Raw genomic sequence first — 72,089 nt, 5'->3', positions numbered from 1 at the left:
ATAGCCGAAATGTAAATAGGGCTGAAGTGGTTAATGTATGTTTTGTAATAATAACCAAAATCTACAAAGTAGCCTAACCAGTAACTAAAGTTTTCAAATAATTGTAGTGGAGTAGAAGTACAATATTTGCCTCTGAGATGTAGTGGAGTAAAAGTACTGAAAATGGGAAATACTCCAGTAAAGTAAAAGATACCTCAAAATTGTACTTAAGTACAGTACTTGAGTAAATGTACTTCGTTACTTTACACCACTGCGTAGTAATGAACGTGGCATCAGTCTAAACCATGTACTATCAAAATAATAATGAATAATATATTAACTATAGGATGCAGGTAAACAATGAACCTACAGTAGCATCAGTCTAAACCAGCTGGTCCTGAAACTGTTTTGTACCACGACCCCATATTATGAGGGAATGTTTTTGGCCACACCCCACAGACCCCACTTTGGGTCGCGACCCATAGTTTGAGAACCACTGGTCTAAACAATATACTATAACAAATATGATTATAGTTTCAATGTACAGATTATGATTTAATAATAATCTGTACATTGAAACTATAGAAACTATAGGATGCCAGGTTAACACAATGAACTACCATCTGTCTGAATAACATGCTATCTAAATTAATAGACAGACAGACAGACAGACAGACAGACAGACAGATCCAACATAGCCGATCTACACTTTTAGATCGTCTCTACACTGGAAGGCAAAAGGAAGGGGACTAGTACAGAGCCCGGGGGAACTCCGGTCAACTAACTAGGGTTTAAGAATATAATTCAATAACTAAACAACATTTCTAAGACATTTTAAGAGTGCCTGCAGCTCACTAAGAGTTTTAACTCCCTTTGATTAGAGAGGAGAGGAGAGGAGAGGAGAGGAGAGAGGAGAGACATTCATTGATGAGCTTTCATCACACGCTTGTTGTAAATAAATAAATAAAACAATAATTGTTGTAAAAGATTCTCCTGTTATGAAACTTGTTTCTGTTCACAGTAACCATGACAACGTCCTGTACTACACACAACACATGTAGGAGAGGAACACTTTAGTTTCATCTTTATTTACTTTTATTTTCTTAAGGTAACAAAGATTAAACATCAAACATAACATAATGTATGAATGTAAGTGTTGAACACTGCTGTCAGATGACACATCAACATGAAGCATTCAGGTCCTTTGAATGGTTGGATGGATCCTATAGGCTCATCCATAATGGTTTGAATGGTTGGATGGATCCTATAGGCTCATCCATAATGGACCCAGATTATGTTACATAGAACATAAAAGGATAAGTAATACAATAGAAATAAGAACATATTAATATACATTGAGGGCCCTATTTTTCACCCTGCGCTATGCGTTGGCTCAATGCGTTATCCGTTAATTATGAACAAGGCAGCTGGTGCTGCCTCTAAACGCTTAAAGCCAATGACACCTGGCACGCTGATTGGTTTTATTAATGTAACGTCCAAACCACACCTATGCATAATGTAAGGGGTAGGACAGGTGTTTTAGGGATAAGATTGGTGGCACAAAATAACAACTCAGCCACGGGAACGCCCTTTGTGCCATGCTAAATCCCCAAATAGTGGGTAGCGCGACTTAGGGCCCTGAGAGCTCATAAATCATCTAAAGAAACTATAACTAATCCACTAAAAACAATAAGATGGATTGTTCATAACAAGCCTGTTAATTTAAAAAAAAAAACGCTGATAACAAATTTCCCAATATAAAAAAGGCACAATATAATAATTGTTATAATTAACAATAAAATGATAATGCTACCTTATTATTAACAGATCTTCAAAAGCAGTGTTCAAAATACGTAATACTTAAACATCTAAAAGTAAGAAGTGAATTGTAAAAAAAATATCTATATATATAATTTATTAACACATCTCCACATTCTATTGTTTCAATAGAAACACATGTAATGAGATCAATAGTTGTGTAGCTCAGACTCTGATGGTTCACTGTGTGACAATCTATGAGCTGAATCAAATCAAATCAAACTTTATTTATAAAGCATATCTAAAACAACAGAAGCTGACCAAAGTGCTGTACAAGGTTGAGACAAACAAAGCTCAACGCATCAATAAGCGCCCATAGGCGCACAGACAAATTGTGCATTGTTAAGACACAGTAGTGGATCAAGGGCAATTAAAAGCCAAAGAGAATAGGTGGGTTTTAAGGAGGGATCTGAAAACCCCAATGGACTGGGCAGATCGGATGGGGAGAGGGAGGTCGTTCCAGAGCGTGGGGGCGACTGCAGCAAAAGCGCGGCCACCCCTGGTCCTTTTACTGGTTGTTGGGACGACCAGTAGCGACTGATCAGCAGACCTTAGGGCCCTGGCTGGATTGATTGATTGATTGAAATTTTTATTAGGCAAAAGAATGTAAAACAACAGTTACATTTATAATGCTTTTGTCTAAAAGGTCCGGCCAAAAAAGTCCTTGCGGACTTGTTTCCGTTGGGGTCCTTGAGTTAATTTCATAGACATATATAGTAGCAACCAAACAGTTAAAAAATCAACATGAAAATACAGATAATACATAAAAAATACCACTATGTACAAAAAAAGCATTTAAAAAATATATGTACAAAAAAAAGGGGGGGGGGGAGCATGGAAAAATAAAAATTATATACAAAAAAAAGCATGAGGAAATACAAAATATGTACAAAAAGAGGAGGGGGGGGTCGTCTGTCTACAGGGAAACTGGTACTAGCTCCTCTTTCGGCCTCCAGAAGTGTGTATGGATCTATGAGCTCAGCGAGGTATAGTGGAGCTAGCCCGTTTTGAGATTTAAAAGCAAATAAAACGACCTTAAATTGAATTCTAAAATTGACAGGGAGCCAGTGAAGTGAGGCCAGGACAGGACTGATGTGCTCACGTCTTTTTGTGCCAGTAAGAAGGCGGGCCGCAGCATTTTGGACCAGCTGTAGGCGCCTGAGAGATGACTGTGACTTCATAGACATGCATTGTGTACAGTAGGATCAATAGAGGCATTTATTGATAAATAATTACGGATAGTTATAATGACTTGATGAAACATCATGAGGGGGAGACAAGGTCCAATGTTATAAGACTTTATCGGCCTCTTCTAAACCTTACTTGGTCTTTCTGGTACATTTACAGTTCAGTGTAAATGTTCAAACCTTGACTGAGGTGATGGACAGTTATGTGATGGATGTGACATGAACTCCTTAGAGATCCACCTCATACACGTGGTGTCCTGGTTCTTCACTGGGTCCAGCTTCAGACCCTCCTGGTAGATCTATGTCATCATACTGGTGGTATTCTGTCTCTTCACTGGGTCCAGCTTCAGACCCTCCTGGTAGATCTATGTCATCATACTGGTGGTATTCTGTCTCTTCACTGGGTCCAGCTTCAGACCCTCCTGGTAGATCTATGTCATCATACTGGTGGTATTCTGTCTCTTCACTGGGTCCAGCTTCAGACCCTCCTGGTAGATCTATGTCATCATACTGGTGGTATTCTGTTTCTTCACTGGGTCCAGCTTCAGACCCTCCTGGTAGATCTATGTCATCATACTGGTGGTATTCTGTCTCTTCACTGGGTCCCGCTTCAGACCCTCCTGGTAGATCTATGTCATCATACTGGTGGTATTCTGTCTCTTCACTGGGTCCCGCTTCAGACCCTCCTGGTAGATCTATGTCATCATACTGGTGGTATTCTGTCTCTTCACTGGGTCCAGCTTCAGACCCTCCTGGTAGATCTATGTCATCATACTGGTGGTATTCTGTCTCTTCACTGGGTCCAGCTTCAGACCCTCCTGGTAGATCTATGTCGTCATACTGGTGGTATTCTGTCTCTTCACTGGGTCCAGCTTCAGACCTTCCTTGGAGGTTTATCTCTTCATACTGGTGGTATTCTGTCTCTTCACTGGGTCCAGCTTCAGCATCGGAACCAACAACGTTATAATAAACCATCTCAACGTTCTCCCTTCCTACATTATAATAAACTGCAGTCTCCACTCCTGCTCTCTGCCCTCTGGTGGCCTGGAGAAACACAGCAGCAACACAACTTGATCTTACTGGAACAGATCAGGCTAATACAAACAGTGTAACTACTTCATTTATATTCTGGTCTGGTATTCAATATGAATAAAGATTGAATAAAAACGTATACATTACCTTCCAGACACGATAGAGGACATAGCTTATCACCACCAACACCAGCAGCATTACGACTGTAACTTTGAGGATGTTTGATGTCAGCGGAGAAGCTGTGAGATAAAATATTTTACAACATCAAACATCAAGTTAAGATCAACTCTCATTAAAAGTGTACTTTATGTAATTATTTAACATTTGTTAATTTTATTGTAGCCTGCTTAATGTAATTTGCTTGATTGAGTTACATATTGTGTCTTGAAAAGTCAATGTAATTCTGGTTACCTGTGACAGTGACAGAGAGGAACTGGCTCTGATAGTAGAAGTCATTTGAGTAAACATTGATGTGATAAATACAGCTGTAGTTCCCGTGGTGGGTGTGGTTTGCTGCAGGAAACAGGAAGTTGGCAGAGTGATTGACAGCTGGCTGGGTGTAGTTGTGTGTTGTGTTGGATCCAGTGAAGGTGAGGTGGAAGGAGCCTCCTGGGTACTGTGGCTGGATGGAGCAGCTGATAGAGAAACTGTGACCCTCCATCACCTGTGGCCCCTGATGCTGGCCCTCAGAAACCCCGTTCATGGAGGAGGAGAAGAAGCTGATGTTTGGATTAAACGGCAGATCTGTAACAAGACAGAGGTGATTGACTGAAACAACAGATTTATAAACAGAGAGACAATGACAATAAGGTCAAATGAGACAAAGATCAAAATATTGGAAATAAGTTCATTATAAACATCATTGTCTCTAAACAAACAGATGACTCATTGTGATTCTAAACTGAGGAAAATCTTGGCAACATAAAGACTTGATTTGCAGCTCATTTATCAATAATCATCAGTAGGCTACACAAGTCTTTTTCAAAACTAAATCACATTTCAAATCAAAAGTTATTGGTCAAATAATGAAAGTCAAGTAATGAAAAGTAGAACATGTATTTAGATTCTCATTTATCCTAAAACTGAAGTGAATGTGCAAACAACATACATTAGGCAGACAGACAGACAGACAGACAGATAGATAGACAGATGGATAGAAGAATGTAAATATGCCATTGAGGAAGTCACTGTTTTACCTGAACAGATCACCTCCAGTCTGGCAGTGGAATTACCAGAAACCTTTGTTCCACACTCTCTCAGTGAAGACTCAGACCCAACACAGGAAGATGAAATCCACCAAACAGGTTCACACGTAAAAACAGAATTCCACTTTCTTGAAAAAGCAGAGCCACAGTCCAGCTGTCTACACACTACAGATGATGACTTCAGGTTCCAGTCAGACCAACCATCCACTGGTCTCCACTCTCCCTGGTGTTTCATCTCCAGTATACCAATGCAATTATTGATTCCTCCCACCAACCTGACATCAGCAGACTCTGTACAGGGACAAGATAATAAACAGTAAATAAAGTAATATTTCTTTCATTATAAAATAATAATCCAAACCAAAGGTACAGTTTGGTGTTTTACCTGAGCAGGTGAGTTCAACAGTCTTGTCAGGTGAGCAGGTGTTTCTAGTTGAGTCTGAGGTTCTACAGTCCAGGAGAACAGACTCATTGCCTTCACACTGGAACTCTTTGGACCACATTGGACCCTCCACTTCTCCATAGAGCACCCCCTGGAGGACTGAAGGAGCCCCACACCCAAGCTCCCTACAGACCACCTCTGCATCCTGCTGGTCAAAGTCACCTTCACACACTGAGACCCACGACTTATCAGACTTTTTTAGACTTGTCTTTGACAGGGCTTTCCCAAAAATGAATTTCAACAACTTTTCTAAACCTGTAAATATGTCATGAGACAAAGTTGGTTCTGACTCCACCTTCAACGTCTGATTAGACTTCACCTCCACTCTGCCTGAACACACACTAGTCCCATTCACCAACCTCACAGACTCTGGAGAGAGAGAGAGAGAGAGAGACAGACAGACAGACAGACAGACAGACAGACAGACAGAGGCAGAGTTTTAAATTCCAGTCGTACACTGATAAGAACATCATTGTTAAAGGAATTAACAATAAGACTTTACAGATTACAGACATTTGTATGACAGAAATCTGTTCAGTATTAGGTGTTACTTTACAAGACCAGAGACATCATGTGCCGTGTGCATTACACACATTACTAGGCATGTAACGGTATTACGGCGGTATAAACAGCTACAGTATTGATACCGTGAGATTTCCGAGCTCACAGTATTTATTTATTATTTTATGCGTATTTGATGCGCAACTCCACTCGCACAAGTCGTGAGAGACTCATGACATAATAAAACATTTCACTTCACATTAAGACAAGTGGTCAGTCACATAATCCAATTTCACAGTAACAGCCCTGTTTGGTTTTGATTTAAGCATCAGCTGCAGGGAACCGAACATAAACATAAACAGCTGATTAAAGCCCAGGTTAGATCAATATAAATACTGTTTTAGACTTCGATCATTCATTGGTCTCTGCAAAAGTGCAGATCTACAAAGTATCCCCACGTCGCGACCCGACGCTTTGTCCTTTGTAGATCTGTTTTTTGGCGCATGGCAGTGACGTTATACCAAAGCACAACCCGCTCCCAATTTGACTATTATATTGTAGCATTTTTAAACACTTAAACTCCAGCATCGATATTGTGGGGAAAGCTTTCACTAAAAATAGCAGATCGACAAGCTCACAATGCGACACGTTGCGTCGCATTGTGAGTTTGTCCATCTGCTATTTTCAGCGAAAGCTTTCCCCACAATAACAGAAAAAACACTAGTATTGAGCCCTGAGGGACTCCAGTTACCCATTTGGGGTTTAAGTGGTTAGCAGAGGCAGTAACAAACATACTTTAGAGATCTTCAAACAATGTCTCTGTATTGTTTCTCTGTTATTCTCATAACGTTTAAAACAAAACATAACTCAGACAAGTCATTCTTATTCTGTCACTCTGTCACTTAACTCTCCAATATTTTTATGACTGAAATATGAATGAAATTTAATTCATTTGATCCCAATGGAAACAAGACTTTTTTGGACGGACCTTTTAGACAAAGTATTATAAATGTAATGGTGCTGTTTACATGTTTTGCCTTATAAAATATTCAATCAATCAATCAATAGCAATAAGTTTAAAATTGTGATTTATTATTTTACTCAATTCTTTCTTTACAAAACAAAAACTTTATAATAATACATGAAGAAAAAGTATTTGTACTTGCCCTCTTGGGGGTGCGGTCACACAGCTATCTTAGACAAACATACGTACATATTACTGTAGTTGTTGAAGTAGTAGTTTGTTACCTGAACAGATCACCTCCAGTATGTACAAGGAAGTAGCAGACGTCTGCGTTCCACACTCCCTCAGTGAAGACTCTGACCCAACACAGGATGATGTAATCCTCCACGTAGGTTTATGTGTAGATCCAGAACTCCTTTCTGTTGTAACAGCAGAGCCACAGTCCAGCTGTCTACACACTACAGATGATGACTTCAGGTTCCAGTCAGACCAACCATCCACTGGTCTCCACTCTCCCTGGTGTTTCATCTCCAGTAGACCAGTACAGTTACTGGTTCCTTCCACCAACCTGACATCATCAGACTCTGTTCAGAGACAAGAGAGTAAACATTAAAAAAGCAATTATTTTCATAATAAAATTATAATCCAAATCAAAACTATAGTTTGGTATTTTACCTGAGCAGGTGAGTTCAACAGTCTTGTTAGTTGAGCTGGTGTTTCTAATTGAGTCTGAGGTTCTACAGTCCAGGAGAACAGATTCAGTACCTTCACACTGGAGCTTTTTGGCCCATATTGGAGCGTTCACTTCTCCATAGAGCGCCCCCTGGAGGACTGAAGGAGCCCCACAGCCAAGCTCCCTACAGACCACCTCTGCATCCTGCTGGTCAAAGTCACCTTCACACACTGAGACCCACGACTGATTAGACTTCACCTCCACTCTGCCTGAACACATACTAGTCCCATTCACCAACCTCACTGACTCTGGAGAGAGAGAGAGAGAGAGAGAGAGAGAGAGAGAGAGAGAGAGAGAGAGAGAGAGAGATAGAGAGACAGAGAGAGAGAGACAGAGAGAGATAGAGAGAGAGAGAGAGAGAGAGAGAGAGAGAGAGAGAGAGAGAGAGAGAGAGAGAGAGAGAGAGAGAGAATTTGAATGATAATTTTATGAATCCATTATGGATGCATTTTTAAATCTAAACACATCAGAGGCAAGTCTTTTGAATGAACCCTTAAACACACAAAGACGCATAGTAATATACTACTAAAATAAATGAATACATAATCAATACATAAAAACACATTCATAATTAAGTAAAGAAAAAAGAACAAATTAAAAATGAATCATAACCATCAGATCCTCCCCAATAGCTAATAGGAGACTAAAAGCCCCCACGAGTCCCCCCCCCTCCGCACGCGCACACACAGACACACACACAGACACACACACACACACACACACACACACACACACACACACACACACACACACACACACACACACACACAGATAGAATGATGAATGTATAGGAAGACAAACAAACAGATGGAGAGGGCAATATAGACAGACAGATGGACAAACAGACAGACAGATAGACAGATTAAATGAGTGACAGTAAAGATTGCTGTCATTGTTCAAGTCATTGTTTGCGTTACCTGAACAGATCACTGTGGGTCTGCCTGTAATCAAACCTTTCTGTTTGATACCAAAAGTCTCCATCATGACACAGTCGCTCAGTGAAGACTCAGAACCAGCACAGTAAGGTGTAATCCTCCATACAGGTTGATGTGTAAAACCAGAACTCCTTTCTGTTGAAACAGCAGAGCCACAGTCCAGCTGTCTACACACTACAGATGATGACTTCAGGTTCCAGTGAAACCCACCATCCACTGGCCTCCATTCTCCCTGGTGTTTCATCTCCAGTTTACCAGTACAGTTACTGACTCCTCCCACCAACCTGACATTAGCAATCACTGTAAAGAGTCAATAGAGTAAACATTAATGCAATACATTTACTTTTATTATAGAATAATAATCCAAACAAAAAGAATTGCTCGTCTTTTACCCAAACAATAAAGTTCAACAGTCTTGTTTGGTGAGCTGGTGTTACTAGTTGAGTTAGAGGTTCCACAGTCCAGGAGAACAGACTCATTGCCTTCACACTGGAACTCTTCTGTCCACATTGGAGTGTCAACTTCTTCATAGAGCGCCCCCTGGAGGACTGAATGAGCCCCACAGCCAAGCTCCCTACAGACCACCTCTGCATCCTGCTGGTCAAAGTCACCTTCACACACTGAGACCCACGACTGATTAGACTTCACCTCCACTCTGCCTGAACACACACTAGTCCCATTCACCAACCTCACTGACTCTGGAGAGAGAGAGTGCGAGAGAGAGAGCTTTATTTAGAATCAATGAGAAACAATAGCATCCCGTCTCGCTCAAAGTATCGTGAGAGAGAAATAATGATTGTATTATTATAACATAAATTACTAACATTAAGTCCATACACAAACCGAAAGAAACAGGGAAAACAACATTAATAAAACAATGCTAGTCATCATCATCATCAGTCTTCTTCAAGAGCTCATAGAAGTCTAACCTCCATTTGACATTTGACATTATCTCTTAACTAGCGCTGTGGTGTCACTAGCACTGTTTTCTATCTTACGCCAAGGGCAACACAGGAGCTATAGCGCTGCAGAGCCGCAATAAGGCCTTGGATTATTCATAGGTGTGGTTTGGCCGTTACATTAATCAAACCAATCAGCGTGCCGGGTGCCTTTAAGCTTAGGCTTTAAGAAAAAGGTGGCGCTTTGTGCAAGCCACAGTACTAACTTTTGTTTGCTTAAATGGTGAGATCAATGTAGCACAGAATACTTTCCTATTGTGTCTGAAGTGAAAGCACAGAGCATCCTTAACACATTGATTGCCAAGATCGCATCGATGCGTTCTTTCAAATCCATCGCTTGAGTGCCAGCATTCGAAAGAACACATTGATGCGTTCTTTTGAATTTTCATTGTTTAATCTGTGATCGCACGGCTGTGTTTATTTCTCATCAACACTTTCGTTTTCCACTTACGTCACACTCACCCGGAGCCGGATGTAAAAAAAATCATTTCCAGGTCACATTGTTTTTCTCCGGTCATTTTCGGCCAGAATAAGGAAAAACACGTTTTTTCACACGGTATAAAAAACGAACGGACAGCTCAACTTCTATTTTCTTTGGTCCGGGTGACTAACAGTCATCGTCGTAGTGTATCACATCGTTTTCAGGCCGATCAGCGGACCAGGGATTGTCGAAAACATAACATCCTGTGAATGACCGGATATGACGTGGGCCTGTTTGGGAGGGGGCGAGCGAGGTGATCAATGTGTGGATTTGCTGCTCTCTACTGGTGGAACTGTCGTATGTGCTTAACACCATAATCAGAGAATTTATTTGAATGAAAAATTAAAAAAATATATTACAAGACCTTCAAGACTGTAATCTATTTTCAGTTTTTCTTCTTTCATCTTTGTTTACCTGTTGAGTTGTGTGTTGGTGTAACATGGAGAGCTGAGGAGAAAAATCATCAAATAAATGAGTTTCACTGTAACAGAGTACATGGATCCTCTCTACCAATACAGCAGCGTGTTGATGTGTTGAAATACAGGACAAAATGTCCTTTGCTTCTCCTGTTTGATGATATGTATTGATGAACAAGTTGTATACAAAACAAGGTTATTATAGTTAACGAAAACTAACGAAATAACGAAAACTAAAGGTGAAAAAACATTTCAGTTAACTGAACTAAATAAAAACTAAAAGAAAAAAGAAAAACGATAACTAACTGAAACTGTATTGTGTGTTTACAAAACTAAATAAAACTAACTGAAATTATAGTCAAAATGCCCTTCGTTTTCGTTTTAATTAGCCTTTTGGATTGAGTATTAATTTCCCCACCAGTTTCACTGCAGTTTGCGCGACCGTGGGTACTCTGACTGAGTTCGCCCCAAAACACAGTCGCCCCGGGGCAAATTCGGCGTTATTCCCCTGCTATGGTACGGGGGAGAAATGGGGGCGAGCGTGCTTTGGGGGCGAGACTTCCGGTTGCCGTTGTTGTTTACTTTCGTGAGCAGAGCAGAGCAGCACGTTGGGAGAAAGAGGCAGAGTCCCATATGGGATTTATTTGAATACAACAACGAGAAAGACAATAGCAAGTGCCTTCTAGTGGTGGAAACAAATGCTACTGATTTAATATTTGGAGCAATTCTCAAGGGGAAAAACCCCACGGACCACGGTGTAAAGTAACTAAGTATATTTACTCAAGTACTGTAGCCCACTTAGTACAATTTTGAGGTACTTTTACTTTACTGGAGTATTTCCAATTTTCAGTATTTTTACTTCTACTCCACTACATCTCTCAGAGGTAAATGGCCTATGGTAGGCTACTTTTACTCCACTACAATTATTTGAAAACTTTAGTTGCTAGTTACTATTTTGATTATTATCACAAAACATACATTATACCCACTTCATTTCGTCCATTTGAAAATAGCCGATCTACAAGCTCACAATGCTTTGGTGAGCTTGTAGATCTGCTTTTTTCAAAAGATTTGTATTTATTATTTTATAGCCTACATTTTGAAAACGTGTGAAATGGGACATTCTGCATAATGAGTACATTTACCTTTGTTTGTACTTATTTGATACCAATACGTTTGTGCTTTTACTCAAGTAAATTTTGAATTCCGGAATTTTACTTGTAACAGAGTATTTCTACATTGCAGTATTGATACTTTTACTTAAGTAACAAATGTGAGTACTTTTTCCACCACTGATAGCGAGTACCTTGACAAGGCAGCCTCTCTGAGCACCCAGAAACCTGAGACCCCTGGACCCTGTGTGTCTCATGAAAGGGTTTATGTATTTATGTTCATATATTGTAAGGCTATTTTGATTTGTACCTGGCACAGTACATTTTGCACTTAAGGCTGCTATCTTGTGGACTGTGGTTATAGTTGTGTGGATGGTTGATTGTCTAACAGTAACTGAATAATATATATTTTTAAATGGTATCTTTTGTTTTGTTTTTATCACACAATACTTACTTTGACCTTTTGAATCCTGCACCTGGCAAATAACCCAAAGAATGAAAAAAAAACTAAAACTAACACTAAAACTAAGCGTTCTCACAAAAATAGAAACTAAATAAAAACTAGCAAACCCGCTCTATAAACTAACTAAAACTAACTGAATTAGAAAATTAATTGTCAAAACTAACTAAAACTAAACTATAATGAAAGATCCAAAACTATTATAACCTTGCAAAACTATAAATAACAATGTTTGATGATTGCAAATAACTTTCATTTTGTCACCCTCTGTGATTCTAATTACTGCATCATGCCAAGAGATAATACAATGGACTGAATTGAATTAGGATATAAACATTTCTTCACCATCCTAATGTTATTACAAACAAAAGGTATAGTTTGTCTTTTACCTGAGCAGGTGAGTCCAACAGTCTTGTTAGGTGAGCTGGTGTTTCTAGTTGAGTTTAAAGTTCCACAGTCCAGGAGAACAGACTCATTGCCTTCACACTGGAACTCTTTTGTCCACATTGGACCTTCCACTTCTCCATAGAGCGCCCCCTGGAGGACTGAAGGAGCCCCACAACCAAGCTCCCTACAGACCACCTCTGCATCCTGCTGGTCAAAGTCACCTTCACACACTGAGGCCCACGACTGATTAGACTTCACCTCCACTCTGCCTGAACACACACTAGTCCCATTCACCAACCTCACTGACTCTGGAGAGAGGGAGAGAGAAAGAGAGAGATAGAGAAATGTATTGAAATGTATTGTATAGTATGGAGAGAGAGAGTAAGCATTATAATTTAAAAGAGTTAAACCACACACAATGGATACATTAATCTGTAAAGAATGCATCTGGAACTCTTAACACTCTATTCAGTCTAAACATAGATCTGCTCTACCATCAAGTCATGTGACTCAATATGCATTTATCTAGTAAAATGATGTAAAAAAAATGATGTAAAAAAACATCACGAGACAACTTAAATAACAAATGAAGTTCTTTGCACGTGTCAAATCACTATTTTAAATGGACTGAATAAATGGTGAACTCCAGATGAACATAAATGGCACATTTTAAATGCATTTTGATAATGACACAACTTTTAAAAGCCACACAGACATGCATACATAGAGGGACAGATGTATGCAAAATAGAGAAAGCTATAGATTGTGTGAGAGAGAGAGCAATGATATAAGAGAGAGAGTGTAAAGATTAGTGTCATTGTTGAAGTAATTGTTTTACCTGAACAGTTCACCTTCAGTGTGACAGTGGAATCATAAGACTTTACTGGTCCACACTCCATCAGTGAAGACTCAGAGCCAACACAGGAAGATGGAATCACCCATCCAGCTTGACGTGTAGAAATATAAGTAAATTCTGTTGAGACAGCAAAGCCACAGTCCAGCTGTCTACACACTACAGATGATGACATCCTGTTCCAGTCAAACCAAGCCAACAATGGTCTCCACTCTCCCCGGTGTTTCATCTCCAGTATGCCATTACAGTTACTGGTTCCTCCCACCAACCTGACACCATCAGACTCTGTACAGAGAATAAGCAGTAAAAAGTGTTACTTTAAAGGTAGGGTAAGTGATATTTTTTAAAAGTATTTTGTTAAAAGGTTAAAATACTATATTCTGATAGTAATCATTGCTATAGAGTGCTTGTTTCAGTAACAGGAGTCTCCCCGTCTCTCCAGCTCTTTAATAAACAGAAAATACATTTTTTGGTAGGTGTCAAAATCTCAGCCAATCAGGAGAAAGTACCCATTTTTAAGCTTAATTTGTATAGTGTTCCAGTTCAAATTTTTTCTGCTAATTTCTTAGTGTCATCACTTCCAATTTCACTTGTTTAATCTGTATCCTGATTGAGCTCTCTGTCCTGGTTGGATAAAACTGGAAATTAAACTGAAACTGAAACGAAAATGCATTTTCTGTTTAATAAAGAGGTGGAGAGACAAGGAGACTCCTAATACTGAACAAACACTCTATAGCAATGAGTACTATCAGAATATAGAGCTATTTAACAATTATTTTAACCAACGCAAATCACTTACCCTACCTTTAATTAAAATACCTTCAAGACTGTAATCTATTATCAGTTGTTCTTCTTTCATCTTTTGTTTATCTGTTGAGTTGTGTGTTGGTTTAACCTGGAGAGCTGAGGAGAAAAATCATCAAATAAACCAGTTTCACTTTAACATAGTACATGGATCCTCTCTACCAATACAGCAGCTTGTTGATGTGTTGAAATACAAGATAAGATGTCCTTTGTGTAATGTCTTGTGACTTTGTCTACTGCAGGTACACCGATTTATGTGCGCGGCCGTGGGGGCTCAACTCGAACCGCAATAGCCCCGCCCCCCCGCCCCCTCAGCCGCGACCGAAAAAAAGTATGTTTTTCTGTCTGGGCTATTGTTTAGGTGTCAATGGCGCGTTAACACCTATCTGCGCCCCGCTATAGTAATTGCGAACGCAGCGGAAGGAGTGCTTACTATGAAACCGTGCTCGGCTTGTGAGTGTGTGTGTGTGTGCGTGTCTGTGTGCACTGCCTGCCTGCAGCTCCTCTGAGATAAGTAAATGTCCAATATAGACGTACCATACATCAAATGAAAGGTCTTTGAAAACTGAACACACCTGTCAAGGTTGCGTTTAAGCCCGCCCCTTCCCCCGGAAGCCACGCCCCGGAGAAGGCTCCTAAAAACTCCCCATTGAAACCCCATGTTAAATGAAAAGTGCCCCAATCGCTCCGAAACTTTCTTTTTTTCTACCCCCCTAAGTGGGGGTCTACGAACAAATACTTCGGGCTCGGATTTTGGCTCCGCCCCCCGGAAGTGGGTGAAACAGGCACTTCAAACACTTTGTTGAATTGTTCAAAAACATTCAAAGTATTTTTTTTGTGAATTTGTATTTTTCTAAGATGCTCCTTTTAACACAGATTTTTTTTGTATTTAAAAAAAAAAATATTATTGGTTACTTTTTTTTAAATCTTTTTTCTTTCATATTTATTTTATTTTTTTTGCGTTTGCTTCCCGCGTTCGCGCGTCTTACTTGTGGTAATGGTACTGTAAGTTTGAGCCTGACATCTGAGATTCACCAATTGAGCGTGGGGGCGCTGGCCCCGAAGCCCCCCCCGCTATCGGCGTCCCTGGTCTATTGCATTGTGTGCCTCCGTAGGCACTGTCTAGTTTTGTCCCTCTGTGCCTGCCGTACCTGCTGTTCAGTGTTCTGCGCCGGTCTGAATAAACACACAAACCTGATGTAACATGCTCGTAGATCTCTGTGCTTTTACACACTACATAAGTATCATACATGGTGTCAGAAACGTGTCAAGAACACACCGCGCAACCATGGCTTCTGCAGTGTTTGATCACCCCAAGATTGACTGGGAAGCTGCCGATTTATATCTAGAGTTTGGGAGATTTCGCAGCCACGTTGGGTTCGTCTTCGATGGTCCCCTGGAACGTGGATCGGCGCACAAGGCAGAAAAATCTACAGGACGTTAAACTGGGCCGACGGTGAGAAACAAGATCCAGTCAAAGTTTTGGAAAAATTTGCCAACTACATAAGACAGAGGAAGAATAAAAGAATAGCAAGGCATCGTTTCAAGCAAAGGAAACAAAGTGCTACGGAGGGTTTCGATCACTTTGCAAAGGATTTGAAGCTACTACTGATGGACTGTGAGTATGCAGACTCAGATGACATGCTAATTGATGCTATAATAGCAGGAGTGAGAGAAAAACGAGTCCAGGAGGGACTGTTAAATAAAGGTCAGGACCTGACACTGGCCAAAGCCATAGAGATTTCCCAACAGTTTGAAATGTCACAAAAACAAATGATGATTGTCAGAGAGGAAGATTCACAAGTGTCAACAGTGTCCAACAGACCACAGTGCACAGGCTACAATAAAAAGCCACAGAGCTATGTACAGTCTAAACCCACTCAGCAGAGACAGACAGCAGGAAATCAAACCAAATGCCCAAAATGTGGGAAACACCCCCAGCATTCGTGGAATCAAGGGAAATGTCCAGCACAGGGCTCCACATGTTCATACTGTCACAAATCAAACCACTGGGCAGCAGTGTGTCGCAGCCGTGGCATGAGCTCAGTGAGTGTGGAGTCAGCTGAAGAGGACCCACCAGATGAGGAAATACTGGATATAAGCCTGACACAGGAGGAGGCTCCAGTAGCCATAGTGGCAGATGACAAGTGGGTGGTAAACATCTGTGTTCTGTCTCAGGAGGTGCCGTTTAGAATAGATACCGGTGCAAAGTGCAACACACTGACTCTAGACAGTTACCAGCTACTGAAGCACCATGGAGAGCTAAAACGCTCAAACAGAATACTGCGCTCCTATTCAAACCACAGGCTGAGACCAGTTGCTGCAGTTGATCTTCCACTCAGTTACAAGGACCGTGAAGCCAAAGCAGAGCTGGAGATAATGCTCAAGAGAATGTGCTCAGTGGCGCTACAGCTGAGGCCTTAGGCCTAATTATTCGACTGGATTCCCTGCAAGATGGTGTCAAAATTAACAAGGTGAGCACTGGCAATGACACCACAACCACAACCACAATGAAACCAAATGTACCCGTGGGCCTGAGTGATTTTCCAGAGCTGACACGCACTATAGGGACTTTGCCAGGCAAATACACAATTAAAATTGATCCAGATGCAAAGGGTGTTGTACATCCAGTACGCTGGCAACCGGCAGCACTCAGAGAAAAGATACTGGATAAACTGGCTGAGATGGTGGAAGATGGTCACATCACAAAGGTGCACCAGCCTACAGAGTGGGTCAGTTCTATGGTAGTTGTCACACGCAAGGACAAGATAAGAATATGCATAGATCCAAGTGACCTGAACAAAGCGATCAAAAGGGAACATCACCCAATGCGCACCATAGAAGAAGTGATTTCCACCATACCAGGCGCAAAAATATTCTCAGTCTTAGATGATAAATCTGGGTTCCTCCAGATAGAGCTGGATGAAGCGTCATCCTTTCTCACAACCTTCAACACTCCAATAGGGAGGTTCAGATGGCTGAGACTGCCCTTCGGGATCAAACGTGCACCTGAAATTTTCCAGCGCATCCTGGACCAGATGCTAGAGGGAATTAATGGAGCCACAGGTGTCATGGATGACATTCTGATAGCAGCACCCACAATGAAAGAGCACGACACAATACTCCTTAAAGTAGTCGAGAGAGCCACAAGCTACAATCTAAAGCTTAACTTTGACAAGTGTCACATTCGTAAGTCAATAGTGCCATATGTGGGTCACCTAATTACAGCTGACGGTCTGAAGCCAGACCCTGCAAAGACTGAGGCAGTAAGGTGCATGCCGCCGCCGACAGACAAGGACGGTGTCCGCCGTTTCCTAGGTTTTGTAACGTACCTGTCAAAGTTCATTCCAAACTTAAGTGAGGTAGACGCTCCACTGCGACAGCTCCTGAAGAGCGACGTCGAGTTCAGATGGCAGCCAGCGCAACAACAAACGTTTGACAAGCTCAAGCAGCTATGTACGCACCCTCCAGTGCTTAGGTTCTATGACACAGCCAAGCCTGTAGAGATATACAGTGACGCCAGCAGCATGGGACTAGGAGCAGTGTTACTACAGGACAATCAGCCTGTCGCCTTCTCGTCCAGATCATTGACCGATGCAGAGACGCGCTATGCGCAAATTGACAATGCTCTCCATTGTTCATGCCTGCATTAAGTTTCACCATTACATATTTGGGAAACGCGTCACAATATTCAATGACCACAAGCCGCTCGAGGACATCTACAGGAAGCCGCTGCTGTCTACTCCTATGCACATCCAGAGAATGCGCCTGCGACTACAGTGGTATGACATCTCAGTCAAGTACAGAAGAGGAAAGGACATGGAGCTGCCTGACACCTTGTCCAGAGCACAGCTGGAGGACAGCACACCAGAGGCAGGTAGCCTAGAGTGTGTCTCCATGCTCAACTTTGTGTCAGTGAGCGAGCAGAAATATACAGAGCTGCAAGAATGCTCAAAAGAGGAGCTAAGTCTTCTCCAGCAGACAATTCAACTAGGCTGGCCAGACAGCCGACGAGAAGTGTCGGTTCTTGTTCAACCATACTGGGACTCAAGAAGCCAACTAGCTGTGTCTGATGGCATAGTGTACAAGGGCCTGCGTATTGTGGTGCCTCGCACCATGCAAGCAGACATGTTGAAGCTCATACATCAGTCTCATATAGTCTACTGCTAGTGGATTACTACTCAAAGTACATCGAAGTAGATGAGCTGAAAGACCTGCGCAGCAGAACTACAATAGAGGCTCTGAAGGCTCAGTTTGACAGACACGGGATTCCATCCATTCTTCGAACAGATGGTGGACCCCAATATCGATCAGAGGAATTCAAAGAGTTATAGCATACTGCACAAAACATCATCACCACACACACCACACTCTAATGGTGAAGCAGAGCGTGCAGTGCAAACAGTCCAGAGGCTTTGGAGTAAAGCATCAGACAAACACCTTGCACTACTAGATTACAGAACCACTCCACTGGAGTCAGTAGGCCTGTCACCAGCCCAACTGCTCATGGGCAGAAGGCCTCGCAACAAACTGCCTGCTACTCGTGCGCTCCTCGCACCCATGGCCTATGACTCACTTAAAGTCAAGCGCCTGCTCGACAAGTCCAAGGACACACAGAAGTTCCACTACGACCGCAAGAGAGCGGTTAACCCTCGCACTGCCCTGCAGCCTGGAGATGAAGTCCGGATGTCACCGTATCCTGGACACTGCAGATGGACCCCTGGAGTCATACTTCAACCGCACAGCGCTCCACGATCTTATGTTGTGGAGAGTGGAGGCAAGCAGTTCCGCCGCAACAGTCAGCACCTTCGCACCAGCACTCCAGCCGCCAACCGGTCACGCCATGAGATGTTCAATGAGCCTCTCAACCTGCCTTGGACCGAACCACCTGATGCAGTACCGGCGACACCGACGCGACCTCTAGACCATCCAGAACCGCACCCTTTGCCACGCGGGGAGCCACCGAGGTCTGCACGAGGCCAGCCAGGCCAGCCAGGTGAACTGTATACTACAGAGTATAGGGGCAGAGTTGGGGCAGAGTAGGGGCAGAGTTGTGAAACCCCCTCATAGACTGACTTAAATTAAACAGGCATGGTAAAGATGCCTGATGGAAGTGATAGTGCTAGTAACCTCTCCTTCCAAGTCAGTGTTCAGACTTCAGTTATGTGTAGTTAACTTCAGTGACATTGTTGGTTATGTTCTTGAGCAAGGATATTGACAGAAGGAAAAGTAAAAAAAAGAAAAGTAAAAAAAAAGACATTGTTTCATTATTTTTTGTAAACATAAGCTACAAGTAAAAACAATTGTTTATAGCCAGCGACAATACTATTGCCCTATTTTTCTATTTTGCACTAATAGCCTTCTTTGCTGAAGAAGGGAGATGTAATGTATTGTAACTTTGCCTATTGCATTGTGGGCCTCCGTAGGCACTGTCTAGTTTTGTCCCTCTGTGACTGCCGTACCTGCTGTTCAGTGTTCCGCGCCGGTCTGAATAAACACACAAACCTGATGTAACATGCTCGTAGATCTCTGTGCTTTTACACACTACATAAGTATCATTAAAAGGCTGGGAATGAGTGAATGATGAAATGTATGACTTATACAAAAACAGATGAAAATAAAATATTTGTTTATAACAAATAACATTAATTGAATTGAGAGATATAGATATCTTCACTGTCATAATGTTAACCAGTGTCAATCAGTAAGAATACTCTGAAGATTCTTGCAGGGTCCCTCATATAAGGTTATTACGATTATGCATGCTCCTCGTGGTATCACAACACCTCCAAGGCCTTAAAAACAAGGCTCCAAACATCCAAAACAAACTAGTAAGGATACTTCTTGGCCTCAATCACAAAACCCATGCTGTATATTTCATAATATAACATACACATTCAAGCCATCTGTTAGAATTACTAGGATTACAGTTCTACTTTTGCATAGACAGGAGAAGACCATTTGTTGGAGAGGCTGGCTATAGGTGTGATGTACGATTTACATTGCCTTTGTTTTACCTGGGAGACAGAAGTCTAGGCCTGTGTCTCCATCCCCCCCTTCCTGCCGCATACAGTTGCAAATCGAATCAGGGACTCAAAGTGTGATCTATTGTTTGTCTAGGTGGGGTCTCACCTTTCAAGGCTGACACACCCACGCATGTACCTCCTCTTTTTGTGAATGTGATCATTGCTATAAAGACTGACTGAAATGTAAGCTTAGTGTGTGTGTCACTCAGAGGCCGAGGGGCCGATGGTGGGAGCTGAGGCTCCATGGAAAGCTGTTTGTACTCTATGAAATAAATCGGAAGCTGTAACCTCACTGACTGGAGTGATGCCTCAATTCATTCTTCAACCATTCATACACATCTCTGGAACATCAAACTAACTACAATATGGCGTTGTTGGCAACTACAAAAGTGCAGTAGAACCTAGAGTCTGTGGTTTTCAGATACCACACCCATCTAACCCCTGCTCATTTTGCTAGGATTGGATGGCTTAGGGTTGAGGACAGAGTACAGCAACTTGCTATGGGCCTGGTCTACAAGATACACCACAACATTGGGATCCCTCTGTATTTGTGAAAATACTTCCAAAACGTTAATGAAGTCCACGATCATAACACCAGAGGCAGCTCCACGAATCATGTTCAACCCAGATTTGGCTCAACAAAGGGAATTAACTCGTTCTCATGCTATTAAAAAAAAAAGTGGAATGCCCTACCAAAAGGAGTAAAGGAGTGTAAAACCCTACTCACTTTCAAAACTGCCATAAAGATACACCTTCAGGAGGCTGCATTTCGAAAATGGCCCCTGTCATCAAGTCTTAACCTACCCCCCCCCCTCCCCTCCTCCCCATTTTTTTTCATCTCTTGTACATATTTTTCACTCTTCATACCAGTAACCTGTAAGCTGATTGTATGACGTTCTGTATAGTAGTGTGTATATCTGTCTGTCTCTTATATGTCATCATGATTTGTGTGCATGGGGTTCTCATCTTAAACAAGCTCAGTGCTTAATGAGTCTTCCAGTTTAGTAGACCTTGTATTGTGAATTTGTACTTCCATGTACTGTTGTTCTCATGTCTTACTAAATAAAGTACATCAATCAATCAATCAATCAATCAATCAATCAATCAAACCCTATGCAGCATTTTTTTCACATAATACTTCATATTTTGTTAAGTAATAATCCAAACCAAAAGTTAATGTTTAAAGTCTCTTACCTGAGCAGGTGAGTTCAACAGTCTTATTAGGTGAGCTGGTGTTTCTAGTTGAGTCTGAGGTTCTACAGTCCAGGAGAACACACTCACTGCCTTCACACTGGAACATTTTGGTCCACATGGGAGTGTCCAGTTCTCCATAGAGCGCCCCCTGGAGGACTGAAGGAGCCCCACAGCCAAGCTCCCTACAGACCACCTCTGCATCCTGCTGGTCAAAGTCACCTTCATACACTGAGACCCACGACTGATTAGACTTCACCTCCACTCTGCCTGAACACATACTAGTCCCATTCACCAACCTCACTGACTCTGGAGAGAGAGAGAGAGAGAGAGAGAGAGAGAGAGAGAGAGAGAGAGAGAGAGAGAGAGAGAGAGAGAGAGAGAGAGAGAGAGAGAGCATTATGAACATTATTCAGAAGAAATAAGAAAATAATAGGGTCCTATCTTGCACATGAGACAGTAATATATTTGTTTACCTGTTGAGTTGTGTGTTGGTTTAACCTGGAGAGCTGAGGAGAAAAATCATCAAATAAATGAGTTTCACTGTAACAGAGTACATGGATCCTCTCTACCAATACAGCAGCTTGTTGATGTGTTGAAATACAGGACAAGATGTATTTGTTTCTCCTGTTTGATTATATTTATTAGTATTTCACAGGCTGGGAATGCTTAATGATGAAAAGTATGATTCAAATATAAAAACTGCAGGAAATAAAATGTATACAGGAATGACAATTTATGGTGTCTTTGTTAATAGCAAATAGTATCAATTGTGTCTCCTGTTTGGAACATCTAATTACAGCATCATGCCAAGAGATAATCCATTGAATTGAATTGAGAGATATAGATATATTCACTGTTCTAATTCTAATGTTATTACAAGCAAGACCATACACCTGCTACTCTGTGTGGTGTAACGTCATCTTATGTCATGTGACATCATCAAGGTGTTGCAGTTTGTCATAAATATCAAGCAGACTGTGTAGGTTGTTGACTGAAGCTACAAGTGACCACAGTCTTCCTGTAGCTTCATCATCTCTCTGAAGTTACACAACACACAACTACTCACAGCAGTTCTCGCAGTCGTCTATCGTGTCACATTTCCATGAGAACGGAATGCACTTTTCCTTCAAACAAACAAACTGATGGGGGAGACAGAGGATTATGTTTAGAATCAGTAATGTATCAAAAGCAGACATGAGACATAAAGTCATACAGCGTAACACAAGTGAAGAATCACCTGGCTGGCAGTGCAGATGGACATGCACTGCTTGCCATCAGCTGCCAAGTAGAAGTGGGCGGGACAGGAACACTTGTAGCCTCCTCCAGGTGAGAGCAGACACAGGTTACTGCAGCCTCCATTGTTGGTCTGACACGGGTGAGCGGCCACTGCAGGGTGGAGAAAACATGCACACATGGAACAAACATGAGAACAAACACCTATATGTTAGAATAAAGCAATAAGCCACACCAGGCTGTGGTTTAATGTGAGTTTAGAGCAGCTATGAGGTGTTGTTAGGAACGATGCAGAGCAGAGTGACTACAACCCTCTAACTGTTCTACAATCACTGTAAACCACCACCTCACATGGTTTATTGCTTTGATAAAACACCAAATATGGCAACATGACAATCATAGACAACCCAATTAAAACTGTGTTTAATATTAATTTCACTACAATGATAATTTCTACAAGAAAATAGTCCCTGTCTGCCTGTAAACAACTAGGAGGTTGCAGTGTAAATGCTCCTCTTACCTTGCTAAAGGAAAAACTAAATCACAAACAGTAATTCATCCATGGAAAGTTATGATGAATATTGTAAACAAGACGTTGGAGCAGTGATACACATACATGTGATCCATATGTGTGGTTATTGAGTATTTTACAACAAGGCTCAGCCAATCAGAATCAAGCAACGTAACTATCAATTTCATATTATTATGAGACACTACTACTAAAACAACTAATAATAATAATAATAACAAGAATTATAAGCCGGACTTCACATGACGTGTCAGCCTGTGTATGCCCATGTATGGACGAAAGGGGGACAGACTTTTATGGCTGGGACCTAAGGACAAAGGGGACAAAACCTGTTTTTTGCCCATGTATGGAGAAAACAGGTACAAAACATGCCCATGTATGGACGAAAGGGGGACAGACTTTTATGGCTGGGACCTAAGGACAAAGGGGACAACACCTGTTTTTTGCCCATGTATGGAGAAAACAGGTACAAACTAGAAAATGAGCTCCTCGGAGCACAAGTCTCCGCCAGCAGACCTGTGCTATTTTAATAGCACGGGTCGTCTTGGTAGAACGGGTCGTCTTGGTAGAATGCGCGTGTTTTTTGGTGTTCTGCAGGGGCGACTGAATATGTAGTGTCTGCATCTAAAAAATGTTCTTCTTGAAGCAATGTGTCATATGGGAGTCCTCGTAATTGACTGGTTTGTTCAAATGCTTGTCTGTCTTCTTCATCTTCATTGTCTTGAACAGTTTCAGCAGTTGATTGGTGTGTTTGATTATATGTCAGTTTTCTCTAGTGCTACATAATGTATTTGATCAGGTGGCCAATTGTTACAGTATTAAGACTTCGGCCTTGTTGTGGGATCAATTCAACTCTATAGTCCTCTTCTGTGTTACTGTTGTAGATGAGTATGCTTTCTTAGCTTTCTTAGCTTTCTTAGCTTTGGCCTTCTGCGCCTGAATATGTTAGGTGTTCTCAGAGGGACACACACACGCACGGACGGGTGATTTGTACTGGAAGGTAATGTTCCAATCAAGACTGATTGATCCTGTCTTACCTCACTTCAAAAAATGTAAACGGCTTTTTGAAGTGACACACCTATTTATAGGATTTTATTTCGTCATGCGTCCCTCTAGCCAATCAAAGGCATTGGTGTCAACATATTGACACGTGTCACGTGGAGCTTGACCATTTTTGACCATATTTGCCAGACCCTTTGGGTCTGGCAAATATAGCTGCAAGCAGTAACAAGCGGGTTTGAGGGAGAGGGAGGGAGAGAGGGAGAGAGGGAGAGGGGGAGAGAGGGAGAGAGAGAGAGAGAGAGAGAGAGAGAGAGAGAGAGAGAAAGAGAGACAGTGAGAGAGAGAGAGAGAGAGAGAGAGAGAGAGAGAGAGAGAGTGAGAGGCAGTGTGAGAGAGAGAGAGAGAGAGAGAGAGAGAGAGAGAGAGCGAGAGCGAGAGCGAGAGCGAGAGAGAGAGAGAGAGAGAGAGAGAGAGAGACAGAGAGAGAGAGAGAGAGAGAGAGTGAGAGGCAGTGTGAGTGAGAGAGGCAGAGAGAGAGAGAGAGAGGCAGTGTGAGTGAGAGAGAGAGAGAGACAGTGAGAGAGAGAGAGAGGCAGAGAGAGAGAGAGAGAGAGAGAGAGAGAGAGAGAGAGAGAGAGAGAGAGAGAGGCAGGCAGGCAGGCAGGCAGGCAGGCAGGCAGGCAGAGAGCGAGAGAAGAAGTGAACATGCATTAATTAACAAAGTCATGATTTTTGTTCAGTAAATTATATTTGGTTAAATTGGGGTTTGAACCAGGGACCTATAGACTGGCAGGTAGACAGTGTACTGACTGAGCCATTGGATATACAGAATTGGATTTCATGTGTGGTAACTTATAATACAGCATGGATTGCTTAATATATATATACAAGCTCATAGCGCGTCACATTTTAGTTCGGCTGTATGTGGTTACTGTAGGTGCTGTATTAATAATTAAATCTGGAAAGTAACAATAACTAAAGCTGTCATATGCTGTAATTGGCAGCATATGACAGGCATTTGGCATTGGGCTTAAAGTGAAATATTTGAAAAACTACACATTATTTCAAAGAAAGAGCCACCAGGCCACTAATGAGTTGTGACAGGTGTGATTGGTGATGAGTGAGAGCAGGTGAGAGGGGTGGATCCAATCCATGGGAATAGGGGGAAGGTTGCTGACTAGATGACTCTTTTCTACACCCACCCTCACTAACCTTAACCTCAGTAAAACAACGACCCAACCTTAAGAAACACTATTTGTAAAACTAAGAATTCCAAATGATGATCACCTCAACACATTGTTGGGGACAGGGATCGAACCAGTGACCTATGGATTCACAGGCTGCCTCTCTTCTCATTGAGCTAGAGATATGGCCTCCCTAATGGTGTCTGTTGATATCTATAGCTTTTTCCGTCTGTAGTGGCACGTCTAATTCTTCTAAAAATGTACCACTTGGTGGAGTAGACCTCACAAAACACAAAACAGTAGTTGTACGCGAACGACAAGACAAAGTAACTTTTCTTAAAAAGATTTTACTTAGAAAAACATAAAAGGTTACAGGGTCAAGTGTACGGTCAAAAAACTGTTGCTTCCTTCAGTGTCTGACTCCAACTGAACTAAAATACTGTTTGACATCATCAGAGCTATACACAGGTGCATCAAACTAGACTAATTAGGCCCTAATCAAACATCAGACAGATTAACAGGTCAGGTCAGCTAGACCTTTGTAGACACACCTGACACCTGACATGAAGCACAATCAAATGTAATCAGATTACCAGCAAAAGCTTTTTTACCTTTTTAGCATAAAGTATTCTTAATCTTAAAAATGAATTTACTCCAAAATAAAACAATGGCAATTGGCTCCTACATTACCCGGCCCCTAATTGGTTAGGCAGGAGGGCTAAGCAATTATCATACTTTAACATTCAGAGCCACATTACTTTTAATGTCCATGAACTATCAAAACTTAAACATGCATGTTCTTTTTTCAAATCTTCTTTTTTGCTTTCCTCTTCTCAGTTAGTCTCCTCTTCTGGCAGAGCTTGTTTCTAAGTCTTTCCTGAATTCTGGTCTTGGTTTTTATCTTCGCCCTTTGCATTGCAGGGTCACTGATTGTCTGTGATAACTCAATTATTTTCTTTTTAGGTTGATGATACACCTCATGGTGCGGTATGTAGATCTTGGTGCTGCCGTCACGACCTAGTTGATCCATTGGAACTTGGACAGCGTAGCCTTTGCCAATAATGGTGTCCATAAAGCCTTTGCAGTCTTCAAAGAACCCAGGATTCTTCTTATACTTTCTGAGCAGACTGTCTGTACTCTGCTCCGCCACACAATGGTTGTTGAGCAGTTGGAGCTTTGCGTTCTTGAGCGGCAATCCAATGCTGCAATGTCCGTTCTCCAGGATTGTGGTTTTCTGCACAGACTGCATGAACTGTTTGTCCTCTTGAGACAGCTCTTCTTTGTCGTCATAGTTGTGCTCTGGAAAATCAGTATCATACTGTTGGACCAGTAGCTTCTCAGTCTCCATCACAGAGAGCCTGTTCATTGAATAATGAGGAAGTTTTTTCTCTGTGTCACTCAGTTCCTTCCTTATAGGCCCATTCACGACCCAGCCGATGGCAGTCTTCATCGCATACAGTCCTCCATTTTGACCATTGATAACGTGCCATGGCTCCATTGCTCTTGGACAGTTCGCTCCAATAAGTAGGCCAACATCTGCTTCTAGTTCAGGCAAGCAGACTTCGCTGAGATACGGCCACTTCTGGATATCGGATTGCTTAGGTATGTTTTCAGGGTGAACAGGTATGTAGCCGTGGGTGTACACCTTGGGGAGCTCAATATACTTGTTCTCTTCGAGCCCACATACTTCAAGATCCAATATCACAAAACTGCTCATGAGTTTCTTTTCTCCAGGCGTGTCTTGGCCCATGGTGCTGAGAAGTACTTGGGTAGGTTTCCCTTTGACGTTCAGTTTCTTTTGCAGCGCTTCCGTGCAGAACGTTCCGGTGCTTCCCGGATCCAAGAACGCGTACGTTTCCACATACTTGTCACTCTTTCTTGTCTTGACCTTCACCTGTAATATTGACAGCACACATTCAAGCTCTCCGGCCCCCGTGAGGTTACAGGATTCTTCTGTGACATAAACTTGAGCACATGAAACTTCACTTCCTTGTGCGCCGTCATTCTTTTCAGGTGAGGCTTCACGTGAGACAGCAACTTTCTGTTTGTAGAATGTCTGGATGCTTGAAGTTACATTCTTTACACTCTGCTCTTTTTTTGCAGAACTTGCTCATATGGCCAAAAGTTAAGCACCCGAAACATAAGCCCTTTGACTTCAAGAACTCCACACGTTCTTTGTATGGCTGCTTCTTGATCTTGTTGCATGAAGCTAGTGTGTGACCTTCCTGGCAGTATATACACGGCTTCTCAAAAGCATTCACTATGTTTTTTGCTGGCTTCGTAGATGTTTCTTGAGTATCTTTGGTTTCATCAGAAACATTCGTTGCAAAACTACTTCCGCGGACTTCTCTCCTCACAGGAGGTCTTTCTCTTTGATCGTTTTGTCCAGCTGTGACTGGTCGGCTGTCTGGTATATTACCAAAGAGGGGATCTGTAGCTATTTTAGCTTGCCGGTCAATGTATCTGACTAAATCAGCAAACTTCGCTCTTCTGCTCTTTCGCTCTTTGATATCGTAGGCTTCATCACGCCAGCGTTCTTTCAGTCTGTATGGTAGTTTAGACACAACCGTTCGTAGGTTGGTTGGATTGTCCATCTCTTCCAAAAAGTCTATGTCTTCCATAGCGTTGTGACATCCAACTAAAAACATTGCGTAGGTACTTAATGCCTTTCCATCGTCAGACTTGATTGTCGGCCATTTGAGGGCTTTATCAATGTACGTACTGGCGATCCTTAATTCATCACCATAGTGCTTCTGTTGCAGTGGCTTTGCTTCTTGGTAACCTTTCTTAGATGGCATGTGAGCACAGCTCACATGAAAGACACTCTGATGAAAGATTTGTACTGCAATGCATCGCCCTTGAACACAGGAATATCCTTTTTTGGTAACTGGGATTGCTTCTGTTTTCTTACAAGCAACTCTGTTATTGTCTCCGCCAGGCCGAAAGGCATGGCGAGAGAGTATGTTTTACCCCCTGTCCGTCCGTCCGTCCATCCGTGTGTCCGTCCGTCCGTCCGTCCGTCCGTCCGTGTGTCCATCTGTCTGTGACCAGCTAATCTCCGGCACCGTTGGCCCGGTCGCTGCGAAACTGTGCACACACACTCCCTGGATGCCAATTCAGAACCTCTGCCCCAATTTTTTTACATGGCCCTGTTATAGCGCCACCAGGAGGCTGATTTGTGCAAAACCCATTTTTTTATATTACTCCTACAGATTTTATCCAAACATCACGCAAATCCGTACACAGTATCTCTATAGTCATGTGATCAACACAGATTGGTTTGATTTTCTATATTCCATCCTGGTTGGCTAAGGTTGGCTACCAAAGTTTGCAGGATTGGTCCGTTTTGAACTAAATGCCTCAAATCATGAACGCAGCTTGCGATTTCCGTGAATTTTCACACACACATTCCCACTAGGCCGAGAAAGAAATGCCACTTGAAAATGTTCAAATCAGCCTCATGGTGGCGCTATAAAAGGCCGATTTGCATTTTTAACTATACATGCACCGATCTGCGTGAAACAAAGGAAAAACATCTGCCCTGCATTTTACACATTAGCCTTTTTATAGTGCCACCAGGAGGCCAACTTATGTAAAACATTTTTTTTAGATTAAGCCTTCAGATTTTATCCAAATTTCACGCAAATCGGTACACATGATCTCTATAGTCATGTGATCAAGATGGATCTGTTTGATTTTTCATATTCCATCCTGATTGGCTAACATTGACATCTAAAGTTTACAGGAGTGGCCCGTTTTCAACAAAATGCCGCAAATCATGAACGCAGCGTCAGATTGCAGTGAACTTTGCACGCACGTTTGCACTACGTTGAAGAACAAACGCCACCCTTTAAACATTGCCCTATTATAACGCCACCAGGAGGCCGATTTTCTTTTTTATATTACTCATACAAATGTTGTCCAAACATCATGCAAATCAGTACACATTATCTCTATAGTCAAGTGATCAAGATAGTTCCGTCCGATTTTTTATATTCCATCCTGAATTCCGAACATTGCTGGCCCACAATAACGTACCTGACCTGGCGGAGACCTGTGCTCCAAGGAGCACTTGTTCTAGTTGCATTCTGTTTTTGCAGGACTTCTAGTATGCCATCACCTCTAGTGTTGTGATTGGAACCTTGATGATCTCCTTGTGGTACTTGTAACTGCAATGTTTGTGACTGTGCCTGAGAGTGTGCAGTTACTGGTTGAGCAATGCTGGGTCTTAATTCCAGCTTCACAATTCCACGCCGTGGCCTTTGTGATGCCGCATGGCTACTCAAACCATCTTCTTATCTTTCACGTTCTTTCAGTACTTTTATTTTTGCACTGCTTGCAGCTAATGCAATCTCCATTTCAAGCTCCTCCTTTTTAGCTTTAAGTTCAGCCTCTGCTTTCTCAAGCTGTTGTTTTTTCTTCAGTGCTGCAGCATGTTCAAGCAGTGCTGCGTGCTCGGCCTCTTGTATAACACGTGTTGATGATATTCGTGACACTATTGATGCACGACTTACATGAGATGCACCTTTGCAGGCATGTCCTGTGTTGCTGACACCAACCTGTGATACACTATCACTTGGCTTAACTGCATCTTGCAGATTATTTTCATCATCAAACTCTTTTTGCCTTGTTGAGTCTTTCTGCTTTGCAATCCAATTCGCAACTCTTTTAATGAAATCCTGTATGTGTGCATTTTTAGGTTCAAACCGGGTTTCTTGATCCATAATTTTTTCATCCTCAGGCAAAAGACTTGCTACTTCTGCATTGTAATGATAGAACTCATCATAAGCATGTGCAAAATCACCATTCCACACATCATTCACATATTGAAAGTTGCAAACATCATTCATCAATGGCTCTAGCTCATTCATTTTGCTTGTAACAACTCCCAATCTTTGTCTCCTTAATGCAATGCTTTTTTGCAATTTCTCTTCTAATGCTTTCTCTGTCAGTCTGCGTGACCTTCCTTCCTCCATTACACCTTCAGGTTCATTTTACTTTTCATCAGCCATCTTATTAATTGCAGAGTAGAATGCTCAAGTTGTATGCATAAGCTTAAAAGCACTTTGTATCAAAGTCACTCTTCTTAACCAAAAAAGTGCAAAACAACATGGAGAGGTAGAGAGCCAGGGTCAATTAAGCATAGAAGAGAATCCCATCCAATCCACTTTTTACTCACTGAATAGCTTCACAAATCCAGGAGATATCTTTGTGTCACAAAACACTGGAAAAACGAAATATTTTCAGTACCTTGTCCTGGGAATCACTTCAAAAGATTACCCCTTTTACTGCTTTTTCCTTCAGGTGAACTTGTAATGGGTCATACCTATGTTCCCCGGACCTATGTTCCTCCACTAAGGTTATGGTTAGGGTTAGGTTTAGGTTAGGTCCTATATTCCCCGCTCTCCTAGGAAAGCGGGGAACATAGAACCTGGTACGGTCCCACTTGTAATCCTCCAAACATTTCCAGGCAAGTTCCAGCTGTTGGCTCATTAGCTCAGTTTTTTTGACTAAATGTAGTGGCACTCGGTCTAATTCTTCTAAAAATTTACCACTTGGTGGAGTAGACCTCACAAAAACACAAAACAGTAGTTGTACGCGAACGACAAGACAAAGTAACTATTCTTAAAAAGATTTTACTTATAAAAACATAAAAGGTTACAGGGTCAAGTGTACGGTCAAAAAACGGTGTTGCTTCCTTCAGTGTCTGACTCCAACTGAACTAAAAGACTGTTTGACATCATCAGAGCTATACACAGGTGCATCAAACTAGACTAATTAGGCCCTAATCAAACATCAGACAGATTAACAGGTCAGGTCAGCTAGACCTTTGTAGACACACCTGACACTTATGAAGCGCAATCAAATGTAATCAGATTACCAGCAAAAGCTTTTTTACCTTTTTAGCGTAAGTATTCTTAATCTTAAACATGAATTTACTCCAAAATAAAACAACAATGAACCAAGCCTCTGTTTTGTTAACTACTCTAGATTACTGGTTCACAAAACATTTACCAATTACATTTTTTTTTTCTCCTCGGAATGGAAACTAGTGAAAATAGTCGATCTACAAGCTCACAACGCGTTGCTATCTGAAAAGTTGTGAGATTGTAGATCGGCTATTTTCACAAGAAAGTATGTCATACATAAAAAAAAAAACTACTCTCAAAAAAGCATTTCATGTTATTTTTTAAAATTGCACATGTCTGAATTAACAGGGTCATGTCTTGTACAATGCAATTTAAATGTAAACTGTAATGAGTGGAGTTTGAACCGGGGACCTTCGGAGCATGAGTCTAAGACTTTACTGATCAAGCTATTCAATCCACAGCCTTTGTCAGTGACAAAGGAAAATCCAAGAAAACAAAACAAAAGGGGGAATGAAGTACGTCATACATTGAAAATAACTACTCTCAAATAAGCGTTTCATGTTACATTTAACAATTGCACATTTATTCATTGATTTTTTTTTTCTCCTCGGAATGGAAACTAGTGAAATAGTCGATCTACAAGCTCACAACGCGTTGCTATCTGAAAAGTTGTGAGATTGTAGATCGGCTATTTTCACAAGAAAGTATGTCATACATAAAAAAAACAACTACTCTCAAAAAAGCATTTCATGTTATTTTTAAAAAATTGCACATGTCTGAATTAACAGGGTCATGTTTTGTACAATGCAATATGAATGTAAACTGTAATGATTGGGGTTTGAACCCGGGACTTTCGGAACATGAGAGTAACATTTTACTGATTGAGCTATTCAATCCACAAAATTGACCAGTGAAAAAGGAGAATCCAACAAAACAAAATAAAAAGGGGGATCCATTGAAAATAACTACTCTCAAATAAGCATTTCATTTAACAATTGCACGTTTATTCATTGATACAGTCATGTTGTGTGCAATGCAATTGAGATGAAGTCTGCACGAGTTGAGACTTGAACTGGCGACCCTGTGGTTTCAAGGCAGATGATTAAGCGATCAAGCCATTGGACCAACAGACCTGAACTGGTGAAAAAGGAGCTCAGACATTTGACACAGTTTCACGCAAATTACTCAGAAATCCTGGGTTTAAATGTTTTTCAAACTGCTCAATATGGCGTAAAATCTAAGTGCGGAGCTTAGTGGTCAAAGTGATAGATGTGTTCCTCATGAGTCAAGGCACATGTGTAAGCAAGTTTCACGGCTGTCGGCCAAACAAGGCATGACTTTTGCCTGTTTAAAGTTTGCATTTTCAAAAAATTGCTATAGCGTCCCCCTTTGACCAATTGGAGTAAGATTGGTTTCAGTGATACTTGGAATGACCCTCTACATTATTGCAAAGTTTCAAACAAATGTGAGTCTGCATGTACGTGTTAGGGGCAGACGAATAATTTTAATAAAACTGCAATATTCATTGGCTCATAAAAGCTTCATTTTTTCACTTATGGAAAATCCGCTTCCCCAGTTTGTCGGCATAGGTCCAAAGCTCATGTGTAAAATGTTTCGTGCAGATTGCTCAAAGATCCCAGGAGGAGATAGATTTTTACAGTTTTTCATATAATTCAAAATGGTGGGAAATCTAAAGGTCAGAGGTCAAAAGTCAGAGTATGAAAGTTGTTAGGCATGAGGAGACGCATGTGTGTATTTCATGGCTGTAGGTCAAACAGGGCATGAGTTGTACCTGTTCAAAGTTGGCATTTTCAATTGAGTGCTACAGCGCCACCCTTTGGCCAATGGTTGTGAGTTTCGGGTCTTCGCCGTTTGGCATAGCCCTCTACCATATTGCCGTTTCGTAAAAAGCGTATGCACGGTTGGGCCAGAACTGAAAAAACGGCGGAAGAACATTAAAGTGTAGCGATGCAATAATGTTTCGAGCCTTACAGGCCTCGACACCTTAATAACAGTGAAAGCCAAGGAATGCAATAAGGCTTCGAGCCTGATAGGCCTCGAACCCTTAATAATACAAATAATAATAATAATCCATTTTATCTATATAACCCTTTTCAAAACAGATCAAATAACACAATAAAAGACAATAAATAAAATCCTTGGGATGTGTTTTGTCACTGTATATATATATATATATATATATATATATATATATATATAGCTGTCAAACGATTAAATGTTTTAATTGTGTTTAATCGCAGGACTTATCATAGTTAATAAGTCATCAGTTTTTATTTGTTCACAATGTACCTTAGACTAGAGGGATATTTTTCTAGTCTTTTATACTCCTATTAACATGGGAGTGGAAAGATATGCTTCCTTCACGCAAAAGTATGTTTATTTATTATTGGAAATAAATTAAAACCCCCAAAAGAAACCATACTACATTGAACAGGCTGCAGCAGATGGGTATAATGATCTGCTAATTAACACTAAAGGATGGACCTCATACAGGATTCTACAAAATAAATTCAAAACTAAAGTGAGCAGAGGATATTGTAGCCTCCCTGTTACATTTCAATCTACTTCTAGCATTTAGCTCCCTGCCCACCACCACGGAGGTCGTGGGTTAGAATCTACCGTGGTGCATCAGGCTTTGTCGGGCGTCTATGTGAACAATTGGCCCGTGTTCGGGGGAGGGGTGCCGGGCGGGGAGGATGCTGATTGATTGGTCACTGTGTGTTGGTTTGTTTACTGTTGAGAGCAAAAACAATGTTGCACATTAAGATAATCATCTGGAGACCCCCCAAAATAATGTGGGGACCCATATGCCGAGAACCACTGTCCGAAACTACACGTAGGCCAAATGACAAAAAAAATATATATATATGCGATTAAAATAATTAATCATAATTAACATAGCGGTGAGTCAATTGCGATTAAATGAGTTACTTTTACAGCCCTAAAAAAATAATATATATATATATATATATATATACATATACATATATACATATACATATACACATATATATACATATATACATATACACATATATATACATATATACATATATACATATATACATATACATATATACATATATATATATATATGTCCTCTGCATTTACTCATATAGGATCAGTGAGCAGCCATTCACTCAGGGAGTAACTAGGGGTTCAGAGTCTTGCTCAGGGACACACATGGACACATTGCTGGAATGGAACCTGCTACAACTACTGTAGAGCCTCTGGCTGCCCAGCCGGGCTCTCTAACCACTCAGCTATGGCCGCCCCCAGTGAGAGTGAATAGTGAGAGTGTTGTATACAGTAGGTGGTACAGACCCTCAGGTTGTCTAGAGGGGTGATACATGTGGAGGTCAGATGGAGACTTCAGGTTGCTGATGAGTCTGGTCTTGTTGGTTCCCTGAGTCTTGTTGGCTCTGTAGATGGAGTGGGTCTCTCTGTATGTTACCCTGTGGGTCCTCCTCTCTATCCAGTAGATGTGATCCTCAAACAGAGTAATAGACCCGATGTTGTGGAGGAAGTTCTGACTCACAACTACAGACAAAACCAAAAGAGTCACAATATTATAAAATACATGAACAAAGTATTATAAAGAATAATATAACAAGAGTTAAAATGCATCAGTAAAGTTTACAAAATAAACAATATTCTCACTGTTTTCTTGTTTTTTTCTTACACTATTCATGTAAAAATTAACTTAATCCATTCTTATACACAGTAACACTGTGGAGTGTTAATTTAACCACATGAACCCTATGATCCTATTCTGGGACAAACGTTGCCCGGAAATAGCAGATCTACAAGCTCAAAAAGCGTCACACTGCAACATGTTATGAAACGTGTAGATTGGCTATGTTCTGCAAAGATATTTAATGTAAAGTAGATAAAAGGAGGGGCCTAGTATAGACCCCTGGGGAACTCCAGTCAACTAAGTATAATAGGGATTACTTTTACTTAATCTGGGTACTTCTTCCTCCCCTGTGTGTGTGTGTGTGTGTGTGTGTGTGTGTGTGTGTGTGTGTGTGTGTGTGTGTGTGTGTGTGTGTGTGTGTGCGCGTGTGCGTGTGTGTGACCTGTGTGACCTTTGTGTCTGTTGGTTCCATCCAGGTTGGCAAACTCAATGATGTGTCTCCTCCTGTAGTCGCTCCAGTAGATGTGATCGTTGATGTAGTCTAACGTCAGGCTGTAGGGCTTGTAGATCTTATCCTTCACGATGATGCTCCTGTTGGTGCCGTCCATCCCCATCCTCTCTATGTGGGGGTTGTTGTCACCTACGTCTGACCAGTACAAGTACCTGTCAGGGAGACACTGAGTCAGGGTCACTGTTTGACATCTTTACTGACAATGTAACATATTGTTGTTGTCGGGCAGAAACCTTGCATCTCCATAATTTAACTTCATTTAGACACTTCAGCTCAGAAATAACCAGACCGTAATGAACCATTAACCATTTATTACCATATAGCTGTTACCATATGTGCAATGATATTGCAACCAATGTTTGGCGGTGTGACTCTGCTCATGTGATATTACAGATTCCTGTGCAAACATGTCACAGATCATTCCATCACAACCCCCTGAGCAGAACGTAAACAATAATAACATCACACAACAGTTATTATACAACAGTTATAACTCGACAGTTATAACACAACAGTTAACACAACATAACCTTTAATGTACAACCATCACCAAAGCAACGCCATCTACAACTTATCCTGACAAACACAGAGCCAGGGAGGAGGCCGGGGAGGAGGAGGAGTTTTGACACTGACAGCTGAACAACCGAGACTGACAGCTAAGCACGTAGAATGAACAGAGAACTGGGGCTGTTTAAATGGAACGCCAGTGTTGCACTGTGGGTATAATAGGCGTGAGTGAGTTAGCTTATAGCGAATGAGAATGACAAGTTTTGAGACGTATGATTTAAAGGAGTACGACTGAATAACTTGTTAGCGAATGGGGGGGGGTCCGGGGAGTGTGAATATGATATATAAACATTCTGCCTTCCGTGACTACATGAACTAACGTTAACACTGAACTTTTTATGTTTTGTTTTTCAATTAATCAATGTCCTACTACATTATACAAGAGTGTCGAACAAAAGTAGTGAAGATAGTCGATCTACAAGCTCACAAAGTGTCACAATGCGACACATTGTGAGCTTGTCATCAGTGTATGCCCATACATGGGTATGCCCCTCTTTGTGCCCATATATGGAGCTGACTGACTTGTTTGCGCCTGATGCCATGAGGCCACTTTGAGGTTCATGATGTCACCACGTGAGGTTCATGATGTCACCACAGTGGCTGCGGGTACATGGACAGTTTCATTCGGAATGAATACACTTCTATTCGGAATGAATGAATGGATGAATTCATTCAGAATAGAAATGCTCATGTAAACACCTCAATTGGAATAGAATATTCCATTCCAGTCTGACCCTCATTCGGGTTAGGAGGGGTGGTATAGACCGTTTGAATCGGGATATACCAATCGGAATTGACCATGTAAACACTTTATTCCGAACGCTCCTCTCTGTTTGGAATACATGCATTCCTTTGCGCATGTCCGTGCTTATAGTGCTGTCAGAATTGTCCAAAAATGACCTATCAAATCTCTAATTCGGCCACGGTCGCTCCTGCGGGATAAAATGAATGATTCTATTCTATAGCGTCATTTAATAAGCATGGTTAAGCCCAGACTTGTCCAGGAGAACGGACGCTCCAAGGATTGCTGGCCTAGGCTACACTTATATGGATCTTTTTCTAAACTGGTATTTTCCTCAGTTTTTAAAAAGAATCCCTGGCCACATGACAAAGATTTTTTTTAAATCCCTGTCCACACGTAAACGCATAAACGCATTGATCAGCTGCAAGTTTCAATTTTAAATCAGATTTTATATTTATTTTATATATGAGGGGCCAAATACGTATACATTTTTAATCACATGTTAAGGCCCAATACTGCAATAGCTGCATTGTTTTAATAGCATACGTGAATAAAAATAAATGAAAACTACATTATTAGGGCGCAGCTGCAGCGAAAACAGATGAGTTTTACTTAATCAATTCATTACATGGGCAGTCGGAACGGTCGTCCCAAAACACTACGCACCACGCACCTTTTGAGCGGGCCATCCACGGCCGCTCCATGGTCGCTGGATTTTGACCCGGGGCGATTGTGTTTTAGGGCGACAGACTCCGCATTCTCCGTGTGCGCACCGCACGCTACTCGGCGCAGAAAGAGGGTTTTCGTCACAGTGAATGAGTTACAGCATGTTTCAAAGCTTTTTCATAATAATACAAGAAAAACGTGACACTCGGCATAATGAGTAGCTTATACTTTCTACTTAAGTATATTTTGATGCCAATACTTTTGTACTTTTGCCATAAATGAGCGTGCCTTGTTTCATAGACTGTAGTGTTGCTCTCTCTCTCTCTCCATTTATTATTATAATGACTATGAGCGGTCCGGTGTTTATGTATTATTATTTATTATTATAATGACCATGTGCGAATGCGCGATGACGTCATACATACCTACCGTACCTACATGAGAAATGTGACAAATAGTATAGGCTAGCCTACGTTTTACCGTGTCTGGTACCAATACAAAAAAATAAACTGGTCTGAACTTGTAGATCTGCTACTTTTGCATTAAAACGGCGATAACAAAGGAACACAGGCTTGTACCGCATACAACGCCGCCTGGTCGGTGCGTTGCTTACCGGCCTGTCTACGACCGACAGACCGCCTCCGCGGAGGCACAAGGGGGCTATTCATTGCCTCCTCCCATGCCCACCAGGGGAAGCTCTGCTCCGGGTAATGGCCCCTGGTCCATGCCCGGGCGTAGGCGGGAACCACTTTGCGCATGTCAAAAGTTATATTCCGAATGAATGCTTTGGTCATGTAAACGAGGAATACTTTTATTCAGGTCCCATGTAAACAGGTGAGTGGATCAGCTTCCTCTATTCGGAATGAATTCATTCTGAATGAATACATGATGGTCCATGTACCCGCAGCCACTGTGAGGTTCATGATGTCACCACAGTGTGAGGTTCATGATGTCACCACAGTGTGAGGTTCATGATGTCACCACAGTGTGAGGTTCATGATGTCATCACAGTGTGAGGTTCATGATGTCACCACAGTGTGAGGTTCATGATGTCACCACAGTGTAAGGTTCATGATGTCACCACAGTGTGAGGTTCATGATGTCACCACATGATGTCACCACAGTGTGAGGTTCATGATGTCACCACAGTGCTCTTACCCGTAGCGTATATCCACAGCCATGGCCTCTGGCTCCTCCAGGCCGGTGTTGACCAGGACTGTTCTGTACGACCTGTTTAGTTTGGACACCTCTATGGTGTCACTGTCACTGTCACACCAGTACAGGTTTCCTGCCACCCAATCAATAGCCAGACTGGATGGAGAGCTGATCAACGTGTTGTGAAGGACCTGTCAATCAACCATACATGTACTCTGAATATACTCACCATTTTATTGTTTTACAATTTTGAAATTTTGAAAGTTTCACAAATGTATTTTGTTTAAAAAAAATATCCATTTTGAATGTTTATTTTTGACTCAAACACCAGAGACCCTGTTTTATGGTGTTGGAGGTGACGACTAATTGATGTTAAGAATGAATACACTTATTCCACATAGTATCTGTGACATGGTGCTGAGAGTTTGATGTCCTTAAGAAATACCCTGGTGGCCTCTTGAGGCACCGTGGAACAGACCATACAGAGAAGGATTATAGCTTGTGCACAGTGTGCACGTGCACAGTGTGCACGTGCACAGGGCCCTGAGCCAATGGGGGCCCTTGGATTTAATAGGCTTTTTAGAAAATATATATAATATATATATATTTTTGTATTGTTATCGTATATTATCATCACAATAAATAAAGTAAATGTAATTTATGAAATGTAGTGTGTGATTATGACATTGTTTTAATGTTTTCAACCGAATCCGATTAAAATAACCAATGACGTTGATGACGTATCCACGTACTGCGCTGAGCGTGATGAGAGCGTGACGCGTCATAGACCTAAGACAGGTGACTGACATTTGAAACAAATCATTGTTTACAAGATAGAGAAACGCAGGGGCGTCACGCCCATTCACTGTGCGTACGACGCGACACCCTCACTCTCACAGATCCGTGATTTCATACCCCCCACTTTTTGTCTGGCTGTTTTTCTTTTTTTCCCCGTTCCATAACATAAAGCTGCTGATTTAATCCCAATAGCGTGAAGTAGGCTACCTGGCTACTTCTATTTCCAGTAGTATTTCAAAATAAAACGTGTGTTGATTTATAACATTACAAGTATAGATTAAAACAACTCTTATTTTGAAATGTGATATTTTTTTAATGGAAACAGCTTTCTGGGGACTCCTTGACTAACGTGCGTTGCAGCGTAAAGCCTTTACGTTGACGTTCTCAAAAAGTAAACAACACCGGACATTATGGAATATAAAGACTTTGGGGCAAACGTTAATATTGACAATGGAAGGTCTATGGAACAAAAGTGTGTTCTCGTTCGTCATCTTTGTAGAAGGTGAGTAACTTAAGTAATTAATCTAATGCTGACGGTGGTGGAAAGTAACTAAGTACATGTACTCAAGTACCTACTGTACTTGAGTATATATATTTTTTATTTACTTGACTGGAGTTTTCCAATTTTCAATACTTTTACTTCTATTCCAATACATCTCAGAGGCAAATAGTATACTTTTAGTCCACAACAATTATTTGAAAACTTTTGTAACTACTAGTTGCTTTTTAGATTTTAATTATTATGACAAAACATACATAAAGCACTTCAGCCCTATTTAAACTTTTGTTATTTGAAAATAGCCGATCTACAAGCTCACAGGCGATGCAACGCTTGTGAGCTTGTACATCTGCTATTTTCAAAATATTTTAATACATTTGATTTTAGCCATGGACCCCCATCTGAAAATGTTTCATTTCTGTCTGGGCCTGAGTTATTTTCAAATATTTAGGTTTTGACACAGCAGCACTTCATTATTGTGCTTTATAGAAGAATGTAACAAACCTAAAATGGCAATAATTTAACGTGTCAAAAAAGATATAATGTGCATGCTGTTTTGTGTGTGTGCGCAGTCTGCGCACTTGCGCTATTGTGTGCTTGGGTCACGGGAACTGCGAGCGCCGCGGTGCGCGTCAGCGCGTGTACTATGGGGGGGGGGGGGGAGTCCGTTGCGATTTTGTGCACAGGGCCCATTTTCACTTTTATCCGTCTATGAGACCATACACTTGCGTTCACACAAGAGGATACATAGAGGACACACAGTCTTAATGTGCATACTCATACAGGTTGCACACCCACACATTCTCCCTCAAGCTCGCTCGCTGTGGGCCTGCATGAGGCAGGCACACAGAAAAAGCCTTTCTCTTGAGTAATAAATCTACTGGGAAGCTTGTCATCATATAGCTAGTCTGGCTAAGCAGAGAACAGAGCTAGAGGGGGTGGGGGCTTTGGGCCCCCTCGTGTTCAAAAGTGTGGTCGCTCTCTCTCTCTCTCTCTCTCTCTCTCTCTCTCTCTTTCCTTTTCCCCCTCTTAAATCTTGTAGCTTGTAAACCAGAAAGCTAGCTTGCAGGAATACTAAAGCTTAGAGGGGAGCAGGCCTGGAGAGAGGGATAGAAAGATGGAGAGTTATGTTTAAAACAGGGGTCTTCAACAGGGGGTCCGGGACCCCTAGGGGGTCCTCAGAGTTAATACAGGGGGTCCGCCAAATCATTGTGTGATATGATTTTTTTTCTTTTTTTTTTACATTAACCACTTGAACCCTAGCATCCCTTTTCTGAGGAGAACTTTAGCCAAAAATAGCAGATCTACAAGCGCACAACGCTTGTTGTGCGCTAGCCAAATATAATTCATTCTTTGAAGGCTAAGGGCCAGCTAGCCAAAGTTTAGTGGATCCGTGAGTCCTATAGCTAACAGATTAATGAACATATTAGCGCCGGCGAGTGAACTCCAGTTTGACATATTCTGGCGTTCATCGTTATCTTAGAAAACTCCTGGAGCAAGGAGTAAAGGAGCATTATTCTGTTTCTTCTTCTTCTGCCGTTTTTGCCAGTTCTGGCTGAACCGTGAATACGCTTTTTACGAAACTCGGCCATATGATAGATGGTGATGAAAAACTATCAAGAAATAAATCTCACACTCTTTCGTCAAAAGGTGGCGCTATAGCACTCAATTCAAAATGCCAACTTTGAACAGGTACAACTCATGCCCTGTTTGACCTACAGCCATGAAACTCAATACACATATGCGTCTACTCATGATGAACAACTTTCACACTCTGACTTTTGACCTCTGACATTTAGATCTCCCACCATTTTGAATTATATGAAAAACAGTTAAAATCTATGGAATCCTGGGATTTTTGAGCAATTTGCACGAAACATTTTACACATGAACTTTGGACCTATGCCGACATAAAATAGGGAGCGGATTTTTTCTAAGTGAAAAAATGAAGCATTAATGAGCCAATGAATATTGCAGTTTTATGACAATTATTCATCTGCTCCTAACACATACATGCAGACTCACATTTATTTGAAACTTTGCGGTAATGTAGCGGGTCATTTCAAATATCACTGAAACCAATCTTACTCCAATTGGTCAAAGGGGGGCGCTATAGCATTTTTTTGAAAATGCAAACTTTAAACAGGCAAAAGTCATGCCTCGTTTGGCCGACAGCCATTAAACCTGCTTACACATGTGCCTTGACTCATGAGGAACACATCTATCACGTTGACCATTAAGCTCCACCCTTAGATTGTCCGCAATTTTGAGCAGTTTGAAAAACACTTAAACCCAGGATTTTTCAGTTTTTTGCGTGAAACTGTATCATCTGTGTGATCTCTTTTTTCACAGTTTCTGTCTGCTGGTCCAATGGCTTCTCCCTTAAACGAATGCCTCACAACACCAAAGTTGCCAGTTCAAGCCTCGCTTGATGCAGGCTTCATTGAAGTTGCATCATACACAACATGATTGTATCAGTGAATACATGTGCAATTGTTAAAAATGAAATGCTTAACAATATTTGTTTGTCAATTTTCTGACATAATAATGTTCTTGTAGAAAGTGAGCAACAGCAACAGTCCACCTGGCCTATTCCCATGGATTGGATCTACCCACCTCACCTGCTGTCATTCCCTCTCAATCCGTAATCACACCTGCCCTCACTCACTCCTCATTAGTCTCTCTCTCTCTCTCTCTCTCTCTCTCTCTCTCTCTCTCTCTCTCTCTCTCTCTCTCTCTCTCTCTCTCTCTCTCTCTCTCTCTCTCTCTCTCTCTCTCTCTCTCTCTCTCTCTCTCTCTCTCTCTCTCTCTCTCTCTCCTTCATTCACCAGGTCAGGTCTGTTGGTCCAATGGCTTCTAGCTTAAAGGATCTACACCATGAATTAAAAAAAAAAATTTGATATTTAATATCATATGGTGTATGTCCCTCAAACCTTTTTCAAAAGGTTTGAGCCTAAATCATCACTCAGATATACTCATCCCAAGTCAATTGTCTGTGACTTATACAGCACTTTCAGCTGCAATACCAAAACGTCCTTTTGGGCAGGGGGGGGGCTACTGAGCAATTCTGTCTGGCCATCATCAATGCAATGGCAAGGCAAGTGACGTCACTTGCATTGCCATTCTGAAATGGCCTGTTCAGACACGCCCATTCTGAAAATCTCTGAAATGAGAATGAATGACTGAATGTTAAAAAAAAAAAAAATTTAAGAGACACTGGGGAGCGCAAAAAATACCCCCCCCCCCAAAAAAAAAAAATGAAATTCATGGTGTGGCCCCTTTAAGCGTGTGCCTCACAAGGTTTCCAGTTCAAACCTCACTTAATGCAGACTTCATTCAAATTGCATTGCACACAACATGATTGTGTCAATTAATGCATACGCAATTGTTAAAGATAACCTGAAATGCTTACAATGTATGATATACTTCATTCTGAAAATAGCCGATCTACAATCTCACAACTTTTCAGATAGCAACGTTTTGTGCTTATAGATCGACTACTTTCACTAGTTTCTGTTCCGAGGAGACATACAATTTCTCTATCGGTAGATGGTTAGGGAACCATTGATCTAGAGTAGTTAGCAAAACAGAGGCATGGTCCGTCAGGGACGGAATTATAAATATCAACAGACACTACCAGGGCTATCATATCTCTAGCTCAATGAGAAGAAAGGCAGCATTGTAGTCCGGAGATCACCGGTTCGATCCCCGATCCCGACGATGTGTCGAGGTGATCATGATTTGGCATTCGTAGGCTTACGCATAGTATTTCTTGAGGGTAGGGGAAGGCATAGTTTTACTGAGGTTAGGGTTATGGGTTTAAAATGCTAATTTGTTAATTGCATGGTCTTCTTTCTCTCAAGTTCAGTCTTCTATGTTTCTATGGCTTATTGTGCATATTACTTATCATTGCTTCTTTCTTTCTTCTCTCTGCAATCCCTGGCCCCGTATTATCACTGCTTGCAGATATATTTTCTTATAATTTTTTTCGTTTTTTTCTCGTTTTTTGAATTAATTAATTATTATTTTTGACCTCAAAACTCTTGAATATCGCCAAGAGGCACGGCACGTGCTTGACTGTGTACGTGCTTGGTGTGTGTGTGTGTGTGTGTGTGTGTGTGTGTGTGTGTGTGTGTGTGTGTGTGTGTGTGTGTGTGTGTGTGTATCTTTGTGTTTGCTTGTGTGTTAGGGTTGCTTCAAGGTGCCTCTAGGGGGCACCAGACTACTGATTAGAAGTCTCATTCTCCCTCTCAGTGTTTGCAAGTGTGTCATCTTAAAACCTTGTATGTCTGCACACACAGGTATACACTCAACAGAGAGAGAGATACAGGGACTTGCACTAAATCCCCTTTCATAACTCTTCTAACAGGCACAATTTGTCTGTATTTTTACTTCATGAAGAAAACTTAATTGGTTACATTTAGTTTGTTTTTGTTCTTTTTAATCTTGTTTTCTTTAACGTAGCCTCTCTGTGTGATATGCCAATGAACGATATTAGTTCACTGAACTCCAGATAAGGGTTAATTTCAATCACAAATATTATTCCGTAACTTCCTTCAATGGTTTTATATTAAACACTGATGTCACAAAGTATTTTACATACAAGTATGAATACTCTGAATTACATGTGTACTGTAAGTACTTTGAATTCAGTTTCTCTTCCCTGTCATTCATCCTCATCGTTGTCACACTGACCTGGACGTCACTGCCATTGATGTGCATGCGACTGATCATGAGGGGCTGGGATTCGTGGCTACTACTATAGTGGTCCTCTTCTATCCAGTAGATCATCTGCTGCTGATAGTCAAAGTCCAGAGCCCTCACACCGCCCTGTCACATCACATCAGTTGTGTTAGTCTCAGACAGGAATACATTCCAGCATGTCAGAAGCAGTGTGTGTAGAATATTGTATAGGATTACATAGGATGTGTTGTTATGTCTAATGGTTTTCACCTGTTTGAGCTCTGTGGAGCTGGAGCCGTCCAAGTTGATCTTCATCAGCTTGGACCAGGTGGCTACGATGAGGAAGGGCTCCACCTCTGGAGAAAGTGAGACATTACATTTGAGTTGGTTTACCTTTAAAAATGTACAAAAAACGGGAAAGCATCCGTTTCATTTTAGATTTTAGTGTTGGCTATACAAAAATAGCAGATCTACAAGCTCACAGCACATCACTTCATGCCGCGCTGCAAGCTTGTAGATCTGCTATTTTTGAAAATCATTCAGATTTCTTTTAACACAAATCTTCTCATCTGGGGGTCCCTGGCACAAAACATTTTCAGATGGGGGTCCGTGTCCAAATACACATCATTTTGGGGGTCCTTGGCACGCAGCAGTTTGAGAACTACTGATTTAGAAGGCATTTGTCAGGTCTTAATTAATCTCTCAAGAACAAATTCTGCTCTGCGTTGGAATCTGTCGTGAAGGTTCGTCATAACATGTACGCACTGGGCTACAAGTGGGCGTGCCTTCAGATCAGGAAGCAGGCCGCGCTTTACCCAATCAAATGTAGTGGGCGGGATTCACGTGTCCGTCGATCTTTCCCCCTCGAAACAAACCCAAACTAATTTAACAATAGCGTCCGCGGAGCAGACAAAACCACGGAAAGATATTCACATTTTAACTTACTCTTTCATCATAGAAACAAGTGGGCTTATAACCAAAACGATCCATGTTCTCTGGGAGAAGTGGTGTTAGTGTTCCGTGTAGAAATATTGTTAGTGGGAATGAAAACATAGTGGCACCACCGGAAGTGAAAGGCTGAAGGCAGACCAAAACCCTGGTTTCCTTGCGTACGGGTGCTACGTTGTCATTGTCCCAGAGCCAAGATGAGATAGTACAAACAGCAGAGGGCGCTGTTTTTCATTCTCATCTTGGCTCTGGGTTCCCAGATTGGGTCTTAATGGGTTAATACACTCATAAATGTAACATATTGATACATAAATAACCTTATAAATGTAAACTTATTGATCACCATGTTTAAAAAGGTTGGGATGTGTTTCCTCTCTTTGTCAAACACACCACTGACACAGTGAAGCTGCTGTATTTACTGACTCACCTTTTATTCACTTTAAATACAAATATCTACATATTTCACTGGTTACAATATGAGCAGAGTTGTAGAGGGGCTGCGATTTAATTAAACACAGACAGACAGGCAGGCAGGCAGGGCGACAGACTGTCAGACAGACAGACAGACAGACAGACAGACAGACAGACAGACATAACGACAGACAGACAGACAGACAGACAGACAGACAGGCCGTCAGACAGACAGACAGACAGACAGACAGACAGACAGACAGACAGACAGACAGACAGACAGACAGACAGACAGACAGACAGACAGACAGACAGACAGACAGTCTTACCTGTTGTGTTGTGTGTTGGTTCATTCTGGAGAGCTGAGGAGAAACATAACAAACTAAATGAGCTTCAGTGTAACAGCTGGTTGGTTGTTGTGGTTTATCTGTTGAAATACAGGACAAGATGTCCTTTGTTTCTCCTGTTTGCTGCTATTTATTTGACAGGGTGGGAATGAGGAACTATCATTTATAGCAAAAATAACAAAAAATAAATCTGTTGTAAACTAACAGGTTGGTTGTCATTTAGTGATTTGGTCACACAGACACAAACTAATATAATTATTCTTCAAACTCAGTTGAATCAGAATCAGTTCTATTTCGTCCCTGCTGACCGCCAGAGGCGGTGCTTAAAGCACTCAATCGTTCCCTTCGTGCATACGCATTTCGAGTATGTAGAGTTGGTATTTATTGTATACCAACAATCGTCACTTGTGACCCCTGGATGACCCGGAGGAGGCTATAGAGACCGGGCGTAGCGACGTCACCGTGACGTCACAGTGGTAACCCGGCCCACTTTGGCCGCCATTTTCGGTGGGTAGATTGACGCGCTGCCACAACACTGTACTAGAGTCCTATGCTTGTTGCACTATGGAGATCAGATGTCGGAGATATCAAAGAAACGTTGTATGGCTTGGCTTGGGTATCTTAAATACAATGAGATTGAGCTAACAGCTAAATTGTTGCCAGACCCAAGGGGTCGGCCTACATGAGGCTTTGTCTGTCCCCCTTTCGTCCCCCTGTCTGTCCCCCTTTCGTCCATACATGGGCATAAAAGGGACCTCGGTCTGTGCCTTTCGTCCCCCTGTCTGTCCCCCTTTCGTCCATACATGGGCATAAAAGGGACCTCGTCTGTCCCTTTCGTCCCCCTGTCTGTCCCCCTTTCGTCCATACATGGGCATAAAAGGGACCTCGGTCTGTGCCTTTCGTCCCCCTGTCTGTCCCCCTTTCGTCCATACATGGGCATAAAAGGGACCTCGTCTGTCCCTTTCGTCCCCCTGTCTGTCCCCCTTTCGTCCATACATGGGCATAAAAGTGACCTCGGTCTACATGAGGCTTTGTCTGTCCCTCTTTTCCTCTTTTCTGTCCCTCTTTTCTGTCCCTCTTTTCTGTCCCTCTTTTTGATTGGCCAAGCTTAGCGTGACGTAGTGCTCTGATCTTATAAAGTGGTTTGTAGGTGTGTTGCGTACTAGGAATTTATTCTGGGTCTGGCAGAACCAGGTCTCCTGGTCTTGTGTTTCTCTATGTGTCCAGTCTGAGAAACGTTGTCTAACGTGGGTGGCTCACGGTCACGGTGGCTGAGTAAACAGCCAGGGACTCTTGTCTGTCTGTCAGCAAGTGTTCGGACGTCGGAGATATCAAATAAATGTAGTATGGCTTGGGTGTCAGCTGACGAAATAACATAACCTTCAACAACATTCCCAAACACATATAAGCTCAAACGAGCTTGACAGCACACAATCAAACATATAAACATCTGTTGGAGGCGAGGGCGAGGCGAGCATCAGCGTTGCCATGTCGGCTTATTATAAGAGACTTTGGGCTTCTTTTTCTGTAAAGGTGCTTGTAAAATTGGTAGTTGCGGGTTACGTTTTTTTGTGTGGCTTATTTATAAAGTGTACTTGCTTATTTAGGCTTATTTAGGTACTTGCTTATTTAGGCTTTAAAGAAAATGTAAATACATTTAAACCAGTGGTTCTCAAATCTTTTCATGAAAATGTTTTGTGCCAGGGAGCATTTGTGTTGTTAGAATGTTTAAAAAAATATTCCAAATATTCTTTATTTTATTGCAAGAGTTTTTAGCCTATGTACAAGCTCACGTGAGCTTGTACATAGGCTATTTTCAAGTAGCCGATGTCACTAAGCCACTTCTTTTGGGCTTGTTTTCAGACCTGGTTGCTTATTTCTCTCGCAAAATATGGCAACACTGTTCGCAACAGGTCCGTTGTGCACTTTCTCAATGATCAATGAACAATATAAAATTAATAATAATACTTCACAATAATAATATTATAAATATATATATAAATAATCAGTACTCAAGATGACTATATTTTATTTCGGTTACACAACTAAGCAACAAAACGTTGTTCTTTTCAGGTAAAATGAATGATTGTGACTGACTGGGCACTGTCATTACATCTGGTCTAGGGCACAGATGTAATGACTTTTTTCCAGGTAGCGTGCCTTTGCGTCCGCGTTCAGCTTCTCTCTGTATGGTATCTCTCTGTCACGCACTGCACGGTCCATCTTCTGTCCTTTACCAATAAATCCGTTGTAGTGTATGCGTTAAGGAGTCAGACTCAGGACACGCGTGAGTAACTGTCAATGTTGTTGATACAGCGGATGTTATGGAGCCCACCCAAGATGGCCACCGGAACAACGGGCTTCTGGGCTCCAGGGACTTAGGCTCCTCCCTACGCCCTTTCCCTATATCATCCGGGAATCATCAAGGGATCTTTTCCTTTTTTCTTCTCGTGCGCGAGTTGCAAACATGGTTTGCATCGAGCTGCAATGCATTACTATACAATGCATTGGTGTGCAACCTTATATAACTACCTTATTATTAAAGTAGCTTGTAGCTCCGTGGCCGTATGGGACGGTCGTAGTAGCGGGTGTTCGCCCTCCAGGAGCTGCGACTTATTTATCTCCTCCATGAGCGGAGGTTATTTAGCATGGACGCGTTAGCGTCTGATCTCTTTCACCGTCAATGAGAGGGAACATCTTGCTTCCCTCTCCAGTGGGTCACTGTTGTTAGCGGTAATATCCGCACTAAGATGACGTACACATTATATTTGTTGGATCACTCACGACCTCTGTCGGTAAAGGCTTGCGTGAGCGCCGCCTCACCCCAGGATTACGGTTTTGTTTGTCTGTAAACGGTAGCGTGAGCGCTCCGATTATATGATCGAATTACTTGTATTATTGAAATGTAATATATAGGCCTGTTGTATGAAAATAAACTTTGTTGCTAAGAGTTGAGTGTTGAACAAACGCACAATGTCATAAATGAGTGTCCTAGTCTCACTCTGCAGCCACACTGAGGCGCCTGGACATTACCCAATGTTTGTTTTTCTTTTTAATAAGCCTTTGCTAGTGAAAGCTATACATACATAGTATATTGTGTAGAGCTTATAGCAGCGTTCATAGCTTGTGTTCAAGGTACAGGTAGCGTGCACGCTCCCTTCCTCCACCATACAGTTTCTAAAGTCGAGCTAGCAGCAGCATTCGCGCTGGCTCTGATTTTATAATCCACTTACATTTGGATGGATCTCAAGGTAAAAATATGCTAGTGTGTGCATATTTTTTCTACATTGCTAATTTTTTTTCTACATGGATAGCAGCAGCGTCCAAGCTTTGACTAACGGTTATTATAAGCCTTTTGTGTTAAAATAAGCCTCGGCCGGTGGTACAGGTAGCATACGCGCTCCCTCCCCCCACCATACAGGTTCTACAGTCCAGTTAACAGCAGCGTTCCAGCTAACCATGACGTTCGCACTCTGGTTATCTGAGAGTTTACAAAATTCTGCTGGAATCAAAGCCTCTAGTGGTGCAGGCAGCGTACGCGCTACCTCCCCCCAGCATACGGCCAATATAGTCTAGCAACCAGTAGCATTCACGCTCTGGGCTAGTTCTGACTGGTGTGCGTTGGCCGGGCAGAGAAACCGGTACCACCACAATGGAGAGCTCCCACTTTTGCACCTTGTGTGGGGCTCCTTCAGCCGAATGACAGCCATGACCTTTGCCTTGCGTGCCAGGAAGAAAAGATCTGACTGCAGCAGACTGTCATCCAGGATGGATCGTCTGTTTGCTGAGTTGGCCCAAATGCGGTCCAAATGCTCATGGCCTGCCGGACGATTCCCCATAGGTGGAAGCCGAAGTGCCTACTCCTCCGATGCTACGGCTGACTCCGGAGGATGAGGTGCTCTCCCTGGCAGCTTCAGCTACACACTTCCATGACTATAAGGAAGAGGCAGAAGGCGATGCCTCCCAGGCCTCAGAGCCGGGCTCCCACTCCTCAGCTCAGAGTTCACTGGCTGAGAAGGAGTACAGCTCCATGCGCACCATCATGAGCATTGCCTTGGAGCACCAACGCCTAGCCATACCACAGCATGCAGAATCAGTTCCTCCGAGCACCTTCAGGTGCAGGCCGGCCTCCACTGCCTTTGCTGTTCCTCACGCTTGTACCCAAAGGAGCTACAGGCCTGTTTGAGAGACGCACTCTGCTTATGGTAAAACCCTGTCAGCCATGCAAGATGTGACAAGAGCTGGCCTGTGTTGCATGCCGGCTATTGAGCTTGCCATCGCACCCCTCATTTGCGTCCCCGGATGAGGCTCTGCAGCAGTGTGCTAGGTGCCGTCGACCCCAGTACAGGGTCACGGACGACCTTCTTACAAGGGCTTGTGGTGCCGGAGCATGTGTCGGTTGTGAGGGCAACTCCCTATCACACCTTATGCATGCCCTCTCAACTTCTTTGCAAAATTGCAAAAGGGCAATGTGAATGCTGACTCCATCACCTTTGGTGATGCGTGACTGAAGGCATCTGGCCTGATGTCCCTTTAACTCAGACAGCTGATGTCCATCCTAGTTCAGACTCATCGTCAAATCTGGCTCTCACAGCCTATCTGACTGAGGCATCTAGCAGAACTCTCCGTAGTCTCCCTGGTGGAGCTGGAAGCAGTATTTGTTTCAGCCGCACAGGAAGCGCTGGAGCGAACCATCCATGCTGAGCAGACCAGTCTGCAGCTTGCAGGCCTGCGGCGCATGCCTGCCTCCAACAGAGAGGGGGGGCATCAAGGCTGTAGACCCTCTGTCACACCTCAGGGCGTTCTAGTCTACATACTGCCTTGTGACAAAAAAACGACAGGCGTTTTTCATCCTGTCTTGGATGTGAAGGGACTCGACAGGTTTATGAAGGTCATGCCATTTCATATGTTGACCACAGCAGATCATCTGCGAAGTGCGAACCGTCGCCCACAGTGGTTCACGTCCATAGACCTGAAGGACGCATACTTCCATGTCCCCATTGCCTGTCAACACCGGCAGTTTTTCTGTCTCGCCTATCAAGGCCACCACTGGCAGTTCAGTGGCTTTGAACGCCATGACTATGACAGCCTGTCCGTCCCCCTCGTCGGGTGGACGACATCTTAAACCTCCTTTCCTTGCCCCAAAGGGGCGTCGACCCTCTGGTTCTCCCTAGCGGCGACAACCAGCCCTCTGGGCCAGGATTTGCTGGTTCACCCTTGGCCAGAGGCACTGCATATGCCTTTCCACTGCTTCCTCTGATACGACCAGCGCCTCAGAGAGTTCTTCAGGAGGGTCACTCCATGCTGCTGGTGGCCCCCTTCGGGCCAGGCGGAACTTGGTTTTCCTCTGTTGCACAGACTCAGTCGCAGGGCGCCATGGCGCCTCCCCAACGGGAGAGGTCGTATCTGGCATCCCAATCCTCGACGCCTCCAACTGTGCGTTTGGCTGCTGGAGGGCCCAAACCGCGGCTGAGCAGCCGTCATGACCGCTGCTGAGCAGCCGTCAAGCCGCCAGACCCTGCCATGCATACCATCCTGAATGCAAGAGCACCATCCACCAGGCTACAGTATGATAACAGACGGAAGCTGTTTTCCAACTGGTGTATGGGTCAGAGTGAAGACCCAGTGCGTTGCTCTGTGCCTACTTTTCTGGAGCTTCTGCAGTCCCTCCTAGACAAGGGCCGATCTCCTTCTACTCTAAGAGCGTACGTACTACTAGAAGCAATATCATACTGACGTGCTACAATCTATAATGGCACAGCCACAGTGGGGAAGCCACGGTCCCTTCCTGATGGGGCCCTGAGGTTGCATCCTCCGAGGGCCTTGAGGACTCCAGCATGGGATCTCTATTCAGGCCTCCCTTTGAGCCTTTAGCACAGGCAGAGTCTAAGTGGGTGTCATGTAAGACGGCATTCCTCCTGGCCATTACCTCAGGAAAGCGTGTCAGTGAGCTGTACGCCCAGTCTGTCAATGACTTGTGTCCGAGGTGGAACTCAGACGGCTTAGGCGTCACTCTGTGGCCGAACACAGCGTTCCTCCCTGAAGGTGCTGTCATATTCGCACCTCAACCAGCCTATAAGGCTAGCACAGTTTAACCCTCCACCAGGAGAGTGGATGGACAAGCTGGAACTGTTGTGCCCTGTGCGGGCCCTGAGAGCTTATGTTAGTCCTACCGCGTGCATTCAGTGGTCAGAACTGCTCTTCCTTTCTTATGGTGGCCCTAATAAAGGTTGCGCTCTCTCCGGACAGGGCCTTCCCACTTTATTGTGGATGCCATTGATCACGCTATGGGGCGAATAATCGTCCCCGGCCATCTGGCATAAGGTGCCACTCTAACAGGAGTGTCCTCATATCATGGGCTACCCTGAGAGGGGTACCCCTGGAAGATATCTGTGCCGTGGCCCCACGGGCATCACCTGCACGCTTTGCAGGTTCTATTGGGTGGATGTTGCCACTCCCAACCATTGGGCGTGGTCCTCTTACCAGAGTCCTCCGATTCTACTCTTTGAGTTTTGTAATCAGGATTCTTCGTGACTCGTCTGCTATAAGTCATTCAGTGCTTTAATCACCGGCTCTGGCGGTCAGCAGGGACAAAATATGAGTCCCGAATGACCGCTAGAGCGCTCTGTCACAAAAGATCCCTTGATGATTCCCGGATGATATAGCCTCCTCCGGGTCATCCAGGGGTCACAAGTGACGATTGTTGGTATACAATACTCGAAATGCGCATGCGCGAAGGGAATATTCAATGCTTTAAGCACCGCCTCTGGCGATGGATGAGATCTTACTTGGAGGGTAGAGAACAAGTGGTTGACATCAACGGAACCATGTCCTCATCCATCCCGGTGAGCTGCGGGGTTCCTCAAGGCAGCATTCTAGGGCCGTTACTGTTCCTTCTATACATTAACGACATGAATGCTGCCTGTAACTGCAAACTGTTCCTGTTCACTACTGATCTCGGGTGAGGACAAGTTGCAAGTTGAGGAAGCTCTCAGCTCTGAACTCTCAAAAATCCGTACCTGGCTTACCGATAACAAACTGTCACTACACCTTGGGAAAACTGAATCCATTCTTTTTGGGACCAAACATTCCCTCAGTAAAATGAAGGTAAATGACTTCAAGGTCAAAGTCGATGACACAATCATTACTAGCAAAGAAGAGATTACCTATTTGGGATGTATTCTTGACAAATACCTGACAGGTGAAAGCATGGCAACAAAGGTGGTCAAAGGAGTAAACCAGAGAACCAGATTTATGGGCAGAGTTTCCTCTTTTGTCAACCCTCAGGCCCTCAGGACCCTCTCAGGGGCCCTGATTCAGCCCCTTTTTGACTATGCTAGCTCCTCTTGGTACTCCAACACCTGGGGCCCATGACCCACCTCTCTCCCACTCACTTTGCCAGCCTAGGCTGGCTCAGGGTGGAAGACAGGGTTAAACAACTAAAAATGGGACTGGTCTTCAAAATTGTAAATGCAGATTTGACCGAAATGCCCCCTATACCCGCATATCTGTATAAATACCTCGAAAAAGTTAGTGACACCCACAGTAGCCTCGATCTCCAGGCTTTTATTGTTTAGTTTTGCTAAAAAATAAAAGCCTGGCCCAGCCCGTCGGTGTACTCGGTATGAGGAAGTGTTTCACTTCCCAACCAACCAGAGTGCAGTGGGCGTCGCTCGTAATGTTGTGTTAACGGGGCGGGGGTTGACGGACAGATCAGTGAACCAATGGGATCAGGCGCAGTCTCTCGCCGGCTCTATACACCCGCCCCTCTATACACGAAATCAGGAGCGTTGGGGCAGTCTACACCCACAGTCACGAAACTAGAGGGAGCGTAAACAACAATCTGGTACCACCCACCCATAAAACAAACATGGGCAGATTCTCCTTCTACAGCACAGCCACCAAGGAATGGAATAGTCTAACCCCATCCCTCAAAAAATGCAGTTCGCTGGGCTCATTCAAAACAGCCCTAAAAACTCATCTTTCTGGAGGCCTAAAGAGGAGCTAGTACCAGTTTCCCTGTAGACAGACGACCCCCCCCTCCCCTTTTTTTGTACATATTTTTTATTTCCTCATGCTTTTTTTTTGTATATAATTTGTATTTTCTCATGCTCCCCCCCCCCCTTTTTTTGTATATATTTTTTATTTTCTCATGCTTTTTTGTACATAGTGGTATTTCTTTCCCTCTGTATTCTTTATGCTGATTTTTGAACTATTTGGTTGCTACTATATATGTCTATGAAATTATTTCAAGGACCCCAACGGAAACAAGTCCGCAAGGACTTTTTTGGCCGGACCTTTTAGACAAAAGCATTATAAATGTAACTGTGTTGTTTTACATTCTTTTGCATAATCCAAATTTCAATCAATCAATCAATCAAAATCAAGAAAAGGACATTTGTGCTGTGAGAGCTAAGAGTGACTACAAAGTTAACATGTACTTTGATGTCATCCTAGAGTTCAACACTCACTGATGAAGACAATGAGCAAGATAGGTATAACATACATAATATAACATGCATGGATGTGTTTCACAGCAATGGGACGCTGCGTTCATGATTTGCAGCATTTTGTGCAATCTTCTGTGTGCCGATCCTACTGTGGTATATTTGAGGCATAACTATAGCCATAGAAATGTGGAAAGTTACCTGTCCTCTGGGTTAAGAGATTAAAGTAGAAACCGGATAAAAAGTGGGTGTTGAATGAATCCATTTTATTCAGTTTGAACATGGCTTCTGCGTGTTGCCAGAGCAACTTGAATAACAGAGACATCTTTTATACAGACAGATATTTGACATAGAACCTTCCCCCTGTTCCACTTCTGACCACTCACAAACAAGCTTTTAGAAACAAAGGCTTTTTTGGGCCAGCCTTCTTCTCACCACTGCTGCTGTGATTCACTGTTAGTGTCTCATTCACCTTCTAAACCCCCTCACAGCACCAGTATAGAGCGTGCCAAAATGTCGCAATGCCAACGCCCCCCGTGGTGACGACGCGTTGGCACGCTCTATACACATTCACCCCCCAAAAAAACTAAACAAAACAAGCGATCGATAAATAATTAATAAAACCCAACAACGCAGCAGCAGTCATTGAGCTGGACATATGATGATGAGTATAAACGAAAGAACAACCTTATATACACAGGTACATGGACTAATTGAATAAAACCGATCTACAAGCTCATAATGTGTCAAGATGCGACACATTGTGAGCTTATAGATTGGCTATTTTCAAACATTTAGGAATATCTTTGGATCATTTTAACAACAAAGATATTGTATGGGGGTCCCTGCCACAAAATATTTCCAGGTGGGAGATGACATGAAACCACTGTTATATTAGACTCCATAATAAGCTGTGTATAAATATACCATGATATCACACACACACACAGAGAGAGAGAGAGAGAGAGAGAGAGAGAGAGAGAGAGAGAGAGAGAGAGAGAGAGAGAGAGAGAGAGAGAGAGAGAGAGAGAGAGAACTGGTCAGGAGGAAGACATCAGAGGACTGGTGACCTCCAGCTTTATAGTTGAGCCCATCGTCATAGGAGCCAATCACCAACTAGTTCCACTCAGTAATCAACCACTCACACACCAGCTGGTATAACCAATCAACACCACTCAATCCCCCATACCATTGAGGGGGAGGAGATATTCACAGGACAAAACACCACACAGAGAAACACACATATGACCATATAGGGTCATAACAACACAACAAGTCAAAACAAACAGCTTCCATGGCGTCCATGATGATGACAATATGCTCTACATACATATCTGTAACAGTGAGAATAATCACCACCTGTCCTCTGTACAGACCACCTTCACAACACATAGACCACCTGTCCTCTGTACAGACCACCTTCACAACACATAGACCACCTGTCCTCTGTACAGACCACCTTCACAACACATAGACCACCTGTCCTCTGTACAGACCACCTTCACAACACATAGACCACCTGTCCTCTGTACAGACCACCTTCACAACACATAGACCACCTGTCCTCTGTACAGACCACCTTCACAACACATAGACCACCTGTCCTCTATACAGACCACCTTCACAACACATAGACCACCTGTCCTCTGTACAGACCACCTTCACAACACATAGACCACCTGTCCTCTATACAGACCGCCTTCACAACACATAGACCACCTGTCCTCTGTACAGACCACCTTCACAACACATAGACCACCTGTCCTCTGTACAGACCACCTTCAGAGGAGAGTCTATTCCAAGTTAACCTGACTCTGCCAGATGGGGGCGGTATTGCCTTCACAGGTTCACAATACAGCATTCATCTGGGATCGCTCAAGCACATATCATGATAAGGACCGGGCCTAGGGGTCACCTAGGGGTCACCTAGTGGTCACTAGGTGGAACACACACATATCTCCTCCCTCCCTTCCAGTCCTCTAACACATCCAGCCAACACCACTTTAAAATACTGAACACACTGATTTATTATAGAAACTAGACCGCTGCCCCTTGGGTACTGTTAGATTTATTACTGAACCTATGACACCATTAAAAGTAAATCTAGATAAGGTACTTGGTTCAGTGGTTCTGTGAAGTTAGGAGTTAAAACACCCTTAAATGAACGTGACAGGAGGTTTTACAATTGTAAGATCAAATCATTTATTATCCTTTAAACTAAGTTTACAATTATTTATGAGCCTATTAAACAATCAGAATGAATTGTCATATACAAAAATAATACTACACCAGTTATATAACATCGGAGCTCCGAGATACATCCCTCTCGAGCTGATCAAGAAGCTTGTAATGGAGTAATATATTTTTTCCCAAGCGTTTATATATCTGGCATATAGATACTAAAACATTAATAAAAATCATCAACAGGAGTCGCTCTTGATCCATCCAACGAAGCAAGGCAAAAATGGTTTGTTGATTCATCTCATGGCTGATTCTCTCATCTGTGAGATGACCTCGGCTCTCAGGGTACCTGGAATTTACCCTCCCTTACTCCTGCCTAGATAAGAGTTCTATGCAACAGTTGTCTGGATAAGTTTAGCTGAGGCACTGAGATTAATATATTAAGTGTCTGCTTGCTGGGAACGTGTCTGCTTGCTGGGAACTGGCCTGACTATGGATGTGCAGACAAACATCCATTTCACTTGTTAGCATTACAATAATAATATAAGATAGTTAAGACCACAAAACATTACTAACTTTATGAAATCATTTAAAGCACTATATTAACATTACAGCAATAGTGTCTATAGTCAGGTTATGAAGTGTGAAAGAGACAAAGGGCCTCAAAGGTGATGACCTCATCTCCTAATGTTACAGTACCCGCTCTACTGGGAACCATGTAAATAGAGAATAATGCTGCGTTCACACCAAAGGACGCCTTTGTGAAAAAAAACGCCTATAATCCATTTGAATTGGCGTTTTTTTGATCCAACTGGGCGTGTCCAAGGAGCTGTCACTCAAGTCTCCTCAAGTGTGCTTTTTCGAGGCGAGACAAAAACGGGCTGTTTAAGCAGATGCGCATTATGAAGTCAAAAATGAAACAAGCTGCTGTAGATGAGAAATAAGTCTATATTTTGTTACTACATAACCTATTTATGGAAAAAAAAATCTACAGAATGTTTATAAACAAGCTGCTAAATAACTGAACGGGCCGTCTGGTCGCTACCCCCCCCCCCACGCTGCTCTCCATGAGCCCGTCATAGGACACTCTGTCACGGGGAGCACCACTCGGTGTTTCCCCATGCTAGAAATGACCAAAGCGAACTTAATAAATCTTAATAAAAAAGCACAAACTACCTACTTCACAAGAATAATGTTGGTGTAATTAGGAGATTCGACAGGGAATCTATATTTTATATACACAAATTAACAAGTTAAAAAAAAATCATGTTGCAGTATTTTTCGCCTCTCGTCTCTTCGCTCAGCGGCTGCTCTCTATTCGCTATTAGTTGAGCGACATTATTATATATACACTGATTATTTAAGAAAAATAGAGAGACACACACGTGTGTATGTGAGTGTGTATGCGTCTCTCTCTCTCTCTCTCTCTCTCTCTCTCTCTCTCTCTCTCTCTCTCTCTCTCTCTCTCTCTCTCTCTCTCTCTCTCTCTCTCTCTCTCTCTCTCTCTCTCTCTCTCTCTCTCTCTCTCTCTCTCTCTCACACACACACACACATGCCGTGCTCATCTCCTTTGCCCGAGGAGAGGGGTGGAAGGACAGCATGTACATGAAAAAGAGCTCCTAGACCTAGAGTCATCATCACACACACTCGGTGTGTGAAAAAGGTTATTAATTTAATTAATGAAAGTATATAATTGCCCAAGTTTAACAATCTTAAATAGTTTAACATGCACAACTGCTAATTAAAAACATTCATATAAATTCGCGAATGCTGTGTGGAAAAAGCACCAGGGAACCTGCTGCCTGCACCGGCTTGAAAATAGCAGATCTACAAGTCACCAGTGGGGAAACGGCCCCGCATCGCTACCACCGAGCGAGCGACTGGAGCTGTGTTTAAACTTCTGTTCTCCATTATATTGTTTAGTTTGTTGTCTGTCTATAGATGCACATCTGATAGATTACAAACTTTAATATTTTGTTTTTGTAGGCGTGTGTTTAGTCCAGGGTCGGCGTTCAATGGTTAGGGTGACAGTGACAGAGCTAAAGTAACTAAGTACATATACTCTCAAGTACTGTAGCCTACTTAAGTACTTGCGGTATTTTTACTTTACTGGAGCATTTCCAATTTATAATACTTTTACTTCTACTCCACTACATCCCAGAGGCAAATATTGTACTTATACTCCACTACAATTATTTGACAACTTTAGTTATAGTTACTATGTGGATTTTGATACAAAACCACTTCATCAACCCTATATACATTTCGGGAATTTGAGAATAGCAGATCTACAAGCTCACAATGTTTAATGTGCACAACAACAACAACAACAATACTTATAATAATAGGCCTATATATATCTGATATATAATCGATATATATATATATATATATATATTTGTTTTGTTTTGTTTTATTATAATAAACTATCTATCTATCTATCATATGCATAGGCCTATATTCTAAATTAATCTATGTGATCATCTATCCATCTATCTTTCAACTTTTGCAATGAGATGAAGCGATTCGATATCTGAACGCAACAAACCAATTGAAATGATTCCATCACAAAACTACTACTTTTCGTGGGCAACATATGGTAGCCAGGCTATAAATAAAAAATAAAGGTTTTTTTCATGTCATAGCGACAACATGGATCATCAGCGGATCAGATGACCGCATAATGAGTACTTTTACTTTTGGTACTTTAAGTACATTGTGATGCCAATACTTTTGTATTTTTACTCAAGTAAATTTGGATTACCAGACGTTTACTTGAGTGTTTCTATATTGCAGTATTGATACTTTTACTTAAGTAAAAACATTTAGTTATTTTTCCACCACTGACACACACACACACACACACACACAGACACAGACACAGTGATGCGGTGGGGAGATTTCCACTTGCTCGCCGAGAGCAGAGCAGAGCAGGTCAGAGTGATCTGTTGTGATTTGTCGGTGTCTCGGTGATATGATAAAGGTTATTATTAATTCATGACAGTATGTAGTAACTTTAATATTCATTTTATGTGGGTGTGTGTAGTAGTCCAATTCGGCCTCCGTGTTCATCTACCCCGCTCCGGTGAAAACCGGGCGGAAAACCGGACTACAGCAGACCGTGTGACCTGTCCGCCCCCAGCGTGCTCTCTCCTCCCCGGGGTGAGCTGGCGGGGGTACACCCCCGCATTCCTAAACCCCCCACTTATACACCCCCCCATTCCGAAAACCCCCCCCCCCACTCCTACACCCCCCCACTCCGAATTTTTTTTTCGGAATGGGGGGGTGTAGGAGTGGGGGGTTTTGAAATTTTGAAATGAACCCTGCCATTCCGAAAAATAGATATAAAAAAAATATATATATAATTTTTTTTTTTTTTTTTTTTTTTGCGGGGCTCCCCCAAGTTTGGGAGCCCGGCAAAAAATTTTTTTTTTTTTTTTTTTTTTTTTTCAATAGAAAAAAAAAACCGAGGAGGGAGTATTAATATATTAAAGTATTCTGGCGCAGCTGTTCACCCCCCCCACCTGCGTGACCCCCCCCCCCCCCCCACCGGGACCCCCCCCGGACCCCCCCCCCAGGCCCAAGGTGTCACTCATAATAATTTTATATTTTGCGCTTTGACACAGAGCGGTTGAGATTTCATTAAGCCAGATCTTTGTCAATTTTACTTGAATTCTTATCATTTTAATGTTTATATGATCTGTAAAATGTAGATTTTCATTTGGTAGCAGTCATGCATTTATTGTAATTTATTATAATGTATTTCTTATTTTCTGTCATTTATTTCCACGCACGTAACATTATCTGTCTGTCTGTCTGTCTGTCTGTCTGTCTGTCTGTCTGTCTGTCTGTCTGTGTGTGAGTGTGCGTGCGTGTGCGCACAGACAGACAGACAGACATCTTTCCTCTACAAATGAGACTAACAAGTCAGTCGAATCCCATGCTATAAGCTTGTAGATCTGCTGTTTTTGAAAGCATCAGAATCACGTGCGCGTGGAGGGAGCGCACACGCGCGCAATATTAAAGTCTTCTGGCGCAGCTGTTCACCCCCCCCCCCCCCCCCCCCACCGGGACCTATCTATCTATCTATATATCCATCTATCCATCTATCTATCTATCATTCATCTGTCACAAGGCTTTCAGCCCAAGGACCCCCTAGCTGCCGTCCACTCATCAGTGGGGCTGATTGGCACAGTATTAAAGCAACGCACCTCCAAACACAGTTAGCTGTCTGTCTCTCCACACTGGTCTATTATCAGTCCAGGCTGGCCTGTTGGGCCCGCCTGTGTTCTCATCGCGCATTAGCGCAGGTATGTCTCTCCATCTTGCTGTTTATGCAATTGTCTTATGCTGCGTAGTGCATGGTCTTGAACTTGACCATGAGCGTTTGTGTCCTTTGTAGCCCTGGTGTGTCAACCCATCTTGTTGGCGTTTTGCGCCGGGCGTGCAGTGCTTCATGCTGCACAACGGGTACGTTGGTGGTCCTCCTTCTCCGCAGTATAGCAAGTTAATTTCAGGCACTATAATAACCATGGCCCTTTATTATTACAGTTTGTCTCCTACCGGTGTTCGCCGCTGCAGGCAGTCCATTGTGGCTTACGCCTTTGCTGCACCGCGGTACGTGACTGTCTCTCTCTGCTCCTGTCACCCGTCTTAATGAATATTAGTATTATACTGTAAATGGTAGAATGACACGGCCGTTTGTCCTTTCGGGCACCGTGATACTCCACTGCTGCTTTGCGGGTTTCCAATAACCCACGCATTAAGAACCCTCTCACATGATAATCCATTCTGAGGTTCCCCTCCAGCTGAGCTTATGCCCTTATATGGGTGAACGTATTCTTTTCTGACGCATTGGTCCACACTCTCAGGCTCACAGCCAGCCTCCCTGTTTATTTTGTTTTAGTGTTATTGCTTATTTTGTTATTGTTTATTTAGTGTTGTTTCTTTGGTTTGGTTTATTTTCATGAGATTGTAGGCCTACAGACGGCATTCTATTATAACTTGCAGCACTGGCCCTATAGGCAAATAGATTTTATTAAGTGCATTGCCCGATTGTTTTTTTCTTATTAAATGTTTTGTTACTTTTATTATTGATGAGATTACCCTGTTACCATTATTACAATAAAGCTTTTTGTACTTTTTACTTTTCTGCCTTTTTATAATTGTACAACGAACTTGTGTGAGGAGTAATATATGTTCAGGTGGTTGGTTTACATTATAAATATTTCCTGGGGTGCTACTCCCCAGGTGTTGGCTATATTATATAATTATTCATACCGCCCTGCTACACTTGCATGCATGTATGAGGTGGGTTAATAATTATTTGAATAAAAGTATATTTTCAGCTCATTCTGTTCAGTCCATAAATGTTGTGTTCAGAATAATAAAAAACATAGTGTCATTATTATTATTATTATTATTATTATTATTAGTAGTAGTAGTATTAAGTTATTATTACTACTACTATTATGCTATTATTACTGTTATTATTATTATTATTAGTAGTAGTAGTAGTAGTAGTAGTATTAAGTTATTATTATTACTACTACTATTATGCTATTATTACTGTTATTATTATTATTATTATATTTGTCAGTGTGTTTGTGTGTGTCAGTAAAAAGGCCAGTAGAGAGAGAGAGAGAGAGAGAGAGAGAGAGAGAGAGAGAGAGAGAGAGAGAGAGGAGAAGAGAGAGAGAGAGAGAGAGAGAGAGAGAGAGAGCATGTGTCTCTACAGAGAGAGAGAGCGCACTGGGGTAGAGCGAGCATGTGTCTCTACAGAGAGAGAGAGCGCACTGGGGTAGAGCGAGCATGTGTCTCTACAGAGAGAGAGAGCGCACTGGGGTAGAGCGAGCATGTGTCTCTACAGAGAGAGAGAGCGCACTGGGGTAGAGCGAGCGTGTGTCTCTACAGAGAGAGAGAGCGCACTGGGTAGAGCGAGCGTGTGTCTCTACAGAGAGAGAGAGCGCACTGGGGTAGAGCGAGCATGTGTCTGTACAGAGAGAGAGAGAGAGAGAGAGAGCGTATTTGGGTAGAGTGACTAAATTAACGTGAATTAATGTATCCCCTAGCTGCTAGATTGATATTTAGATCTTAGTTGGTTCAGAGAAACGTGGCACATTTATCAGTACTGATTAATAATAATTATAATATTATAGATAATAATATAATCATTTAATTCCGAGATGAACTCGATAGATAGAGATAGATAGATATATAGATAGATATATGGGCAAAAGTGACGGTTTTAAGTAACGTCAGGGTTAACTGCGTGTGTTTGTTTGTGCTTTATGGCCGCTGACTTTTGAGACAGACAGACAGACAGACACCCAGGCTGTGGTAGATCGGTGGTAGACGTCTGTCTGTCTGTCAAGTTGTGAGCTTGTAGATCGGCTATTTTCAAGCCTATAAAATATGTCTGGAGTGGTTAATATGGCTAATAGTTGACATCTGCAACTGCAAAGTAGCCTAACTACTAGGACTAAAGTGTAGTTAGTTACTTTCATAACTGGCTGAAGTGGACAGTGGTGGAGAAAGTACTCAAAGGTTTTACTTAAGTAAAACATTTGAGTACTTTTTCCACCACTGATGCGTATATTACTTCATGTGAGATGTGACGAGATGTGGGTTAATTAACGAGAAAACATCTGAGGAACCTGAGCATGTGAGCGTCTCTGAGAGTAGGCCTACGTGATTACTGACCCGTCAATCAACGTGCGCGCATTAATAATGATAATAGCATGATAATAATATTTTTTTTATTATTCTGAATACAATATTAATGGACTGAACCTGAATGGTAATAACAAATGACGTTGTGGTCTTGGTCTGATGAACAGCTGCGCCAGAAGACTTTAATATTGCGCGCGTGCGCGCTCCCTCCTCGCGCACGTGATTCTGATGCTTTCAAAAACAGCAGATCTACAAGCTCATAGCATGGGATTCGACTTACTTGTTAGTCTCATTTGTAGAGGAAAGATGTCTGTCTGTCTGTCTGTGCGCACACGCACACACACACACAGACAGACACGCACACACACAGACAGACAGACAGACAGACAGACAGACAGACAGACAGACAGACAGACAGACAGACAGACAGACAGACACCAAAAAATAGCCAATCTACGAGCTCTGTAGCGCGATAGATAGATAGACAGACAGACAGACAGACTAGACAGACAGACAGACAGACAGACAGACAGACAGACAGACAGACAGACAGACAGACAGACAGACAGACAGACAGACAGACAGACAGACAGACAGACAGACAGACAGACAGACAGACAGACAGACAGACAGACAGATAATGTTACGTGCGTGGAAATAAATGACAGAAAATAAGAAATAAATTATAATAAATTACAATAAATGCATGACTGCTACCAAATGAAAATCTACATTTTACAGATCATATAAACATTAAAATGATAAGAATTCAAGTAAAATTGACAAAGATCTGGCTTAATGAAATCTCAACCGCTCTGTGTCAAAGCGCAAAATATAAAATTATTATGAGTGACACCTTGGGCCTGGGGGGGGGGTCCTGGGGGGGTCCCGGTGGGGGGGGGGGGGGCACGCAGGTGGGGGGAGGTGAACAGCTGCGCCAGAATACTTTAATATATTAATACTCCCTCCTCGTTTTTTTTTTCTATTGAAAAAAAAAAAAAAAAAAACTTTATTTTTTGCCGGGCTCCCAAACTTGGGGGGGCCCCACAAAAAAAAAAAAATAAAAAAAAATATTATATATATATATATATTTTTTTTATATCTATTTTTCGGAATGGCAGGGTTTATTTCAAATTTTCAAAACCCCCCCCACTCCTACACCCCCCCATTCCGAAAAAAAAATTCGGAGTGGGGGGGTGTAGGAGTGGGGGGGGGGGGTTTTCGGAATGGGGGTGTGTATAAGTGGGGGGGTTTAGGAATGCGGGGGTGTACCCGCTGGCGGGGAGAGGGGCCTGTCTCACGGAACATAACCAGTTTTAACTGCTTTCAGACTGTTGGTCACATATCCTTTTATTTCAGACCATTTATATGCCATGTTCTTGCCAAATCACCATTAATATTACATATACAGCCTTTATTTAAAAAAAAAAAACCGCATCTCCCTGTCTGCTGCGCCTGCGAGCAGGCAGTGCGAGCAGCGGGCTGACATTCTTTTTTGGCTGAATGCGCTAGTCCCCGCCTACTCAGTTCATGCTGTGCTCTGATTGGCTAGAATTGAGCTTTAAACGCCTACAGTTTGAAAGGCTTCGAAAGCAAAAGCTTCAAAACTCGGATCTGGGGAGAAAAAAAGCATGCTTTTCCATTTAGGCGTTTAAACACTCATGAAAAAAATTAAAACGCCAATTTGCATAGAGGTAACATTGAAAATAGAAGCCAAGTCATTGTTCAGAAAAACGTCGGTGTGAACACAGCATGACTGCCTCAACATGTTATGAAATACACTTTATACCTGTTGATACTGTCTGTCTGTCTGTCTGTCTGTCTGTCTGTCTGTCTGTCTGTCTGTCTGTCTTTATTCCTAATTGGAAAAGTCCTTGTACAGTGGTAAACTTGAAGAATGTGTGTAGAATGTCTGAAGAGTGCAGATTGACTGTGGAAACACTAACTAATCAAATGGCAAGTGTGGGGAATTCGGCAATTTTCACATCAATAAACGAGTAACGTGGCCATTTAAATATCAGTGGTTGTAAGGGCCCGTACAGACTGCAGGAGATTGGGTCCGATATTGCTGTCGCCGACATTTTTTGGCGCTCGCCGACAAAACCTCCCGATCTGACGCAGATCGGCCTTTGATCTGCGAGATAATGCTCGCTCTGTGTGAAAGGTTCAGCGAGACGATATGGCCGCGATTATCCGCTCTGCGACGGCTTTCCGACCGTTTTCAGATAACTACCATGTTAGATATTCAGCTCTGTCTGGGACAGGACAGCAGACAATATCATACAATATGAACGGGGCTGCGACCACCTTGCGAGGAGATGCACACTACAGCCAATGAGAGCACATTACAGCCACCGTGGCTATGGAAGGTCTGTGGACCTGACCACAACAAACAGATCCCCCACATACTGTCCAGTCCTGTATTAAGTTAAACATTATTATAAAACAGAATGAGAGTGAGCGAGCGTGCTCGAAGGGGGCTGTTTATTTGAGACTATTGCACAGAGATAGAGAGAGAGAGAGAGAGAGAGACACACACAGAGAGCGAGCGATCTGTATGTATTGATTGATTGATTGAATATTTTATTAGGCAAAAAATGTAAAACAGCACAGTTACATTTAAAATACTTTGTCTAACAGGTCCGTTCATAAAAGTCCTTGCGGACTTGTTCCAAAATGTATGTGTGTGTGTGTGTGTGTGTGTGTGTGTGTGTGTGTGTATGTGTTTGTCTGTGAGTGAGTGTTGCCAGATTTTGCGAGAGAAATAAGCAACCAGGTTTGTGAAAACAAGCCAAACAACTGTAAGCCTATATATATAAATAAATACATTGGATACTTGAAAATAGACGATCTACAAGCTCACGTTGTAGATAGGCTATTTTTAAAGAAGATATCTGGGGGGGGGGGAATTGTGGAATATTTTCCAAATCCACGCAGATCTTGTATGAGGGTCTATGGCACGACATATTTTCAGAAGGGGGAGGTCTGCGCCTCTGCGGACAAATATTATTTTGGGGTCCTTGCCATGAAAATGTTTGAGAATAACTGGTTCAAACAACATTAGGAAACAAGGCCAAAAAGCAACTTTACAGAAAAACTATCCCAAAGTCGCTTATAATAAGCGGACATGGCAACTATGTCACTGACCGCTTCTGCGCACTTGACGTGCGAGCGAGAGAGAGGGAGAGAGAGAGAAAGAGCGAGAGAGGGGGAGAGGGAGAGGGAGAGAGGCATATCACGGGATACGTCGATTAAAATGAATTGGAATAAACTCAAATGTATGTATTGGGTCTGACTCTGGAGATAGCATCCTAGTGAACTATCCTACAGTGTGTCAGCCCTTGTCGGGGATCAATCCTGTTGTGAAGACCACAACGATATTATGACAGCCGATTTCAAGAAATAAACTCCTGCAGTGTGTTATGCTTAACGATCAGATGACCCCCGACCACTTTAAGGTCGGGCAGTCTGTACCTGCCTTAACAACATAATCAAACTGAAAAACATAATTAGTTATGTTACTATATTTACCACCAAAAGTTTTTGTGTTATAGTATAACGCAACAACTGCAGACGGGCAGCCATCGACAATACACAGAATTTGTGTAGTGTAGACTAGAGTAGTGCGTCCAAGGCAGTGTTGCCAAGTCTGCTTATTATAAGCTACTTTGGGCTTGTTTTTCTGTAAAGTCGCTTGAATATATTGGGGGTCCTCCTTGACATGAAATGTTTGTGAACCACTGCTCTAAAACATAACATTCAACAATAAAGTTTGACTGAACTGCCCTAGTCGCTTATTTTGGACTTCTTTTCATAGACCTGGTTGCTTGTTTCTCTCACAAAATCTGGCAACGCTGGTCTAAGGGATGCGTTGTTGTTTTCCTGTACATTCCGCGCACACATAATTCAACTCGCCGGTCGCGCTCAAGAAATAACGAGCGCAGTCTCATGACATGCAAGCCTTTTCAGTGGTGGAGAACGCTGGATTTAAATCTTCAAACAGTGTTCTACAACGTTTCAAAGTGCCATGGCAGCAGATCGCATTTGAGCACAAGCAGTGGTGGAAGAAGTACTCAGATATTTTAAAAGTAAAAGTAGCAATACCACAATGTGTTCAAAATGTTACTTGAGTAAAGTACAAAAGTATTGGCATCAAAATATACTTAAAGTACCAAAAGTAAAAGTACAAATATGTTTGAAAATAGCAGATCTACAAGCTCACAACAATGTCGGAGACGAGGCATCACGTGATGCGACATGTTGTGAGCTTGTAGATCAGCTATTTTCAGATAGTTATAGAATAGTGCTAAAGTGGTTAATGTATGATTTATAATATAATAAATTCAAATTTATATCTGCAAAGTAACTAGTAACTAAAGTTTTGAAATAATCGTAGTGGAGTAAAAATATTGAATATTGGATATACTCCAGTAAAGTAAAAAATACCTCAAAAGTGTACAGTACTTGAGTAAATGTACTTAGTTACTTTACACCACTGAGCACAAGTGTGTTGCCTGTGATGTATGAGAAATTAAGGCAAGAGTTACTAAAGGGCTGAGCCATGTAGAATTGATGGACTGCCTTAACTAGAAGGTCCTCCTCAGAGTGCAGATCTCCGCCAATCTCCGCCAGGCCGGGTTGTCTACCCAAGGCCCGCAAACTTTGGAAGTCAGTCATAGCCACTTGGAATGGGAAAAAAATCGTAACTTTCAAAGAATGTTAACTAATCTTCTTAAAGAAGAATCTGAAAATGTCAATGAGCACTGGCACTGACTCTGCATATGGAGGTTTGATACTACTGGCCCAGTCGGGGCAACATGCTTCATTTTTCTGAAGTCGAGGGACGAGGAGTATGAGCAGATCATTGATGTCTGACGATGCTTGGTTATTGGACTTGGGTTTTCTTGCAGACCTGACAGCAAAACTAAACAACCTTAACCGAGAATTGCAAGGGAAGGACAGAGGCATTGGTCAAATGATCAGTGGAGTCAACGCATTCAAAAGGAAGCTGGATTGGCTGACACACTTCCCAAATCTTGAGAAGGTGTCACAAAACCTCACAGATAACTGCTTTTCATCCCGAACAATTCTGTGCCCAATTAAACAAACTGAAATCAGAATATGGCCGTAGATTTGTTGAGGTACAAGGCATGAGTTGAGTAGCTGCTTTTGTATCAAACCCTTTCCTCAGTATTGACATTGAACAGATATCAGTTAAAATGCAGGATGTGTTTGCATTAACTACAGGTGTTGTTTGAAATACTAACTGACTACTAACTGGAGGGCAGAGCTAGAAACCTGGACTTTTGGTCACTTGTGAAGTATCCCCTGATGGTGTCTTGTGCACTTAAGCTACATGCCTACTTGAAAATAATAAAATCCAAGTTTAGAACTCGTATGACTGACTCACATCTTAATGACTTGCAGATAATGTGCAGTCACAGAAGTCTCATTAAAGGTTAGCTTGGAGGGAATTTGGCCGAAATCATCAAGATCGTGCACTTGGTGACAAGTTTTAGATTTTTGGCATGCTGTTAGGTATGGGCATAAGGTTTTCAAAAAACATCGGAAGCAAGTTGGGTTCGCCCCCTAGTGGTCTGTTTCCAATTAATCCAATATTAGATAGGTTAGTATATGGTTGAAACCCCAAATAATTTATAGAAGGTATTTTCGATGGATTCTGTAACTATTGGGTACGCTAAATAACACACTAAAAATTTAGGAAAACTCCTGTAAAGACATCATTTTCAAGATGCCGGGAGCTTAAAATGCCAGGAGCTTAAAATGCCTATAAGCTGGGAGGGAATATGTGCCATCTTGAAAACGATACCTTTCCAGAAGTTTGATTTTCCTAGATTTTTTAAATGTTATTTAGCATACCCAATAGTAACAGAATCCATTGAAAATACCTTCTATAAATGATTTGTTATATAAACAGATTGTTATGATTGTCTCCGCCAGGCCGAAAGGCATGGCGAGAGAGTATGTTTTCGCCCCTGTCCGTCCGTCCGTCCGTCCGTGTGTCCGTCCGTCCGTCCTGTCTGTGTGTTACCACCAAATCTCCGGCACCGTTGGCCCGGTCGTTGCGAAACTGTGCACACACACTCCCTGGATGCCAATTAAGAACCTCTGCCTAAATTTTTCACATGGGCCTGTTATAGCGCCACCAGGAGGCCGATTTGTGCAAAACCCATTTTTTCCCATTACTCCTACAGTTTTTAACCAAACCTCATGCAAATCGGTACACAGTATCTCTATAGTCATGTGATCAACCCTGATCAGTCCGCTTTCCCATATTCCATCCTCATTGGCTAAGGTTACCATCCAAAGTTTGCAGGATTGGTCCGTTTTCAACAAACTGCCTCAAATCATGAACGCAGCTTGCCATTTCCATAAAATTGCACACGCACATTCCCACTAGGCCGAGGAAGAAATGGCACTTAAAACTTTTCACATCAGCCTCATGGTGGCGCTATAACAGGCCGATTTGCATTTTTAACTATAACTGCACCGATCTGCGTGAAACTTTGCACGCCTACTCTCTAGAGGCCAAGGAAAAACATCTGCACTGCATTTTTCACATCTGCTTTTTACAGCGCCACCAGGAGGCCGACTTACATTTTTACATTTTTGGATATTAATCCTTCAGATTTTATCCAAACATCATGCAAATCGGTACACAGTATCTCTATAGTCATGTGATCAAGACGCATCTGTCCGATATTTCATATTCCATCCTGATTGGCTAAGGTTGAATTCCAAAGTTTGCAGGATTGGTCCGTTTTGAACAAAATGTCTGAAATCATGAACGTGGCGTGCGATTTCCGTGAAAAGTTGCACGCACATTCCCACTAGGCCGAGGAAGAAATGCCACCCTTTTCACATTGGCCTATTATAGCGCCACCAGGAGGCCACAATAACTAACCTGACCTGGCGGAGACCTGTGCTCCGAGGAGCACTTTTTCTAGTTTTTTATATATTCCCCCCCCGCTTATAAGCATGTTAAGCTCCCTCCAGCCATCGTGGACGCCAACTTGAAAATTATGCGTTTCTAGAAGTTCGATGTTTAATTTTTTTGTATGTTATTTAGCATACCCAATAGTAACAGAATCCATTGAAAAATCTCTTCCATCAATTATTTGGGGTTTCAACCATACCTATCTAATATTGGATTCATTGGAAACAGACCACTAGGGGGCGATCCCAACTTGCATCCGATGGTTTTTGAAAACCTTATGCCCATACCTAACACCATGCCAAAAATCAAAAACTTGTCGCCAAGTGCAACATTTTTCTGAATTCCCTCCGGGCTAGGTGGGCTGATCCTGAGAGTATTGTACCTGTCACCATGTCTGTGCAAATACATGGTCATGGATAAATTTTGGTCATTTGAACAGAATATCTGTAAATGTGAAAATTCTGAGAAATTGAGAACTGAGAAACTAAATATTGTGCATTGAAGAGAAGAAATCTGTAAAGGCAATTTATTTCATGTCCTTTGTGTTTTGTTTTATTTAAAAATAACTCAAAGAAGTTTATTTGTATTTTTGTCCTAATATTTATAATGTTTTTCTTAATATTTAGGCATTGATTATAAAACTATCATCTTTATTCTTATTTAAACTACTAGTCTTTGTGTGGATGTATGCACATGCATTGAGCCTTTCAGAAATTGCAATTGTGACAAGTGTTTTTTTTAAAACATATTTTAGTGGTAGATCATCTACAATCCGCAAACTGGCTGAACAGGCTTGTCCAAAAAAAACTGCGCACTGCGCATGCGTATGCACCGCTGTTGCCAGATCGTGCGCGAGCAACAAGCAACCAGCTTCATGAAAAAACACAAAGCTGCGCACTGCGCATGCGTCTACGCACTTTCTCTAACCAATTTACACCCACTTCACGCTTACAACACCTGGACATGACATGGCAACCCAACCCAACCTCACTCTCCCAGCCTATCAGCGTCGTCGCTCAAACACGAACGGCAGCCACTGTTTCGGTCCATTGTTTCTCTGGCCAGCTTTCTCCGGACTTTTCAACTTCACAGAGCTCTCAAACTTCTTCTTTGAGGCACGGAATTTACTTATAAGATATCGTTTGGATAGAATTTAGTTGTTTCACTTCATATGTGTGGTCAATTAATCATGACAGAGCCTATTTAAAAATAAAAATTCAGAGAACCGGCAGGGGCGGCCACTCACACGCATGTATCCGAATAAGGCACCCTATTTTGGGCATGGCCATCTCAAAAGTCCCGTTGCATCACATTAGTCGCGGAGGTGGCAAAAATGCACTGCAATTGGCTGATCGAGAAAAACGGTGCGTACTCACCCACCAGCGTATGTTGGCACACACACACACACACACACACACACACACACACACACACACACACACACACACACACACACACACACACACACAGATCTGTATGTGTGTGTGTGTGTGTGTGTGTGTGTGTGTGGGTGGGGCGGGGGGGACAGCCATGCGCGCAC

This window comes from Gymnoscopelus braueri (assembly GCF_963280865.1).
Source record: "Gymnoscopelus braueri genome assembly, chromosome: 24".
NCBI lineage: Eukaryota > Metazoa > Chordata > Actinopteri > Myctophiformes > Myctophidae > Gymnoscopelus > Gymnoscopelus braueri.
This window is presented reverse-complemented; position numbering follows the sequence as displayed.